A 72,089-nucleotide genomic window follows, 5' to 3' on the forward strand; every position below is an offset into this window, starting at 1 on the left:
GACCGGATACACCAATGTAGGAGTAAAGTAGGGGCTATATAAATGGATCATCTACAAAACATTTATGCAAAAAAAATCTAGTGAATAATGTCCCTTTAACTTGCAGGTTTTGGCAAAGGGACCAGTACAACTCACACTTGTGTCACTGTATAGTGATGATACTGCACGTTTATACACTAATAAACACATCTATACACTAATAAACATGTTGCAGATTACGCATACAATGATAACATAGATGCTTCCCTGTACAATGATGTTGAGGGTTCATACACTAAAAAACCAGAACAGGCTGCCCTGTATAATGATGATGAGTGTCTACATACTGATGTTGAACACTCTATGCTGCATAATGATGCCAAACATTTATACACTGAAAATGAACACAATGCACTGTATAATTATGCCAGGTATGTATACACTGAAATATGACATGTTCTGCTGAAATTTTGGCCATCTATACACTTTATTGTATAGATATGCACGTAGAGTAGACAGATGATAGATATGTGGTACTGTACAATAATGACTTTAAATATACATATGTTATATATTTGATAGATAGATGGATATAGATATACCAGACATCATGCAGGAGTAGAAAGTGCGCTTATATCTTGCAGTATATAAAGAAAATGGAGGATTGTAGGAATATCAGTGCTGCTACAAGTGCCCATCAGCCCCAGTTATACCCATTAGGCTGTGGATAGAGGCAAGTCCCACTGCTGTCACCGGCTCCAGCAACAAAGGCTGCTGAAGATTTGCAGCGAACGCAGTGGTAGTGCAGGGAGATATTTCAGCTGTTTTGGCTGATTTGCACTCTCTTCCTCCTTATGTTTCAGGGGACTGCCCTCCCATTCTAGCTATTATACCACCACATATGTCCCCTTCTATGAAGCCCAAGATAGGCAGCAAAAAAATAAATATACACAATAAAAAAAATATTTCATGAATCAAATTTGCACCCCTCCACTTCCCCCTGCAGGGGCGCCCTTAGACCATTACCTAGTCTGCCTCTATTGCAACACCATTTATGGCTGAATCTTGATTTGGATTGGCACATAGGCACAACCTTTACTATCTGTTTAACTTCTTTGTACAGGTTAGACATATGTATAGGAAGGAATTGGCATATGTATTGGAAGGAATTGGCTAAAAATATATAATATGCTTGCACATGAACACTTCAACTATGTGTGAATCTCTTTGTTGGTTTTAAGACAAAGAAAGAAGATAGAAAATTAGCCACTTGGTCTATTTTAGACATTGGTCAAATGTGTTTACACAGTTGTCTATGCAGAACTATCCTAGGCTCTATCTAATAATTAAATCTTTCTAGGTACCATATAAAAAAATATTGCGATTTTCAGATATAATATACAAAACAAAATGTACCTTTGCATGTGTCTTACAAGATTCACAGCAATAAAAATATATATATATATTTTTATATATATATATATATATATATATATATATACCCTGCCCTGGGTGCACTTCAAAGATAAGTTAGGCCAATGTAAAAGTAGTCACTCAACAGGGTCTTTCCAATAAACACAAAAGTTATTTAATCTTGACGTTTCAGGTATTACCCCATTTTCAATAGAACAGCATAATCACAAACAGTGTACTCGCCCCCTTTACATACCCCTGCACAGTGAACATTGGTGCGGCGCTCACTCTGCCACCCGGAAGTTACTCAACGTCACGTGACTAAGCGTCACGTACGTAGTCATGACAACCAGATGCTCAAAGTTGAGCGCCGTATGTGTAAATAAAAACAAAGAACAGAAAACATATCATCGGGAGCCTAATTCAAAATAAGTAGCGTTATCATACAGATGTAAAACCTATACAAACCAGCTAATGTAATCATAAATAATAATAATACATAGACATTATCAACAGCATCATATTCACCAAATCCACAGTTTCTATACATGAGAGTCTAAGACCTGACAGTATCCATAATTACACATAAACAATAATATCATATAGTGCTGCTATATAATAATATAGTGACTATCATATTCAAATACAAGTGGAGTATATCCCTAATGTAAAGATTAAATAATACCAGGGTTACTGCTAAATCTCTGAAGAACATAATCCAGCCTATCTAGATCACACTGATATTGCAAGCTCCAGTGTCCAATATACGCAACCTATTAACCCTTCAAAAACAACAAGTACCTAGTGGTAGCATATAGAGGACTTAGTGCATGGATGGAATTCAATTTAGGGAAAAAAGGCGCTAACTTAAAGCAGGATCCCCATAATATTAGGCTGTTGATAATGTCTATGTATTATTATTATTTATGATTACATTTGCTGGTTTGTATAGGTTTTACATCTGTATGATAACGCTACTTATTTTGAATTAGGCTCCTGATGATATGTTTTCTGTTCTTTGTTTTTATTTTCACATACGGCACTCAACTTCGAGCGTCTGGTTGCCATGACTACGTACGTGACGCTTAGTCACCTGACATCAGGTAACTTCCGGGTGGCGGAGTGAGCGTCGCACCAATGTTCACTGTGCGGGGGTATGTAAAGGAGGTGAGTACACTGTTTGTGATTATGCTGTTCTTTTGAAAATGGTGTAATACCCGAAACGTCAAGATTAAATAACTTTTGTGTTTATTGGAAAGACCCTGTCGAGTGACTTCTTTTACATTGGCCTATATATATATATATATATATATATATAAACACACAGAAATAATACAGCGCTATAAATGTAGAATGTCCCAAAGATGAGAGTCCTGAAATTACAGGTTTCTCGAAATGACCCAAAGTGAACCTAGTCCAGTGTTGTTTGGAGGGAGAAAGGTTTGTCTTTAACTTGCAGCCTGATCCCAAAATGGAAATGAAGTCCCCTTGAAGACAGGAAAACTTCCAACAAAAATCTGGAACAGAAGAAGGAAGGGAGCACAGCAAAAGTGAGCTCCTGGTGTAGTATGTCAAATGTACTTAGTGCTATATTGCAGAGTAAAGCCAAATGGAAACTCACGCTTTTTTACCTCAACTCCTATGAGGTATGGATAGAGCTCTGTGTGGTTCGTAACCACTGGAGAAAGCAATTCGATCACCTTTTCCCCTTGCAGCATACGTTCCCCTCCTTGGACTCAGTTCTCACCTCCCCAGCAGAAGGTAAACCGATTCGAAAGGTGAATCTGTGGATCTTGCAACAAACTTCTCCTCAGAACAAAAAGGCGCAAAATAAAGCCCCACTTTCCATGATAGGCAGAAAGAAGAGTTTGATTTCGCCCAAGAAAATATCAGAGATACTTCTTTCATTGCTGAAGGACTGTGAGTCCCCCCTTGATGATTGACATATGCCACTGTAGTGATATTGTCTGTCTAGAATTGAATATAAAGTTCTCTCTTCAATAGAGGTCAAGCCTGAAGAGCTCTGAAAATAGCACAGAGTTCTAAAATATTGATTGGTAACCTTGCCTGAGGTTCCCAAACCCCTTGTGCTGTCACAGATTCCCAGACAGCTCCCCAACCTGTAAGACTTGCATCTGTTGTGATCACAGTCCAGGAAGGATGAACAAAGGAGGCCCCTTGTACAAAAAGGTGATGGTTTAACCACCAAGACAGAGATTGTTGAATGTTGGGACTTAAGTATATCAACTGGGATATCTGAGTATAATCCCTGCACCATTGGTGCAACATGCAAAGCTAAAGAGGTCTCGTATAAAAATTAGCAAAGAGGATCACGTCCGATGCTGCAATCATGAGAACTAAAACTTCCATGCACATAGCCACTGAAGGGAATGATAGAGACTAAAGGTTTAGACAAGCTAACGCTAACTTTATTTGTCTCTTTTCTATCGAAGAAAGAGTCATGGACACTGAATCTATCTGGAAACCTAAAAAGGTGACCATTGTAAATTGAATCTCCAACCATGTCTTTGAAGAAACAACACAAGTTGTTTCGTGTGAGATTCTGCTAAATGAAAAGATTAAGCTAGTACCAAGATATTGTCTAAATAAGGAAACACTGCAATACCCTACTCTCTGATTACAGATAGAAGGGCACCGAGAACCTTTGAAAAGATTCTCGGAGCTGTCGCTAGGCCAAACGGTAGAACGACAAGTTGGTAATGCGTGTCTAGAAAAAAGAATCTCAGAAACCGATAGCGGTCTGGGTGAATCGGAATATGAAGATAAGCGTCCTGTAAGTCTATTGTGGACATGAAATGACCTTGCTGTACAAAAGGCAGAATAGTCCTTATAGTCACCATCTTGAATGTTGGGATTCTTACAAAACAATTTAAAGTTTTCAGATCCAGAATTGGTCTGAATGAATCTTCCTTCTTTGGGACAATGAACAGATTTTAATAAAAACCCAAACCCTGTTCCTGTAAAGGAACTGGAACAATCACCCCTGAAAGCTCTAGGTCTGAAACATACTTCAAATAAACAAAAAAGGTATGAACGGGCGCTACCTTTATGCAGTCTTAGGGGCTGTATTTGGTTTCTTATAAGGCTTGCATTTATTCCAATTTGTGAATGGTTTCCAATTGGAACCAGAGGCCTTAGGGGAAGGAGTGTTATTTTGTTCCTTAGTCTCACAAAAGGAACGAAAACGATTGTGAGCTTTAAATTTACCCTTAGATTTCTTATCTTGAGGCAGAAAAACTTCCCAACCCCCAGTGATAGTGGAGATAATAGAATCCAATTGAGAACCAAATAAATTATTACCTTGAAAGGATAAAGATAGTCATCTAGATTTAGACACCATATCAGCATTCCATGATTTAAGCCATAAAGCTCTTCTAGATAGAATAGTTAAAGACATAGATTTAATATCAATCTTAATAATATCAAATATAGCATCACAAATAAAATGATTAGCATGTTGAAGTAAAAGAAAAATATTAGACAAATCAGGATCTGATAACTGCTGTGCTAAACTATCCAACCAGAAAGTTGAAGCAGCAGCAACATCAACTACAGAGATAGCAGGTCTAAGAATATAAACACTATGTAAATATGCCTTCCTAAGATAAGATTCAATCTTCCTATCTAAGGGATCCTTAAAAGAAGTACTATCTTCCATAGGAATAGTACTACGTTTTGCAAGAGTAGAAATAGCACCATCAACCTTAGGGACTTTTTCCCAAAGCACCAAATTGGACACAGGTAAAGGATACAACTTTTTGAACCTAGAAGACGGATTAAAAGAAGTACCAGGCTTAGACCATTCCTTAGTAACCGTATTAGAGATAGCATCTAGAATAGGAAAAACGTCAGTAGTAACCTCAGAAGTCTTAAAAACAGAATTCAAAGGTTTGCTATTCTTGTTATCAAGAGAACTAGATTCCTCAATACCCAAAGTAAACAATATTTCCTTCAACAAAGAACGGATATATTCCATCTTAAATAGAAAGGATGATTTATCAATTTCAGAGTCTGAAGTAGGATCCTCTGAGCTGGAGAAATCCTCATCAGCAGAAAATACTTCAGTATGCTGTTGACCAATACAAACTTCATCAGAATTATGAGAAGTAGGGAGAGACCGTTTATGCTTATTTGAAGGCGGAATAGCAGTCATAGCCTTCTCTATGGCTGCAGCAATATAATCTTTTATATCTACAGGAATATCATGAACATTTGACTGTGAAGGTTTAACAGTAGATGTATTTGTACTTATAGAAACATTATCAGCATGAAACAATTTCTCATAACAAGTGCCACATTCTTGAGCTGAAGAAGGAAGATCAGCCAATTTACAACATACACACTTAGCTTTGGTAGATTTGTTTTCAGGCAACTTGGTTCCTACAGTAACATCAGAGGCAGGATCAATTTGAGACATCTTGAAAAATGTAACAAAAAAGAAAAAATAACATTTAAACAAAATATCCAATTTCCACAAAATAGCAGTTTCAGGAATAGGAAAAAATGCTTATATGAAAAACAAAAGCAAATATCATAGCCCTATGTAACAAATGAAAGCAGAGAGCAAAAGTGGGAGAGACTTAATATAACAACATTTTTGGCTCCAAAAATGACGCCAACAAAGATGACGCAAATGCTGAGAAAATACCTTTTGGTGGCAAGGTTAACAGCAAATGACACAATTCGCGTCATAACAGGCACGACTTTGCGGCCCAAAAATTAGCGTCAACAAAGACGCAAGAAATTACGTGATTCGTGTCACAACAAATGCAACCTTCGCGCCAAAAAAATCACGCCAATAATGACGCAATAAATAGAAGTATTTTGCGCCATTGCGAGCCTAATTTGCCCGGGAAAATTTGATAAAACAGAACCAAAGTTACAAAAAGCTGAAACCTCAGGTAAGTAAAAAATATACTAAATTTCTCCCAAACATAATTTTCCATGCTGAAACTGTTAGACTGCACAGGGAAATAAACATAGACCTTACTCATGGCAAATATATGCAATATATATATATATATATATATATATATATATATATATATATAAAACTTTAAAAATATAAAGTGCCAAACATAGCTAAGAGTGTCTTAAAAAAAGATATATACTTACCTGAAGACACCCATCCACATATAGCAGACAGCCAAACCAGTACTGAAACATATCAGCAGAGGTAATGGTAGAGGAGTATAATGTCGATCTGTAAAGGGAGGTGGCAGAGGAATCCACACAATCGAATTTACAGAGAGCCTTAGAATAGATTTCCCATAGGTGAAAAGATGGCATCATTAGGCAAATATTCCCTTCACAACCCTCAGGCAAACACTGTACTTTAAGAGGAACTGGGCTTCAAAATGCCTAGAAGCGCCTTTCACAGAAGAAATCAAGCACAACTTGCTTCACCATCCTTCAACGAAGGCAAAGTTTGTAAAACTGAAGTATGAGTGAGGTGGGAGGTGTATTTATAGGCATTTTGAAGTTTGGGAAACTTTGCCCCCTCTAGGTAGGAATGTATATCCCATACGTCAATAGCTTATGGACTCTTGCCACTTACATGAAAGAAATATAATATTATGAAGTTCCTATATCTTAAGGAATGAAAATGTCTATATTGCATTTGTAAACTTATAACTATAATGTAGGCTCTGAATAGTAATTTGATAAAATACTTCAGATTATGAGAGAACAGCTTACCAATCAGTACAATGACAAAGAAATATGCTGATTTTTGTGAGAAGAGAAATATGTGTCAACTAGTATACATATATATATTATATATCTTAAATGTCTATGATGCTTAAGTAAGCTTTTAATTATAATATTAGCGTTGAATAGTAATTAGTGATATAACTATGAAATTGCGGTTGTTAAGAGAGAAACCACGCTATGAGTATCCGGATAAATCAAAAACATTTGGATACTTTTAATGGGGGGGGGATTTAACTGGGCAACTAGATGAAGTATGCTCTAAGTATGGGTAAGGCTTTGGGAAGCTCATATAAGGGGTGCAAGTGAACGGAATACATACCCTGTAGGATAGTGATTAAGGGCAGATTGTCACTGTTCTGTTGGCGTAAAGGTAACCACATACTCAGGTTGTGTAAGACCTAGAATTTACGTCATTGCTAGTATCCTCTGAATCTATATAGTCACAGGTTATGCTACTATTTTATAAATTGGCTACCTGAAGTTGCCACCTTCATCTATCTAGGTCTCCTCCACATGTAAGTAGCATTAGAAGGTCACACCCCACCTACTATCTGTAACTTAGGTTTCACTCATCCAGAATGGTCCTGTAAGTTAACAAGGAGGTAAATAAATAAATGAGCAAGACCCTTTCCAGGATTAAAAGACTAAGGCCTAGATTTGGAGTTTGGCGGTAGATGGGCTGTTAACGCTCCGCGGGCTTTTTTCTGGCCGCACCATAAAATTAACTCTGGTATCGAGAGTCCCAAAAAATGCTGCGTTAGGCTCCAAAAAAGGAGCATAGAGCATTTTTACCGCAAATGCAACTCTCGATACCAGAGTTGCTTACGGACGCGGCCAGCCTCAAAAACGTGCTCGTGCACGATTCTCCCATAGGAAATAATGGGGCTGTTTGAGCTGAAAAAAAACCTAACACCTGCAAAAAAGCAGCGTTCAGCTCCTAACGCAGCCCCATTGTTTCCTATGGGCAAACACTTCCTACGTCTGCACCTAACACTCTAACATGTACCCCGAGTCTAAACACCCCTAGCCTTACACTTATTAACCCCTAATCTGCCGCCCCCGCTATCGCTGACCCCTGCATATTATTATTAACCCCTAATCTGCCGCTCCGTAAACCGCCGCAACTTACATTATCCCTATGTACCCCTAATCTGCTGCCCCTAACACCGCCGACCCCTATATTATATTTATTAACCCCTAACCTGCCCCCCACAACGTCCCCGCCAGCTACTTACAATAATTAACCCCTAATCTGCCGACCGCAAAGCGCCGCCACCTACGTTATCCTTATATACCCCTAATCTGCTGCCCCTAACACCGCCGACCCCTATATTATATTTATTAACCCCTAACCTGCCCCCCACAACGTCGCCGCCAGCTACTTACAATAATTAACCCCTAATCTGCCGACCGCAAAGCGCCGCCACCTACGTTATCCTTATGTACCCCTAATCTGCTGCCCCTAACACCGCCGACCCCTATATTATATTTATTAACCCCTAACCTGCCCCCCACAACGTCGCCTCCACCTGCCTACACTTATTAACCCCTAATCTGCCGAGCGGACCTGAGCGCTACTATAATAAAGTTATTAACCCCTAATCCGCCTCACTAACCCTATCATAAATAGTATTAACCCCTAATCTGCCCTCCCTAACATCGCCGACACCTAACTTCAATTATTAACCCCTAATCTGACGTTATTAACCCCTAATCTGACGACCGGAGCTCACCGCTACTATAATAAATGGATTAACCCCTAAAGCTAAGTCTAACCCTAATACTAACACCCCCCTAAGTTAAATATAATTTTAATCTAACGAAATTAATTAACTCTTATTAAATAAATTATTCCTATTTCAAGCTAAATACTTACCTGTAAAATAAATCCTAATATAGCTACAATATAAATTATAATTATATTATAGCTATTTTAGGATTTATATTTATTTTACAGGCAACTTTGTAATTATTTTAACCAGGTACAATAGCTATTAAATAGTTAAGAACTATTTAATAGTTACCTAGTTAAAATAAGTACAAAATTACCTCTAAAATAAGTCCTAACCTAAGTTATAATTAAACCTAACACTACCCTATCAATAAATTAATTAAATAAAATACCTACAAATAACTACAATTACATAAACTAACTAAAGTACAAAAAATAAAAAAGAACTAAGTTACAAAAAATAAAAAAATATTTACAAACATAAGAAAAATATTACAACAATTTTAAACTAATTACACCTACTCTAAGCCCCCTAATAAAATAACAAAGACCCCCAAAATAAAAAAATTCCCTACCCTATTCTAAATTAATAAATTTAAAAGCTCTTTTACCTTACCAGCCCTGAACAGGGCCCTTTGCGGGGCATGCCCCAAGAAAATCAGCTCTTTTGCCTGTAAAAAAAAACATACAATACCCCCCCCCAACATTACAACCCACCACCCACATACTTAAATCGGAACAGCCAATAGAATGCAAGCTCAATCTGATTGGCTGATTGGATCAGCCAATAGGATTGAACTTGATTCTGATTGGCTGATTCCATCAGCCAATCAGAATATTCCTACCTTAATTCCGATTGGCTGATAGAATCCTATCAGCCAATCGGAATTCGAGGGACGCCATCTTGGATGACGTCCCTTAAAGGAACCGTCATTCGTTGGGAGACGCCGGAAGAAGAGGATGGATCCGCGTCGGCTGATTCAAGATGGACCCGCTCCGCACCGGATGGAAGAAGATCGAAGATGCCGCTTGGAGAAGATGTTTGCCGGTCCGGATGTCCTCTTCTTGCCGGATAGGAGGAAGACTTTGGAGCCTCTTCTGGACCTCTTCAGCACCGGATGCCAGGACGGATCGGTGATACCTGGATGGTGAAGACAAGGTAGGAAGATCTTCAGGGGCTTAGTGTTAGGTTTATTTAAGGGGGGTTTGGGTTAGATTAGGGGTATGTGGGTGGTGGGTTGTAATGTTGGGGGGGGTATTGTATGTTTTTTTTTACAGGCAAAAGAGCTGATTTTCTTGGGGCATGCCCCGCAAAGGGCCCTGTTCAGGGCTGGTAAGGTAAAAGAGCTTTTAACTCTATTAATTTAGAATAGGGTAGGGCATTTTTTTATTTTGGGGGTCTTTGTTATTTTATTAGGGGGCTTAGAGTAGGTGTAATTAGTTTAAAATTGTTGTAATATTTTTCTTATGTTTGTAAATATTTTTTTATTTTTTGTAACTTAGTTCTTTTTTATTTTTTGTACTTTAGTTAGTTTATGTAATTGTAGTTATTTGTAGCAATTGTATTTAATTTATTTATTGATAGTGTAGTGTTAGGTTAATTGTAGGTAATTGTAGGTATTTTATTTAATTAATTTAATGATAGTATAGTGTTAGGTTTAATTATAACTTAGGTTAGGATTTATTTTACAGGTAATTTTGTTATTATTTTAACTAGGTAACTATTAAATAGTTCTTAACTATTTAATAGCTATTGTACCTGGTTAAAATAATTACCAAGTTGCCTGTAAAATAAATATTAATCCTAAAATAGCTACAATATAATTATTATTTATATTGTAGCTATATTAGGGTTTATTTTACAGGTAAGTATTTAGCTTTAAATAGGAATAATTTATTTAATAAGAGTTAATTAATTTCGTTAGATTTAAATTATATTTAAGTTAGGGGGGGTTAGTGTTAGGGTTAGACTTAGCTTTAGGGGTTAATCCATTTATTATAGTAGCGATGAGCTCCGGTCGTCAGATTAGGGGTTATAATTGAAGTTAGGTGTCGGCGATGTTAGGGAGGGCAGATTAGGGGTAAATACTATTTATGATAGGGTTAGTGAGGCGGATTAGGGGTTAATAACTTTATTATAGTAGCGCTCAGGTCCGCTCGGCAGATTAGGGGTTAATAAGTGTAGGCAGGTGTCGGCGACGTTGTGGGGGGCAGGTTAGGGGTTAATAAATATAATATAGGGGTCGGCGGTGTTAGGGGCAGCAGATTAGGGGTACATAAGGATAACGTAGTTGGCGGCGCTTTGCGGTCGGCAGATTAGGGGTTAATTATTGTAAGTAGCTGGCGGCGACGTTGAGGGGGGCAGGTTAGGGGTTAATAAATATAATACAGGGGTCGGCGTTGTTAGGGGCAGCAGATTAGGGGTACATAAGTATAACGTAGGTGGCGGTCGGCAGATTAGGGGTTAAAAAATGTAATAGAGTGTCGGCGATGTGGGGGGACCTCGGTTTAGGGGTACATAGGTAGTTTATGGGTGTTAGTGTACTTTAGAGTACAGTAGTTAAGAGCTTTATAAACCGGCGTTAGCCCAGAAAGCTCTTAACTCCTGCTATTTTCCTGCGGCTGGAGTTTTGTCGTTAGAATTCTAACGCTCACTTCAGAAACGACTCTAAATACCGGCGTTAGGAAGATCCCATTGAAAAGATAGGATACGCAATTGACGTAAGGGGATCTGCGGTATGGAAAAGTCGCGGCTGAAAAGTGAGCGTTAGACCCTTTAATCACTGACTCCAAATACCGGCGGTAGCCTAAAACCAGCGTTAGGAGCCTCTAACGCTGGTTTTCACGGCTAACGCCGAACTCTAAATCTAGGCCTAAAATTGTTGACCCTGCTGTCCCGGCCGCTGACAGCATGGTGTCAATCCTCAATATTTATGTATAATCCCTTCAATTTAAATATAGTACTCACAAAACAAGACGTGTAGCAGGATGTGACCATTATTAATAACCTATACATGTAGCCATAAAATGCAAAACTAAACAAACTAAATATGCAACAGCAAGTAGATTTCCCACATTACATATACAGGAGGGATAATAAACAATGACATACTATATTTATATTGCTCATTAGATAGAACAGTGGTATATTAAATTGGGTAGTGCAATATTATTAAGATGCCCACAATAACATTTAGACCAAAGGTCATCATAAATTTGGGTATTCCATATTTAAAGGTGAGGTAATAAAAAGAAAAATCTGGGCCATCCATTCAAAAAGGACCATTTAAAGGCAGAGTAGTAAGTTATATACATAAAAGCCTCCAGCATGTAAAGATTGTCTACCAGCACAATTTAAAATATTAACAAAATAAGGGGGCAATCGTTGGTTGTATAGAACTTATACAAATCTCCCAATTCTATATGTATATATATATATAAATAGAAAAGAACAGATGATAGCAAATTAATTCCTTTTCATAAGTGAGCAATAAAAACATTCAGGGAGATATTCAAATAATAATGACTAGAGTCCAGTCGTATAGTCAGTGTCTTTGAATAGATGGATAGTGAGGGTGACCACCATCTAATAGTAGACTGCATATTTGGCCCCAGTCAGAATATAGAGTACTAATTACCCAACTCCGGTCTTTTCTAAAGTCCAATGGTGTGTAGCGACGGTACTCTGGCACAGGTGGGATCTCATTTAAGCCATCAAGAAGCTCTCAACCCAAAAATCTTTGCAGAGTGGAATTGCCAAGAAAATAAAGGTAGGTATGCCGAGCATGGTGTCTTTCCTCTGTTTGCCCTTTAGAGATAATGTCAGCAGCGTATGTAGCTGTCTGGACTTCTTGTGTAGTTTCTGCCCAGGTGATGCGGTCACAGCTCCAGTGGGAGCCGCAAAAGCTTCCGAAACTTCTCCTAGCAATAGGCCTTGCGGAGGAGACCCCACAGCAGAGGCAAGCTCATCTGACAAGGGGTGCGCTGATCGAAATAGAAGCAGCCTTTCTGAATGGTCTTGAGCAGGGGCAGGAGGGGCAGTAATGGATATCAGGGGCTCACAGGGACAGCAATGCCGTAAGTCCTTAGTTAAGGCAGCATTGTGATTCTCCAGGAGATTACAAATGTCAGTCAATAGCTTTTCCATGTGACTCGGCATGTTGTAAAGAATTCTCAGCACTGTGTAGATTTAGAATTATATACTCGGTGGGAGTGGGGTTAATGCATTATTGGCTAAGCCGGCTATGTCACCTTTATTTCTCAACTACATTACCCTGTTTGTTCGGAGGAATAGCAGATGTTGCGCGGCTGATCTCCTTCATAGGCTTCAGTTGTGTTGGTCAAGAATCTGAGTTATTGCTCTTACTATTAATTGTGCTGATAGTATCAGTGGGTGATAAAAGTGTCAGAAATGTCTTTTTTATAGCTGGATGTTTTATAAATTCTGAAGTAATATTTAGATTGATGAAAAATTTTCAGGAGCTTCAGAAAATGCAGCCTGTCATGGCCGTGCCCAGCCATGCCCCCAGACTATAATTTTAATAACACACTGCTGGGTCTAGGAGCCTAAAACCTAGCTTTCAAATTCATTATGACATTTAAATTGAATCCACTAGATTGTATCACTCTAGCTTCCATATTCGCTAAAAAAAACATTATAAAAGTTACACTGGGTTTTCTAGATTGGATCTCTCAAGTAGCCAAATTCATTATAAAATTTAAATTAAATTTGCTAGATTGGATATTTCAGGCATCCAAATTAATTCTAAATGTTAAATTAAATTTTGCAAGATTGGATCACTCATCAAAGTTAAAATAAATGTTCTAGATTGAATCACTAGAACTTCTAAAAATATCATTAAAGTAAAATAGAGCTATGTCAAATCACTCAGAATCATGACAACAATAAATAAATAAATAAATTGGTCTCATAGAAAATTAACATTTGAATTTACAATCCAGTATTGAAAAATGTATCTACACATTCATGAATTAAGTTTTTTCCCCCCCGTAAATGTACAAACAAGGAAATTTTACAAGACCATAACAGAAAAACTTTATACTATAATATTTCACTGCCAATTTTCATGACAATTTAGAAATAGTAAGGAGGAACAAAAATATAGAAATAGTAAGGAGATACAAACGTTTAACATAAATATTGCTAAAAGTAATATTTTTAGGCAAAAATTAAAAATCTAATTATTCTTTAATTTAGGTTAATTAATAATGATTTAGTATTCCTCTTTTTTTTCTTTTTTTCTTTAAATTTTTTATTAAAGATTTATACTGATACATTAGTAACTCAATACAATAACATGTTGGCATTTCGATAAAGATCCATCTTTATTAAGTTATTTCTCATATAAAGAACATAAAACAAATATTTCAAATATAATCAGCTTGGTCATTCCAAACAAAAGTACAGTTTCTAGACTCCAAGAAAAAAAGAGCCATATACAAAAATACTAATATTATATAATGTGTGACAACATGTGTGACAATCATACACAAAATAATGAATGAAAAAAACCTAATTATTGCATTCAGTACAACTTGAAATGTAAAGATTGAGGATAGTTACCTACATAAGAAATCAAAACAAATAACACAATAACACATTGATCTCAACTGTTGATACCAAAAAGAAATGCTACAACTCTAGGGGGCGCTATTTACTAATCACCTGGTTTGATTATGATACTGAATTGTCTCCTGCACAAAGTGAAGTGATAAAGATAATATAGTAAAAATCAACAATCTATAAAAAATAATAATAAACAAAAATACTATTAATATTTTGATTGGATCAGCCAATAGAATGCAAGCTCAATCCTATTGGCTGATTGCATCAGCCAATAGGATTTTTTCTACTTTAATTCCGATTGGCTGATAGAATTCTATCAGCCAATCGGAATTGAAGGGACGCCATCTTGGATGACGTCACTTAAAGGTACCGTCATTTAGTGTTAGTCGTCGGATGGAAGAGGATGCTCCGCGTTGGATGGCTTGAAGATGGACCCGCTCCGCTGCGGATGGATGAAGATAGAAGATGCCGTCTGGAGGAAGACTTCTGCCTGTCTGGAGGTACTCTTCTGCCCGGATCGGATGAAGACTTCTGGCCATCTGGAGGACCACTTCTGCCCAGTTGGGTGAAGACGTCTCAAGGTAGAGTGATCTTCAAGGGGTTAGTGTTAGGTTTTCTTAAGGGGGGATTGGGTGGGTTTTAGAGTAGGGTTGGGTGTGTAGGTGGTGGGTTGTAATGTTGGGGGGGTATTGTATTTTTTATTACAGGTAAAAGAGCTGATTACTTTGGGGCAATGCCCCGCAAAAGGCCCTTTTTAATTTAGTATAGGGTAGGAATTTTTTTTATTTTGAGGGGCTTTTTTATTTTATTAGGGGGATTAGATTAGGTGTAATTAGTTTAAAATTCTTGTAATTATTTTATTATTTTCTGTAATTTAGTGTTTTTTTTCGTACTTTAGTTTATTTAATTTAATTGTAATTAATTGTAGTTAGTTTAGGGAATTGATGTAATTATAGTGTAGTGTTAGGTGTAATTGTAACTTAGGTTAGGGTTTATTTTACAGGTAAATTTGTACTTATTTTAACTAGGAAGTTATTAAATATTTAATAACTATTTAATAACTATTGTACCTAGTTAAAATAAATACAAAGTTGCCTGTAAAATAAAAAAAAACCCCTAGCTACAATGTAATTATTAGTTATATTGTAGCTAGCTTAGGGTTTATTTTATAGGTATTTAGTTTTAAATAGGAATAATTTATTTAATTGTAGTAATTTTATTTAGATTATTTTAAATTATATTTAAATTAGGGGGGTGTTAGGGTTAGGGTTAGACTTAGATTTAGGGGTTAATAACTTTAGTATAGTTGCAGCGACGTTGGGGACGGCAGATTAGGGGTTAATAAATGTAGGTAGGTGTCGGCGATGTTAGGGACAGCAGATTAGGGGTTAATAAAATGTAACTAGTGTTTGCGAGGCGGGAGTGCGGCGGTTTAGGGGTTAATATATTTATTACAGTGGCGGCGATGTCCGGTCGACAGATTAGGTGTTAAAAAATGTATTTAAGTGTTTGCGATGTGCAGGGGGCCTCGGTTTAGGGGTTAATAGGTAGTTTATGGGTGTTACTGTACTTTTTAGCACTTTAGTTAAGAGTTTTATGTTACGGCGTTAGCCCATAAAACTCTTAACTACTGACTTTTAAATGCGGTAACAGTCTTGACAGGAGAGGGTGTACCGCTCACTTTTTCCAAGACTCGTAATACCGGCGTTAGGAAAATCCCATTGAAAAGATAGGATACGCAATTGACGTAAGGGGATTTGCGGTATGCTCGAGTCGTGGAAAAAAAGTAAGCGGTACACCTGTACCTACCAGACTCGTAATACCAGCGGGCGTTAAAAAGCAGCATTGGGACCTCTCAACGCTGCTTTTTAAGGCTAACGCAAGACTCGTAATCTAGGCGATAATTAGGCTTCAATTTCCCCTCTTAGTATGGATTTTGCTGTTTCCCAAAACAATTCTGGCCTGTCAACATATTCTGAGTTGTAATAATATCATTCTTCCCATTTAGATGTCAGCAATTTTTTTAAATGAATATTATATAATAGATAATATGGGAAGAAAAACAAGATTTATTAAGATTCTGGGACTTTTTAGTATTAATTTCTAAGGAAATAATAACATGGTCTGAGATAGTTATTTCATTTATATCTGCTTTACAGTCTAGTACCAACATATTATTATAAATTAGGAAAAAAATTCATCCTTGAGAAGGTTTTGTAAGATTTGGCCTCGCGTGAATTCCTTAAGATCAGGATTCTGAAGTCTCCAAACATCCTTTAGGGAGAGGCTAGAGCTTAAAGCATATATTTTGTAAAACTTTAGATTCTCTAATCTTCCTGGAAAAAAAATTGGTATTAGCTCTATCCAATAAAGGGGAACAAGTCATATTGAAGTCTCCTGCAATAATTAGATGCTTCCCAGCATAGTGAAGTATTTTAAGCTTCAGTTTTCCCAGAGTTGGGACCATAAACGTTACATACAACAAGGTGTAGATCGTGAATTTGAACTTCCACTAATTGAAATCTCCTGTTAGGATCAGTCTCTTGGGATAAAACTTGGAATGATAATTGTTTATTAAACAAGATAGCAACAACCTTATTCCGTTTATCATAAGGGGAGGCCAGGATTTCCCCCCACACATTTTGTTTTAATTTGGGAAATTTTAGTGTTTTAAGGTGAGCTTCCTGGAGGAATACTATCGGCCAGATTACGAGTTTTGCGGTATGAGGGGTGCGGTACTAACTTGCACGTTATTGTAACCGCTCACTTTCCTACAGCGCTGGTATTACCGGTTTTTACAAACCCGGCGTTAAAAGGCAAGAAGTGAGCGTAGAGCAAAATTGTGCTCCATACCGCACTTCAATACCTGCGCTGCTTAAGTCAGCTGTGAGCTGGTTGTACGTACTCGTGCACGATTTCCCCATAGACAGCAATGGGGAGAACCGGCTGAGAAAGCAGTGTAAATCTCAGTAACGCATCCCCATTGATTCCTATGGGGAAACAAATGTTATGTTTACACCTAACATGAACCCCGAGTCTAAACACCCCTAATGTTACACTTATTAACCCCTAATCTGCCACCCCGACATCACCGACACCTACATTATACTTATTAACCCCTAATCTGCCGCTTCCGACATCACCGCCACCTACATTATACTTATGAACCCCTAATCTGCTGCCCCCAACATCGCTGACACCTACATTATATTTATTAACCCCTAATCTGCTGCCCACAACTTCGCCGACACCTACATAATGTTATTAACCCCTAATCTGCCGCCCTAACGTCGCCACCACAATAATAAACATATTAATCCTAAACCGCCATACCCCCACATCGCAAACACTAGTTAAATATTTAGAACAAAAAGTGGTTAAAGGAATAACCACCAAGAAAGGGGTACACTTATAGCACTCAAGAGCAAATAGCAAATGATTATATATGTAGATCTTAATGTGGTAGAATGTTAAAGAGACAGTACAAGTCTCCAATTATGCTAACACTAAGCTAAATTAAAACTTAACATTTATTAGTTACACAGTGCTAAAAATTTGCGGAAAACAAGAAAGATTAAAAACACTTAACCTGGATGGTGCTATAATTGAAATAGGACAAGCAATGTATTGGGCTTATAGGACCGCTGCGAGGGTCACTGAAGAGTTAACTCCTCCTTGGCGGAATATGAATGTAAATGTAATTAACAGGGGATAATATATTCTCAAGAATTTGGAACTGGTCAATGATGAGTATATAACCCGATCAGATACACGAATGATATATTTGAGATGTGTGCTGCAATTGTCCACTGTTACTTCCTACTGGATATAATGTATCCTCAGATTCACTACTGTAACAGATTTAATAACTGAAGTATGGAGTGTAGCAACAGTAACGTATCGAAACCAACACTAGTTGTGTGAATCTTAATAACAGTCTATTCTGTATCTGCCCTACTGATATATGTTAAATTACATTTGGGTATATTACAATATCGTATACCTAAATCCTTTATTAGGTTACACCACTTAGGTTGCTATAATGTGGTTAGATCAAAAATAAATGAAAGGTATATTTATTTATGACTTGAGATTCGATTTTATAATTTTGACTACCAGATACACTTGTATGGTTGGAAGTTCCGTTATGTAGCAAAATTCTTGGGCTATAAATGTAGAGATCCCAATTTAGTTAGTGTAAAAATACCTGTTAGATTGCATTGTGATTAATTCAACTGTGTTTGTGTGAACATATGTTATATTAGAAATCTTAACTCTTTTGTTGACAGTGCAGATTTTACATTTTTGTATATCAGTCAGCCGGACTTAGAATATATATTTTTAGACTTAATTCATATATCACTTGTTCAACAGTTCAGTTTTTATTCACCATCAGTTGCAAACATGTTGCTAATTAACGACTGTATAGATATTTTGAGAGTAAGCTGTTTGAGAAAGTACATGCGCTCTGTGATAACGTTGCTTCATATAAGAGTTTGACTAAACAATTAAGTCAGTTCTTGCAAATGAGTGTTTAGGTGTTTCAACATATCACTTTACAAGTTTACGCGTCTCCGTTGTCATTATATTTTTTGACATGTGATTTGTTATATAAATTGTTTAACCTTCAAGTTTGAGCTGACTGCGACTATCCAATTTTAGTTATATGCTTTACTGAATATATGTATCTTGCTTGTGAATTATCAAGAGTATTGTTTAGTCGATAACTTATGATATTGTAAAGACATAGATTTAGTCTGTTACCGGTTTGCACAAGCGGGTGGTACCCGATACTTGTTTTCGTGCAATTTGGCACTTTCCTAATGTTTAAATCTTCAGTAACCGTTAGAATAATTACGCTCCCAACCGGGGCTTGAAAACAGAAGGTAGCCTATTTGAATAGTATTCAGAGCCAGTCTCTAATATCTAGAGAAACCCCTGTTAGTAAATTTTGATATCAATACATAGCCTTAATATAATGTATAATTACCCTAATAGCACCATACCAAGTTAGCTTCTAAAACACAGGAGCTCGCAATGACTCCTCACCATTTCCCTAACTCCCTAACATATATCGGCGATAACCCTTTGACAAAGCCGTGTTAGACGGCGAAACATGTTAGGGAGTTAGGGAAATGGTGAGGAGTCATTGCGAGCTCCTGTGTTTTAGAAGCTAACTTGGTATGGTGCTATTAGGGTAATTATACATTATATTAAGGCTATGTATTGATATCAAAATTTACTAACAGGGGTTTCTCTAGATATTAGAGACTGGCTCTGAATACTATTCAAATAGGCTACCTTCTGTTTTCAAGCCCCGGTTGGGAGCGTAATTATTCTAACGGTTACTGAAGATTTAAACATTAGGAAAGCGCCAAATTGCACTAAAACAAGTATCGGGTACCACCCGCTTGTGTAAACCGGTAACAGACTAAATCTATGTCTTTACAATATCATAAGTTATCGACTAAACAATACTCTTGATAATTCACAAGCAAGATACATATATTCAGTAAAGCATATAACTAAAATTGGATAGTCGCAGTCAGCTCAAACTTGAAGGTTAAACAATTTATATAACAAATCACATGTCAAAAAATATAATGACAACGGAGACGCGTAAACTTGTAAAGTGATATGTTGAAACACCTAAACACTCATTTGCAAGAACTGACTTAATTGTTTAGTCAAACTCTTATATGAAGCAACGTTATCACAGAGCGCATGTACTTTCTCAAACAGCTTACTCTCAAAATATCTATACAGTCGTTAATTAGCAACATGTTTGCAACTGATGGTGAATAAAAACTGAACTGTTGAACAAGTGATATATGAATTAAGTCTAAAAATATATATTCTAAGTCCGGCTGACTGATATACAAAAATGTAAAATCTGCACTGTCAACAAAAGAGTTAAGATTTCTAATATAACATATGTTCACACAAACACAGTTGAATTAATCACAATGCAATCTAACAGGTATTTTTACACTAACTAAATTGGGATCTCTACATTTATAGCCCAAGAATTTTGCTACATAACGGAACTTCCAACCATACAAGTGTATCTGGTAGTCAAAATTATAAAATCGAATCTCAAGTCATAAATAAATATACCTTTCATTTATTTTTGATCTAACCACATTATAGCAACCTAAGTGGTGTAACCTAATAAAGGATTTAGGTATACGATATTGTAATATACCCAAATGTAATTTAACATATATCAGTAGGGCAGATACAGAATAGACTGTTATTAAGATTCACACAACTAGTGTTGGTTTCGATACGTTACTGTTGCTACACTCCATACTTCAGTTATTAAATCTGTTACAGTAGTGAATCTGAGGATACATTATATCCAGTAGGAAGTAACAGTGGACAATTGCAGCACACATCTCAAATATATCATTTGTGTATCTGATCGGGTTATATACTCATCATTGACCAGTTCCAAATTCTTGAGAATATATTATCCCCTGTTAATTACATTTACATTCATATTCCGCCAAGGAGGAGTTAACTCTTCAGTGACCCTCGCAGCGGTCCTATAAGCCCAATACATTGCTTGTCCTATTTCAATTATAGCACCATCCAGGTTAAGTGTTTTTAATCTTTCTTGTTTTCCGCAAATTTTTAGCACTGTGTAACTAATAAATGTTAAGTTTTAATTTAGCTTAGTGTTAGCATAATTGGAGACTTGTACTGTCTCTTTAACATTCTACCACATTAAGATATACATATATAATCATTTGCTATTTGCTCTTGAGTGCTATAAGTGTACCCCTTTCTTGGTGGTTATTCCTTTAACCACTTTTTGTTCTAAATTTGCATTTTGTACACAGCACCATAGACTCTTTTATTAATAAACATTGATCTGGAATACACTCCAGAGCACAGTATCTTAAGAGATATAGAGCATCTTTTCAATTCACACAAGTAGTGCCATTGGTTCTTCTTCTTTGTTCACTAGTTAAATATTATTAACCCCTAATCTGCCGCCCCAACGTTGCCGCCACTATATTATATTTATTAACCCCTAAATCTAAGTCTAACCCTAACACCCCCTAACTTAAATATAATTTAAATAAATCTAAATACAAATTACTATCATTACCTAAATAATTCATATTTAAAATTAAATACTTACCTGTAAAATAAACCCTAAGCTAGCTACAATATAATTAATAGTTACATTGTAGCTAGCTTAGGGTTTATTTTTATTTTACAGGCAAGTGTGTCTTTATTTTAACTAGGTAGAATAGTTAGTAAATAGTTATTAACTATTTAATAACTACCTAGCTAAAATAAATACAAATTTACCTGTAAAATAAAACCTAACCTAAGTTACACTAAACTAACTAAATTAAATTAAATTACCTAAATTACAACCCCCCCCCACTAAATTACAGTAAATAAAAAACAAATTACAGATCAGATATTTAAACTAATTACACCTAATCTAATAGCCCTATCAAAATAAAAAAAGCCCGCCCCCAAATAAAAAAACCCTAGCCTAAACTAAACTACCAATAGCCCTTAAAAGGGCATTTAGCTCTATTGCGGCCCAAAGCCCTAACCTAAAAATAAAACCCACCCAATACACCCTTAAAAAATCCTAACACTAACCCCCGAAGATTCACTTACCGGGAGAAGTCTTCATCCAAGCGGCAAGATGTCCTCAACGAAGCCGGCAGAAGTGGTCCTCCAGATGGGCAGAAGTCTTCATCCAGGCGGCATCTTCTATCTTCATCCTTCCGACGCGGAGCGGCTCCATCTTCAAGACATCCGGCGCAGAGCATCCTCTTCAATCGACATCTTCTTCTGGAATGAAGGTAGCTTTAAGTGACGTCATCCAAGATGGCGTCCCTTAGATTCCAATTGGCTGACAGAATTCTATCAGCCAATCGGAATTAAGGTTGAAAAAATCCTATTGGCTGATCCAATCAGCCAATAGGATTGAGCTCGCATTCTATTGGCTGTTCCAATCCTATTCATCTTGGATGACGTCACTTAAAGGTACCTTCATTCATGAAGAAGATGTTGATTGAAGAGGATGTTTGGATTTTTTAAGGGTGTATTGGGTGGGTTTTATTTTTAGGTTAGGGCTTTGGGCCGCAATAGAGCTAAATGCCCTTTTAAGGGCAATGCCCATCCAAATGCCCTTTTCAGGGCATTGGGGAGCTTAGGTTTTTTTGTAAGGTTTTTATTTGGGGGGTTGGTTGTGTGGGTGGTGGGTTTTACTGTTGGGGGGTTGTTTGTATTTTTTTTACAGTTAAAAGAGCTGATTTCTTTGGGGCAATGCCCCGCAAAAGGCCCTTTTAAGGGCTATTGGTAGTTTAGTTTAGGCTAGGGTTTTTATTATTTTGGGGGGGCTTTTTTATTTTGATAGGGCTATTAGATTAGGTGTAATTAGTTTAAATATCTTGTAATTTGTTTTTTATTTTCTGTAATTTAGTGGGGGGTTTTTGTAATTTAGGTAATTTAATTTAATTTAGTTAATTGTATTTAATTTAGGGAATGTATTAAATTGTAGTGTAATGTTAGGTGTTAGTGTAACTTAGGTTAGGTTTTATTTTACAGGTAAAGTTGTATTTATTTTAGCTAGGTAGTTAGTTAATAGTTAATAACTATTTAGTAACTATTCTACCTAGTTAAAATAAATACAAACTTGCCTGAAAAATAAAAATAAACCCTAAGCTAGATACAATGTAACTATTAGTTATATTGTAGCTAGCTTCGGGTTTATTTTACAGGTTTTAGTTTTAAATAAGAATTATTTAGGTAATGATAGTAATTTTTATTTAGATTTAGTTAAATTATATTTAAGTTAGGGGGTGTTAGGGTTAGGGCTAGAATTAGGGGTTAATAAATTTAGGTAGGTGGCGGCGATGTTAGGGACAGCAGATTAGGGGTTAATAATAATATTTAACTAATGTTTGCGAGGCGGGAGTGTGGCGGTTTAGGGCTTAATATGTTTATTATAGTGGCAGCGATATCCGGAGCAGCAGATTAGGGGTTAATAATTTAATGTTAGTGTTTGCGATGCGGGAGGGCCTCGGTTTAGGGGTTAATAGGTAGTTTATGGGTGTTAGTGTACTTTTTATCACTTTAGTTATGAGTTTTATGCTACGGCTTTGTAGTGTAAAACTCATAACTACTGACTTTAAAATGCGGTACGAATCTTGACGGGATAGGCTGTACTGCTCACTTTTTTGCCTCCCAGGACAAGCTCGTAATACCGGCGCTATGGAAGTCCCATAGAAAAAAGACTATACACAATTTGCGTCAGTTGATTTGCGTTAAGGCCAAAAAAGTGTGCGGTGCCCCTAAATCTTCAAGACTCGTAATACCAGCGGTAGTAAAAAAGCAGCGTTAGAAGGCTTAACGCTGCTTTTTAACTCATAATGCAAGACTCGTAATCTAGCAGAAAATCAGGTCTATGTTTCCTTAGTTGATTTATAACTAATTTCCTCTTAATGGGAGATGAAATACCCTCAACATTCCACAATATAATTTTAAAATTATCCATAATTAATTACAATTTAAAAACAGAGGAGGGAATTCACAGAGAAACGATAAAGGGAAAAAACAAACAAACAATAAATAGGTTCAAACCAGCCTCTCTCCTCCCTCTTTCCATCCATATGTAGATGTTTATAGTCATCTTTAACCCCTATAGAACAAAAGGAACAACCCACAATGGATACAAATACGATTTAGTATTCCTAGTATTTTACTTCTGACTTGTTGATCTGATAAATTTCCATATGAAAGCCTGAATCACCCAAAGCTATAAAGATATTTTAATGTAATTGTTACATAAGAAATACAAACAATCCATATTTCTGCTTTTATTTACCATTATTTAACAAACACTGCACATTCTGCTATCACAAATGGTATAATTAAAGGAACATTTAACTAATTCCCCATAAAATATTATTGGGATATTGTACTGCAAAAACATACACACTCTGATTAATTAGAGAATTCTATAGGCTGAGAATCCATGTATCAAGCTGTGGATGGGCATGAGTGAATCTGAAGCCTTAAGACTGCTGTTTTTAACCTCTCCCCAAGCTCTGAGCTCGCGGTTTAAAATCACCCCAAACTTGTCTGAGCAAGTTGAAAAGGCTTTTCAAGGGGTATGTCCCTGTATTGCAAAACAAGGCAAATTTTGCTAACACAATAAATTTGCCAGGTTATTGTAGGGTTCTATCCATGATATTAAAAATCCACACCTAAAATTATTCACATCAGATAGAGCTTAAGGTTTTTTAAGCTAATAAAATATGTAGAAATCTGAAAATTAGAATTTAATTTGGACCTTGACAATGAATAGATGGCTAGAAAAAAAACAGAAAGATGTATTTAGTGCACTGACTAAAACCGTTAATAACCTGTAAAAATGATAAAATTAACTATAAAATGTTCTATCATGCATTAAAAAGAACAGCAATTAAACATATTTTAAATATTTGTGTCTGTAAAAAGGTTTAAAGGGACAGTCAACACTAGAATTTTTGTTGTTTTGAAAGATAGATAATCCCTTTATTACTCATTCCCCAGTTTTGTATAATCAACACAGTTATATTAATACACTTTTTACCTCTGCGATTACCTTGTATCTGAGCTTCTGAAGACTGCCCCCTTATTTCAGTTCTTTTGACAGACTTGCATTTTAGCCAATCAGTACTCACTCATCGGTAAAATACGTGCATGAGCTCAATGTTATCTATATGAAACACATTAACGCTCTCTAGTGGTGAAAAACTGTCAAAATGCATTCAGATTAGAGGCGGCCTTCCAGGTCTAAGAAATTAGCATGTAAACTTCCTGGGTTTAGCTTTCAACTAAGAATACCAAGAGAACAAAGCAAAATTGGTGATAAAAGTAAATTGGAAAGTTGTTTAAAATGACATGCCCTATTTGAATCATGAAAGTTTTTTGGACTTGACTATCTCTTTAATTTAAGGGGTTTGATTTAATGTTATAACTAAATGAAAAAGTATATTTATACTCAGCTAACCTCTCGGGATAGATAGGACACGGGCTAATAAGCGTAGCTACGAAAGGGAGGGGACACATCTCCAAAATCTTTTAAAACAAAAAGTGCTTTGAAAAAAAAAAACAACAACAACAAACAAACATACAATACAAAAGCAGGTTTTAATTATTATAAGTGGAGTGTTAACATCACTTAAGCACAATCAATAGCACTCTCATATAACAAATGCAAAGTAATTTTTTACTGCTCGATCAACAGTCTAGTGCACACTAACATTCTTTCGTGATTCAGATTCAGTGCATTCAATTTTAAGCAACTTTCTAATTTACTACTATTATCAAACTTTCTTCATTCTCTTGGTATCTTTATTTGAAAAGTAAGCATGTAAGTTTAGATGCCGGCTCATTTTTGGTGAACAACCTGGGTTGTTCCTGCTGATTGGTGGATAAATTCACCCACCAATAAACAACTGCTGTCTAGAGTACTGAACCAAAAATTGTCTGGCTCCTTAGCTTAGATGCCTTCTTTTTCAAATAAAGATAGCAAGAGAACGAAGAAAAATTGATAATAGGAGTAAATTAGAAAGTTCCTTAAAATTGCATGCTCTATCTGAATCACGAAAGAAAAATCTAGAGTTCAGTGTCCCTTTAAGTATAAAAGACCTCACTAATACATATATATATATATATATATATATATATATATATAATAAACAGAAAGTTTACAGGATAAAGACCTTAGAGGGCTGTTATTTGTGAACACAATTGTATGTATATATATATATATATATATATATATATATTGTCACTAATAAATATGGGGTTCTCGCACTTAAGGTGCAATGCAATGAAGACAATACTATTCACTAAAGTACAAAAAATTATTAGTTTATTAATACAAAAAATATGTGCAAAAAGAGTTATTTTAGGAGTAACCCTAATTGTGTGCAATACTCAGAAAAAAATAAAAAATCTAACTGAGCGTCCCCAGTCTATTAAAAACCCAGTGGCAGCTGACACTTCAGACAAATCCTAATATAATATATAGGTAGACAGCCAGAAGGATATCAACTATTCTCCTATTAAAGGATATATAATGTGCATAGGTTAAAACATTATGAATATCCCATTTAGCAAGTGCTAGTCCTCCACTGTAATTGGAATGTGCAAATGTATACAAGAGCCCACAATTATGATGTAAGTGTGTCCAGTAATAAACAATCAACACTTAAATACTATGGGTCTTGTCGGCACCAACTCCATAAGGTATAGATCCTCTAAATGCAGAGATTTATACTGTGTACAGTCCGGTTACCTTATTATAATAGTTCAATATATAAAATATGCAAATATGGCTCTTAAGAAATGTAACCGGCCTAATGTCTCACGTGGACCATTTTATGTATATATATATATATATATATATAATATATATATATATATATATATATGCACCTTTGACTTCATAGTCTCAACCCTTGTCATATACCATATCCCTTTAACTCTGCTACTAAAACCATATCATTTTTGTTCTCACTTATTTCTCATTCTGCCAAATTTGATAAGTTTTTTTAATGATAGCAAACAAGGATCAAAACAGAGTCTGGGAGACTAGGAGGTTGGAGTGCTCTGTTTAGGATGGAGATGGGTGGCACTAGAGGTGGAGCTGGTGGCACTAGAGGTGGAGCTGAGTGGCAGTAGAGGTGGAGCTGGGTGGTAGTAGAGGTGGAGCTGAGTGGTAGTAGAGGCGGAGCTGAGTGGCAGTAGAGGTGGAGCTGAGTGGCAGTAGAGGTGGAGATGGGTAGTACTAGAGGTGGAGATGGGTGGTATTTGAGTTGGAGCTGGGTGGTACTAGAGGTGGGGCTGGGTGGCAGTAGAGGTGGAGCTGGGTGGCACTAGAGGTGGAGCTGGGTGGCATTAGAGATGGAGCTGGGTGGTACTAAAGGAGCTGGGTGGCACTAGAGGGGGAGCTAAGTGGCAGTAGAGGTGGAGCTGGGTGGTACTAAAGGTGGAGATGGGTGGTACTAGAGGTTTAGATGGGTGGTATTTGAGGTGGAGCTGGGTGGTACTAGAGGTGGGGCTGAGTGGCAGTAGAGGTGGAGAAGGGTGACACTAGAGGTGGAACTGGGTGGCATTAGAGATGGAGCTGGGTGGTACTAGAGGTGGAGCTGGGTGGCACTAGAGGGGGAGCTAAGTGGCAGTAGAGGTGGAGCTGGGTGGCACTAGAGGTAGAGATGAGTGGCACTAGAGGTGGAGCTGCATGGCACAAGTGGTGGAGATGGGTGGTGCTAGAAGTGAAGCTGGGTGGCACTAGATGTGGAGCTGAGTGGCAGTAGAGGTGGAGCTTGGTGGCACTAGAGGTGGAAATGGGTGGTACTAGAGGTGGAAATGGGTGGCACTAGAGGTGGAAATGTGGTACTAGAGGTGGAAATGGGTGGTACTAGAGGTGGAAATGGGTGGCACTAAAGGTGGAAATGGGTGGCACTAGAGGTGGAGCTGGGTGGCATTAGAGGTGGAGCTGGGTGGCATTAGAGGTGGAGATGGGTAGTACTAGAGGTGGAGATGGGTGGTATTTGAGTTGGAGCTGGGTGGTACTAGAGGTGGGGCTGGGTGGCAGTAGAGGTGGAGCTGGGTGGCACTAGAGGTGGAGCTGGGTGGCATTAGAGATGGAGCTGGGTGGTACTAAAGGAGCTGGGTGGCACTAGAGGGGGAGCTAAGTGGCAGTAGAGGTGGAGCTGGGTGGTACTAAAGGTGGAGATGGGTGGTACTAGAGGTTTAGATGGGTGGTATTTGAGGTGGAGCTGGGTGGTACTAGAGGTGGGGCTGAGTGGCAGTAGAGGTGGAGAAGGGTGACACTAGAGGTGGAACTGGGTGGCATTAGAGATGGAGCTGGGTGGTACTAGAGGTGGAGCTGGGTGGCACTAGAGGGGGAGCTAAGTGGCAGTAGAGGTGGAGCTGGGTGGCACTAGAGGTAGAGATGAGTGGCACTAGAGGTGGAGCTGCATGGCACAAGTGGTGGAGATGGGTGGTGCTAGAAGTGAAGCTGGGTGGCACTAGATGTGGAGCTGAGTGGCAGTAGAGGTGGAGCTTGGTGGCACTAGAGGTGGAAATGGGTGGTACTAGAGGTGGAAATGGGTGGCACTAGAGGTGGAAATGTGGTACTAGAGGTGGAAATGGGTGGTACTAGAGGTGGAAATGGGTGGCACTAAAGGTGGAAATGGGTGGCACTAGAGGTGGAGCTGGGTGGCATTAGAGGTGGAGCTGGGTGGCATTAGAGGTGGAGCTGGGTGGTAATAAATTTGGAGCTGAGTGGCACTAGAGGTGGAGCTGGGTGGCATTAGAAGTGGAGCTGGGTGGCAGTAGATGGGAGCTGAGTGGCAGTAGAGTTGGAGCTGAGTGGCACTAGAGGTGGAGATGGGTGGTACTAGAGGTGGCAGTAGAGGTGGAGCTGAGTGGCAGTAGAGGTGGAGCTGAGTGGAAGTAGAGGTGGAGCTGGATGGCACTAGAGATGGAGATGGGTGGTACTAAAGGTGGAGATGGGTGGTACTAGAGGTGGAGCTGGGTGGTACTAGAGTTGGAGCTGGGTGGTTCTAGAGGTGGAGATGGGTGGTACTAGAGTTGGAGCTGGGTGGCAGTAGAGGTTGAGCTGGGTGGGACTAGAGGTGGAGCTGAGTGGCAGTAGAGGTGGAGCTGGGAAGGCACTAGAGTTGAAGATGGGGGGTACTAGAGGTGGAGCTGAGTGGCAGTAGAGGTGGAGCTGGGAGGCACTAGATGTGGAGCTGAGTGACTCTAGAGGTGGAGCTGAATGGCAGTAGAGGTGGAGCTGGGTGGCACTAGAGGTGGAGATGGGTGGTACTAGAGGTGAAGATGGGTGGTACTAGAGGTGGAGCTGGGAGGCACTAGAGATGGAGATTTGTGGTACTAGAGGTGGAGCTGAGTGGTAGTAGAGGTGCAGCTGGGAGACACTAGAAGTGGATATAGGGGTCTGAGGCCAGAGTTGGGCATCTCCAGATCCAAAAGGTTGGGTAGTCACAAAGGAATGCTTGTAGGTCATGGGTGTGGCTCTAAGTGTTTGGGCACAGGATTTGTGCAGTACCTAGTAGCTGCTTCTATAGAAACCTGAACATAGGGAAGTAGTGTAAGGGCAACCTGTAACAAGCCAATAAAGTATAGGTTGTTTGGGAGCTCTGAATATTGGATGTTCCCAGAAATGAGATATAGGAGCTAGGTGTAACAAACAAGAGCTATCTGCTCAATACCTGCTCTTAATTAACATTAGAAAGCCATGTTGGTGAACACTGCATATTGCACATGGAGAGAGGTAAAGGTAATGTGGGAAAACAGCCCAGTATGCTCAGACAACCATGTACTGAACATGCTCAGCACGAGGAATTCTGTAGTCCAGTGAAAATGCTGCTAAAATGTATCCATTTTTTTCTGACCATTCTTATATATTGGCCAAATTAAAGAGCAAATATAAAGTACTGTTGGGCTACACTGTGACTGGCTTTAGGTATTAAAACTCAGCTCTATTCTCTGAAGCATAGGCTATTATAGTCATTTTCAGTATTATGCTGTGTTTTTATGCAATATTTCATTTTATGTATGTTTGTTTCCTATACAGTTTTTGCTTTTAAGCTATCCAAAATCACTCAGGAACCCGAGCAGCTACATTTGGAGGAGGGCAAGACTGCCCATATAACTTGCTATTGGGATGATAGCAATGATGCTCAGCAGGTCAGAGTTGAGTGGATACGAACCAATGATTCACATTCAGAAAAAAATAATGAAAGTATTTTAGCATCGATTTTGTGGACTACAAATAACCAGCAGGAGGTTGTACAGAACACTTGTGATAAATGTAATTATAGTTTAACAAAGGACAAAGCAAACTTACAGATTCACTCTGTCAACAAAGAAGACAATGGAATGTACATTTGTGAAATCAATATCGAAAAACCAGGTCTCCAGAAACTGCAAGGAAGAGGTACACACGTTAAATTGCAACAAAAGGGTAAGTTATTGTTTACTGCATTAATGTATAGCAAGAGTTAAAGTATACTAACTATACTGTGCACATGGGTCACAAGTACAACTGGCATCACTTGACTAGTTGGCAAATTCTTGTTCTTACTGTGGACAATGGCGCTTTAGCAATAAGACCCAATATCTTAAACAGAAAGGATAATGCACACAAGATCTAAATAATAGTTTAAACAGAGTATCTGTAAAAATCCAGATGTTGCACCTACCGTGATATATTAAAGCAGAAGAATTTAAAGGGATATTAAACCCAATTTATTTTCTTTCATGATTCAGACAGAGCATGCAATTTTAAACAACTTTCCAATTTTTATAAATATAAGTTAAATTGCTCACCTGTGTTTCGGCTAGATTACGAGTTTTGCGGTAAGAGGGGTGCGGTACTAACTTGCACGTTATTGTCACCGCTCACTTACCTACAGCGCTGGTATTACAGGTTTTTATAAATCCGGCGTTAAAAGGCAAGAAGTGAGCGTAGAGCAAAACTGAGCACCATACTGCACTCCAGTACCAGCGCTGCTTAAGTCAGCTGTGAGCCGGTTGTACGTGCTCGTGCACGATTTCCCCATAGACATCAATGGGGAGAGCCGGCTGAGAAAAAGTCTAACACCTGCAAAAAAGCAGCGTAAAGCTCAGTAACGCAGCCCCATTGATTCCTATGGAGAAACTAAATTTATGTTTACACCTAACACCCTAACATGAACCCAGAGTCTAAACACTCCTAATCTTACACTTATTAACCCCGTATCTGCCGCCCGACATCGCCGACACCTACATTATATTTATTAACCCCTAGTCTGCCGCTCCAGACATCGCCGACACCTACATTATACTTATTAACCCCTAATCTGCTGCCCCCAACATCGCCGACACCTACATTATATTTTTTAATCCCTAATCTCCCGTCCCCAATGTCGCCACAACCTACCTACACTTATTTACCCCTAATCTGCCGCCCCCAACGTCGCCGCCACTATAATAAACATATTAACCCCTAAACCGCCACACTCCCGCCTTGCAAACACTAGTTAAATATTATTAACCCCTAATCTGCCGTCCCCAACGTCGCTGCCACCAACCTACATTTATTAACCTCTAAACCTAAGTCTAACCCTAACCCTAACACCCCCTAACTTAAATATAATTAAAATAAATCTAACTAAAAATTCCTATCATTAACTAAATAATTCCTATTTAAAACTAAATACTTACCTGTAAAATAAACCCTAAGCTAGCTACAATATAACTAATAGTTACATTGTAGCTAGCTTAGGGTTTATTTTTATTTTACAGGCAAGTTTGTATTTATTTTTACTAGGTAGAATAGTTACTAAATAGTTATTAACTATTTAATAACTACCTAGCTAAAATAAATACAAATTTACCTGTAAAATAAAACCTAACCTTAGTTACACTAACACCTAACCTTACAGTACAATTAAATAAATTACCTAAATTAAATACAAATACCTAAATTACAAAAATAAACAAACACTAAATTACACAAAATAAAAAACAAATCACAAGATATTTAAACTAATTACACCTAATCTAATAGCCCTATCAAAATAAAAAAGCCCTCCAAAATAAAAAAAACCCTAGCCTAAACTTAACTACCAATAGCCCTTAAAAGGGCCTTTTGCGGGGCATTGCCTCAAAGAAATCAGCTCTTTTACCTGAAAAAAAAAAAATACAAAAAACTCCCCCCAACAGTAAAACCCACCACCCACACAACCAAACCCCCCAAATAAAACCTTAACTAAAAAAACCTAAGCTCCCCATTGCCCTGAAAAGGGCATTTGTATGGGCATTGCCATTAAAAGGGCATTTAGCTCTATTGTGGCCCAAACCCTAAGCTAAAACTAAAACCCACCCAATAAACCCTTAAAAAAAAAACTAACACTAACCCCTGAAGATCCACTTACAGTTTTGAAGAGCCGACATCCATCCTCAACGAAGCTGGGAGAAGTCCTCAATGAAGCGGCAAGAAATCCTCAACGAAGCCAGGAGAAGTCTTCATCCAAGCTGGGAGAAGTGGTCCTCCAGACGGGCAGAAGTCTTCATCCAGATGGCATCTTCTATCTTCATCCATCCGGCGCGGAACGGGTCCATCTTCAAGACATCCGGCAGGGGGCATCCTCTTCCAACAAAGTCTTCTTCCAGAATGAATGTCTCATTAAGTGACGTCATCCAAGATGGCGTCCCTTAGATTCCGATTGGCTGATAGAATTCTATCAGCCAATCGGAATTAAGGTAGAAAAAATCCTATTGGCTGATGCAATCAGCCAATAGGATTGAACTTCAATCCTATTGGCTGATCTAGGATTGAGCTCGCTTTCTATTGGCTGATTGGAACATGATCCAATTAGCCAATAGGATTTTTTCAACCTTAATTCCGATTGGCTGATAGAATACTATCAGCCAACCGGAATCTAAAGGATGCCATCTTGGATGACGTCACTTAAAGAGACATTCATTCTGGAAGAAGACTTCGTTGGAAGAGGATGCTCCCTGCCAGATGTCTTGAAGATGGACCCGCTCCACGCCGGATGGATGAAGATAGAAGATGCCGTCTGGATGAAGACTTCTGCCCGTCTGGAGGACCACTTCTCCCCGCTTGGATGAAGACTTCACCCGGCTTCGTTGAGGACTTCTCCCGGCTTCGTTGAGGATGGATGTCGGCTCTTCAAAACTGTAAGTGGATCTTCAGGGGTTAGTGTTAGGTTTTGTTTAAGGGTTTATTGGGTGGGTTTTTGTTTTAGCTTAGGGTTTGGGCCGCAATAGAGCTAAATGCCCTTTTAAGGGCAATGCCCATACAAATGCCCTTTTCAGGGCAATGGGGAGCTTAGGTTTTTTTAGTTAGGGTTTTATTTGGGGGGTTTGGTTATGTGGGTGGTGGGTTTTACTGTTGGGGGGGTGTTTGTATTTTTTTTTACAGGTAAAAGAGCTGATTTCTTTGGGGCAATGCCCCGCAAAAGGCCCTTTTAAGGGCTATTGGTAGTTTAGTTTAGGCTAGGGTTTTTTTATTTTGGGGGGCTTTTTTATTTTGATAGGGCTATTAGATTAGGTGTAATTAGTTTAAATATCTTGTAATTTGTTTTTTCTTTTGTGTAATTTAGTGGGTTTTTTTTGTAATTTAGGTAATTTATTTAATTTAGGTAATTTATTTTATTGTACTGTAAGGTTAGGTGTTAGTGTAACTCAGGTTAGGTTTTATTTTACAGGTAAATTTGTATTTATTTTAGATAGGTAGTTATTAAATAGTTAATAACTATTTAGTAACTATTCTACCTAGTTAAAATAAATACAAACTTGTTTGTAAAATAAAAATAAACCCTAAGCTAGATTCAATGTAACTATTAGTTATATTGTAGCTAGCTTAGGGTTTATTTTACATGTAAGTATTTAGTTTTAAATAGGAATTATTTATTTATTAATAGTAGGTTTTCTTTAGATTTATTTTAATTTTATTTAAGTTAGGGGGTATTAGGGTTAGACAGGTTTAGGGGTTAATAAATTTAGTATAGTGGCAGCGACGTTGGGGGCAGCAGATTGGGGGTTAATGTAGGTAGGTGGCGGCGATGTTAGGGGCGGCAGATCAGGGGTTAATAATATTTCACTAGTGTTTGCGAGGCGGGAGTGCAACGGTTTAGGGGTTAATATGTTTATTATAGTGGCAGCGATGTCGGGAGCGGCAGATTAGGGGTTAATAATTTTATTTTAGTGTTTGCGATGCGGGAGGGCCTCGGTTTAGGGGTTAATAGGTAGTTTAGTATAGTGGCAGCGATGTTGGGGCGGCAGATTGGGGGTTAATAAATGTAGGTAGGTGGCGGCGATGTTAGGGGCAGCAGATAAGGGGTTTATAATATTTAACTAGTGTTTGCGAGGCGGGAGTGCGGCGGTTTAGGGGTTAATATGTTTATTATAGTGGCAGCGATGACGGGAGTGGCAGATTAGGGGTTAATAATTTTATTTTAGTGTTTGCGATGCGGGAGGGCCTCGGTTTAGGGGTTAATAGGTAGTTTATGGGTGTTAGTGTACTTTTTAGCACTTTAGTTATGAGTTTTATGCTACAGCTTTGTAGTGTAAAACTCATAACTACTAACTTTAGAATGCGTTACGATTCTTGTGGGATAGGCTGTACCGCTCACTTTTTGGCCTAAAAAAAAAAGCTTGTAATACCGGCTCTATGTAAGTCCCATTGAAAAAAGACTATACGCAAATTGCGTAACTTGATTTGCGGTAAGGCCAAAAAAGTGTGCGGGACAGCTTTACCTACAAGACTAGTAATAGCAGCGGTAGTAAAAAAGCAGCGTTATGAGGCTTAACACTGCTTTTTTACTACTAACGCAAAACTCGTAATCTAGCCATTTATTTTTTATATGAAATAGCTGATTTTCTTCTTTGACGCCACAGTCCATTAAAATGGGACAAGCTTGCAGGGAAATCAGATATTGTTGATTTAGCACTTTCTATATAAACTAATTCTTCCTTATTTTATCTCTGTCTCTATACCAAAGCCCCTTGGCTAAGTTTACATAGCTTTTCTATTGCCAATACTTGAGTATTTAAATTGTATAGGTGGGGATGCTACGAGCAAAATCAGCTATTTTAAATACCAATATAAAGGTAAACAATCTACTTATAAACAATTTAATACACTCCAGCTGGTAAAATGGATAATTGGAAACTAATTCAAGGGGAAAACATTTTACAGTACACTGTGCTTTAAACACTTCACACATACATATACACATATACAGACATATACATATACACCTTCCATCCTTTTACAGTCCTACCACTTGTCATATACCATATCACTTTAACTCACCATGTAATATGAGCACAATGAGCATGCTACTATCACGCTCTGGGCAATCCAATAAAAGTATAGGGAGCGCTAAAAAAGTTTTGTCCCATTTAATATACTTTAGTTGACATTTTTAAGCATCCTCTCGTAATACCAGATTGTATATTATTCTTTGTGTGAGGTTGTGCACAAGATAACATACCCGACCTGTGCTAACGATTGTGCACCATCTAGTCATAAATTGTCTGTAAACAACAGTGCAATAATACTCTAGCACAGTTCTTCTTAACTTGGGGTCTTTTAGAAATATTTTGTGTTCCCACAAGAGGCTAGATTACAAGTGGAGCACTATCTAGCGCTCCCGCTAAAGCATAAACAATGCTGGGCGGAGGTTTTTGCGCGTCGGGTTGCGCTTGTATTACGTGTTGAAAGTTTGAGCACGATTACATGTAGGTATAGATGTGATTATATATACAATATGATTATTTATAGTTATAGATATATACAGATATATATATATATATATATATATATATATATATATATATATATATATATATATATATATGAATCACTGCACTAACCCTAGCTAAGTTTATAAGCTGTGTGAACTTTGGCGTAAAGGGAACCTGCTGAAAAGCAGACTGAAGTAAAAAGGTGTGTCATTGTGTACTTAATTTGCATATCTTACCCAGAATCCTTTGCTGCATTGGAAACAATGTAATTCAGAGGTTTTCTGTGGGTAAACAAGCCTCTGGGCCTGTCTAGATTTGTTAATGAACTACACAATGAGTTATTTTATATATATATATATATATATATATATATATATATATATATATATATATATATATATATAAATACTGTATCTATTTAAAAACATTAAGAACATTGAAATGTAAAATAGTCAATAAAAATGCTTTTTCCTGTTTTCATGTATTTGACTGCAAAGGGCTCCAATTTACACACACACACACATATATATATATACACGTTAATGTACTTTCATTCAGTCAATTACATTGTATATTCCACATTCTTTATATGTGGAATATGTTTTTTTTGTTTGTTTTTTTTAAACTTTTGTATTCCCCCTGTATATACAATTTCACATCTTTATGGATATTGATTCAATGTTGATATATAACTTTATGTCAGTATACGCTCTATGTAAAGCTATATATTTCTCCTGTCTGTTCTCCTACACTCATGATTTTTACGACACCTCCTCCTCTCCCTGCACTTTCTGTTTTCTTAGCTATTCTGTGTTTTAAGTGAAATAAATGTGATAATCAAATAAAAAGGTGAAACATAAATTAAAAGTTCATATGTAAGGATATGTTTGTTCCTTTGGGATGTCTCCTCACTCCTCTGCGATCCTCTGTGTGTTTTCAAGGAAAAGGAAACAAAATATGCAACATAGTGTAACTCTGTAACTACTTGAAATGAAGTAATTCTGCTTGTTTAACGAGTGATTACTCAAATTTGTTGGAGCTTATGACCAAGCTCAGGGAAATGCGCACTCCCACTTTATACTGGTGGGAAAACAATACTCTCAGGCAAATCTCTAAAAACACTCTCTTGTGCGTCTTTACATCTGCCTGTACACCTGGGGGAGGAGCGTTCTCTACTGGTACTGTGAGGTGGTGGATTTAGCGGTTAAGGTTCTGCTTTTCCATCCATCTCCATCCATGACTTGCATCGGCTCTTTTGAGTAATCTTACATTTATTATTGCTCATTTACCCTTTGTAATAGGTGTCTTGGAGGCATTTGTGACGCTTTTTATTTATTTTAAATAAATATTTGTTTTAAGAGATTTGCCTGAGAGTACTGTTTTCCCACCAGTATAAAGTGGGAGTGCGCATTTCCCTGAGCTTGGTCATAAGCTCCAACAAATGTGAGTAATCACTCGTTAAACAAGCAGAATTACTTCATTTCAAGTAGTTACAGAGTTACACTATGTTGCATATTTTGTTTCCTTTTCCTTGAGAACACACGGAGGATCGCAGTGGAGTGAGGAGACTTATCCCAAAGGAACAAAGATATCCTTACATATGAACTTTTAATTTATGTTTCACCTTTTTATTTGATTATCAAATTTATTTCACTTATTTTTATTATTGTGATATTTGGTATATTTATTGTATTCTGTGTTTTAAGATATAATCTGTACATTCCATTGAACAGATGAGTATTGCTTCAGACTTAATAAAGGAAGGAACTCTTCCGAAAGCTTGTCATCTTATAAATGTATAGTTAGTCCAATAAAAAAGTATCATTGCTCAATGCAATACTCTTGTTATTTTGAGATATATATATATACAGTGAGGCCCCGGTTTACGCACGACTCGGTATACGAAATTTCGGTTGTTGAGCCTTTTGGAGCCATTTGCAGCAAGTTGTTAAGCCTTTTGGAGCCATTTGCAGCAAGTTGTGGAGCCTTTTGGAGACATTGGAGCCATTTGCAGCAAGTTGTTAAGCCTTTTGGAGCCTTTTGGAGCATTTTTTGGACACTTTACTTGAATTTTTTCGGACCTCCGGAACGCATTAATTGATTTTCAATGCATTCCTATGGGAAACCGTGTTTCGGTTTACGAATTTTTCGCAATACGAAACGACCCGGAGAACGAATTAAATTCGTAAACCGAGGCCTCACTGTATATATAAAACAAAGTCAATAGAATAGGCACTACATATTTCAAAAATCAATCAGCTCCCAGGGTGCACTTCCAAGAGAATATCCAAGTATAACAACGGTAAACAAAGGCACTCACTGGTTTTAGTAATAAAACTTAACATTTAATATAATCCATTAAAAAGCATAAAGTTTCGAGAACATTACGTTACCTTTGTCAAATGCCAGATATAGCAAGGAAATAAATACAGAGCTATATAACAACATAATTAAACCGTCACCTTAAATACCCAATAGTGAAGTCTCCAAACGCTGAACCGCAATTGTGGCCCGCGTGCAGTGTCAGGGAATGATGACGTCATCCGCGTATGACGCTAATGCATCCACCAAGGGGTCATGAAAAAAATCTGTCAATCACACAGCCAAAAAGGATACCAATCACCTGTCAAAACAAAGGGAACGGGCATTACAGAAAAACATCTATCAAATAAGGCTAATGATCATATATATGTTAGTAAGCTGGAAAAATACACACTGCATGGAGACTTAATTAAAATTAATAAAAACAGTTACTAAAACATATTAAGTGTATCCAGACAGACACATCTCAATGCATAATTGTGTGTGCATAGCGACCCGGATAAAATTATTATATTATCCATAAATAATATAAAATTATATATAGTATTATGGAATATGTCAAGGAGTAAGGAAGAAACCATGATAATAGAGTATTTAGACAGTCAGGTATTTAAGTTGGCCAACACGCTTTAAAAGTGTATAATCGCTGAGTGGTATTAAACAGTAACAATGGTCAAAGTGTGTAAGATGTTATAGAGCTATTCAGGTACATTAGAATGAAACAATGCCAGACGACAATCGTGTATATGTCAGTCCCCTGAATAAAATGGCCCAAAATCCAATATCGTATTCAGCCCTTTAGGTACTACGGTGTCCAATGTGTAAATCCATCTAGTTTCCAACTTTAGTAGCTGATTACCCCTATTGTCTCCCCTTGTTGGTGGTGGTACCTGATCAATTAAAATAGTCCTTAGACTTGAGACACTATGTCTACAACGGGCAAAGTGGCCAGCAACTGGCTGATCAGAGTCCCCTTTTAGTAGGGCTTCCCTGATCGCACAGCAATGATTAGCCATCCTTTCTCGGAATGTGGTAACCGTTTTACCCACATATACAAGGGAGCATGGGCAAATCAGAATGTAGATGACGTGAGTGCTGGTGCAAGTCAATCTGTAATTGATTGTATATCTTCTATTCTTGTGTGGGTGCTGAAATGTATCACCGTTCAACATGCTATTGCATGTAATACAGTCCCCACACCTAAAGCAGCCTTTTTTGTTGGATTTAACCCTTTGGCTGCTAAGCCATTTCCCACCTGGGTGCTAATATTTTATTTTATTTTTGACATTTTTTAATTTTTTTTTTAAACTTTTTTATGTTTTTTTACAGACCCCCCAAGACTTACACTGTTGGAAAGGTTAAGCAATTACCTTTCCAACAATGGGTCTTGGGGGTCTGTAGCTGCTTAGATGCCTGAGATACAGGCTTCTAAGCAGCATGCCCCCTCCTCCTATACTTAACATTGTTAAGTATAAATAAAGTTGCGCAGTGACTTCATCACGTAATTGCGCGTGATGTCACCGTGCATCACGCGAAGCCCCGGCGATGCCTGTCATTCTACAGGCATGATCGCCGGGGTAGGAGCAGTAAGGAGCCCCCAGATCTCCCTCAAAGTGGGAGAGTGCTCATGATGGCTCTGAGCCGTCATTAGCACCAGAGTGAGAAACTCTGTGACGGCTCAGAGCCGTCATTAGCACTCAAAGGGTTAAGCCAGGTGTGTCCTTCTCGAAACGTTATGCTTTTTAATGGATTATATTAAATGTTAAGTTTTATTACTAAAACCAGTGAGTGCCTTTGTTTACCGTTGTTATACTTATATGTATATTATATATATATATATATATATATACGTTCCTCGTTTGCAAGAAGGCACTCACTGGTCTTTAGTGAAAAACAACTTTTAATTCATATCAAAAAGCAAGTACATCCATAACGTTTCGATGTCGTTATGACATCTTTATCAAATGTTCTGCCAGTATCAGCAACATAGAACAATCATGTCCCCAAAGTAGAAAAAATCGCTAACATAATACTTCTAATGCCCACCTTATATACAAACATATCAAACTCTTTCCGCTCGACAATTCACCAACCTCACCTCTGACGTCATCTCGCTCAAACGTGAGCGTGAAGCGTCACTCGGATCCGATTGGCTGTATATTTCCATGGCAAACGTGTATACACAGTCTACGTTGCATCTCACACATCCGTCCCCACTGATGTCATCACGCAACAGCGTGATTTCCACTTATCAGTATTGGTTGGTCGGCAGCCGGTTGTCATGAAAACACACAACAAAAATATGAAAACAAAAACATACTGTGTGAGTCCTAATTAAAAAGCGCATGTGTATGAATAGGCATCTATCAATACTCCAGCTTTTAAACAAAAGCTCAATCTATATGAAACACAACAGTGCTCTTCAAATACAGACCCATCTAATAATTTGACATTGACCGATACCACTTCAACACATAGCCCAGATAAAATGACAATATTTAAAGTAAAATAAAAACAACATAGCTGTTTAGCAGATACATCCTATGCTAACAATTTGCAATTCCTAAGTGACATTATTAACACTTTATTATCCTGTTCATAATCCCTAGTATATACACTTGACTCTATTCTTATATACAACTGTCATATATGAATTGCCACCTCCCTTCATGCCTTTTAGAATAGATAGAAACCAGTGTGTACCCACTAGAATGAAAATTCATGTAGGTTCCTGGAACTTATTCTCACATATTGGAGTGGTAGATTGGAATGTATGTCCATGGTCAGTATATGGGTTATTTAGTGTAAAATGGTCCAAAGTCCAGATAGGTGTTTAATCCCTTTGGTATAACTGTATCCAGCATATGGATCCATTTTGTCTCCCTCTGAAGCAGTCGATTTGCTCTATTACCACCCCTAGATAGTGGTGGGATGTGGTCAATAACCATCGTTTTCATGCTAGAAACACTATGTCTGTGTTGCACAAAATGGCGTGCTACTGGCTGGTCTGAATTACCTGATTTTAAGGCTTCTCGGATGGCACACCGATGATTTGCCATCCTATCCCTGAAGCTTGTGACGGTTTTTCCGATGTATACCAGGGAGCATGGGCAAATCAACATGTAAATGACATGTGTGCTGGTACAGGTAAGTCCATGACGAATAGTGTAACGCTTGTTTGTGTGTTGGTGTTGAAAGGTCTTCCCTCTTATCATGCCATTGCATGTCGTACAACCACCACAGGTAAAACAGCCTTTACTTGAGGGCTTCAGCCATGTATCTGGTAACATCTGACTGGATCAGTTTTCACCAGTAGATCACGTAAATTGTCAGCCCGCCTATGCACCATACGTGGTGGCCCGGTGCCATAAAAAGGGAGCGTCATGTCAGTTTCCAGAATTGACCAGTGTTGACGTACAGATCTTGATAGTTCCACACTCATTGGAGTGTAGGTGCTGATAAAATTCTGTTGAGTTGTGGTAATGTTTTTTGGTTTATTCACATGTGTGGCAGTGCCATCCAATAGCTCCATTCTTACACCATGAACCATTTTACCATCATAACCCCTCTTAATTAACTTTGCTTCCATCTCATCGAGTTGTCTCAACATAGTGGGTACATCACTGTTGTTGCGGATGACCCTAGTGAGTTGTGATTTCACTAGCCCTGTTTTTTGGTGTCTCGGATGAAAGCTATTTGCTTCCAGCAAAGAATTACGGTCTGTTTCTTTGGTATATAATGATGTACCAAAGACATATTGCTCATCATTCTGTACCTTAATTATATTAAGGTCCAAAAAATGCACCTCAGCCTCACTGTACTCAAGTTTAAATCTGATGGGACAGTCCATGGAGTTCAAACATGACACCCATTGCTCCAATTCAATTGCATCACCTCTCCACACCAGGAACACGTCATCAATATAACGTACGTAATGCCTGATGTGGGGATGAGCATAGGGTTTCATGGCTTGTTGTTCGTACCATGCCATGTACAAATTAGCATATGAGGGTGCCATGTTTGAACCCATGGCTGTCCCAGAGATTTGTAAGTAATAGTCACGTTCAAACTTGAAATAGTTCTTGTCTAGGCACAACATAACCAATTCACACAAAAATTCCACAGGTGGCCCCTCATATAGAGGATTGTCAGTCACCATGGACCTGACAGCCCCCCCCCCCCCCCCTCATGAGGGATAGAGGTGTATAGGCTGTCAACATCCATGGTGACCAACAAGTCATTAGCACATAAATCAGTGTAACTCCTAAGAGTTTGTATCAAACTTGCTGAATCCTGTAGGTATGCAGGAATGCCTTTAACCACAGGTTGTAGATGGAAGTCAATAAACATAGATAGACTGGATAACAATGAGTCTCTGGCAGACACAATTGGTCTGCCAGGAGGATTTTCAAGAGTCTTGTGCACTTTTGGAAACAAATATAGAACTGGAATTTTTGGATAATCAGTAATTAAAAAATCAGCTTCATGTTCAGATAGTATCCCTGACCCCAAACCCATGCATATCTGCTGATCTATGATTTTTTTGTATATACCTGTGGGATTACCCTTGAGTTTCAGGTATACTCCAGTGTCTGAGAGTTGACGTAGAGCTTCTGCTCTATAGTCAATATAATCTTGTATGACTATAGAGCCACCTTTGTCGGCAGGGCGGATAATGATTGAATTATCATCACTCAAGGACTTAATAGCTAGCCTCTCATCAGCATTTAGGTTAGGATATAAAGCACCTATCTTAGAGTTATTAATATCATGGCATATCATTCTTGTGAACCCCCTAATAGAATGGTGTGTACCAGGGGGTTCAAAGGATGATGGTTTCCTGAATGTGGACATAGGTCTCATAGTCTCATTCTTAAAAAATTCTTTTAATTTTAGTTGTCTCTGAAATTTATGAATATCAACCATAGTGTTAAAGGTATCACACTTTGGGGTGGGTATAAAAGAGAGACCACGATTAAGGACAGAGGTTTCACTCTCACTCAATTCTCTTGAGCTAAGATTGAAAATAATGTTTACTTTTTCTTTGTTACTTTTTTTCGTGTGTCTCCCTCGCCTACTGTGTGGTCGTCTCTTTCTTTTATATCCCTCTGACCTGGTAACGGCGGCTTGGCCGTGGATCTCGTGGCCACCCCAGAAAAAGACTGCTGTTGGGAGGCCCCTTTTGTGTTGGCCCCTGTGCTCTCATTACCAGATGTGTCCCCACAACTGCTATCAACAATACTTAGTGCGTTTCTACCACGTGTATTTCTACGTTTGTGTCTGGGCAGTTCATCTTTGCCATATAACCAACGATAAACATGTCTATCTCTATAGTCATTTTCCACCGTATTTAGTTTCTTATTCTTAAACATTATTAACTCATTCCTGTATTTAGTTACCATATTGTCTAATTTAGTAACCCAGTCTTGTGTGTCATCATCCACCATAATCTGGTAGTTCTGCATTTTGGTGGCTTCAATCTCCATTTTAATTTTGGATTCCAGTCTGCTGACCTCCTCTATGACTAAAAGTAATAAGTCATAGGAATATTTATTTAATATTGCACACCATTTTCTGCAGAACTCCATATTCTGGCGGCCTAATGTTGGTACATTTTTTATTCTAAAGCCCCTTGGTATATATTTCTTACGGTGATACCCCGAAAGGTACACCGCATGTAAGTGATAGTCTATCTCTTTTTTTCTTAGATTTAACAATTTATGGTAGATATTTATGGGGGTGTCCCCCCTTAACTCACTCAGGTCATCCACAACTCTGATTCTTTCAGCATCTTCATCTGTAAATCCCAGAGCTTTTGTATTGAAATCTTCATCCATATATAGATTCTCCATATCCGGTATACTAGTTGCCATATTGAAGTCAGTGTCTGTCAAGGTTGCAAACAAGCACAGGTTATATATGCCAAACAGTGTTAATGATTTCTTCCCTCAGATAACACTTATATTCACATCACAATCATCTTATCCAAAAGTGGAGTGCCTTATCTCATAAGCCAAATACAAATATCCTCCAAAAAGAGATAAGCACAGTCTTACATTACCACAACTGCCAGGGTGCACTTCACATAAAATGTGTACGTTCCTCGTTTGCAAGAAGGCACTCACTGGTCTTTAGTGAAAAACAACTTTTAATTCATATCAAAAAGCAAGTACATCCCTAACGTTTCGATGTCATTATGACATCTTTATCAAATGTTCTGCCAGTATCAGCAACATAGAACAATCATGTCCCCAAAGTAGAAAAATCGCTAACATAATACTTCTAATGCCCACCTTATATACAAACATATCAAACTTTTCCCGCTCGACAATTCACCAACCTCACCTCTGACGTCATCTCGCTCAAACGTGAGCGTGAAGCGTCACTCGGATCCGATTGGCTGTATATTTCCATGGCAACCGTGTATACACAGTCTACGGTGCATCTCACACATCCGTCCCCACTGATGTCATCACGCAACAGCGTGATTTCCACTTATCAGTATTGGTTGGTCGGTAGCCGGTTGTCATGAAAACACACAACAAAAATATGAAAACAAAAACATACTGTGTGAGTCCTAATTAAAAAGCGCATGTGTATGAATAGGCATCTATCAATACTCCAGCTTTTAAACAAAAGCTCGACCTATATGAAGCACAACAGTGCTCTTCAAATACAGACCCATCTAATAATTTGACATTGACCGATACCACTTCAACACATAACAGCCCAGATAAAAGGACAATATTTAAAGTAAAATAAAAACAACATAGCTGTTTAGCAGATACATCCTATGCTAACAATTTGCAATTCCTAAGTGACATTATTAACACTTTATTATCCTGTTCATAATCCCTAGTATATACACTTGACTCTATTCTTATATACAACTGTCATATATGAATTGCCACCTCCCTTCATGCCTTTTAGAATAGATAGAAACCAGTGTGTACCCACTAGAATGAAAATTCATGTAGGTTCCTGGAACTTATTCTCACATATTGGAGTGGTAGATTGGAATGTATGTCCATGGTCAGTCTATGGGTTATTTAGTGTAAAATGGTCCAAAGTCCAGATAGGTGTTTAATCCCTTTGGTATAACTGTATCCAGCATATGGATCCATTTTGTCTCCCTCTGAAGCAGTCGATTTGCTCTATTACCACCCCTAGATAGTGGTGGGATGTGGTCAATAACCATCGTTTTCATGCTAGTAACACTATGTCTGTGTTGCACAAAATGGCGTGCTACTGGCTGGTCTGAATCACCTGATTTTAAGGCTTCTCGGATGGCACACCGATGATTTGCCATCCTATCCCTGAAGCTCGTGAAGGTTTTTCCGATGTATACCAGGGACCATGGGCAAATCTAACATGTAAATGACATGTGTGCTGGTACAAGTAAGTCGATGACGAATAGTGTAACGCTTGTTTGTGTGTGGGTGTTGAAAGGTCTTCCCTCTTATCATGCCATTGCATGTCGTACAACCACCACAGGTAAAACAGCCTTTACTTGAGGGCTTCAGCCATGTATCCTTCTGGTAACATCTGACTGGATCAGTTTTCACCAGTAGATCACGTAAATTGTCAGCCCGCCTATGCACCATACGTGGTGGCCCGGTGCCATAAAAAGGGAGCGTCATGTCAGTTTCCAGAATTGACCAGTGTTGACGTACAGATCTAGATAGTTCCACACTCATTGGAGTGTAGGTGCTGATAAAATTCTGTTGAGTTGTGGTAATGTTTTTTGGTTTATTCACATGTGTGGCCGTGCCATCCAATAGCTCCATTCTTACACCATGAACCATTTTACCATCATAACCCCTCTTAATTAACTTTGCTTCCATCTCATCGAGTTGTCTCAACTTAGTGGGTACATCACTGTTGTTGCGGATGACCCTAGTGAGTTGTTAGCCTAGGATGTATCTGCTAAACAGCTATGTTGTTTTTATTTTACTTTAAATATTGTCCTTTTATCTGGGCTGTTATGTGTTGAAGTGGTATCGGTCAATGTCAAATTATTAGATAGGTCTGTATTTGAAGAGCACTGTTGTGCTTCATATAGATCGAGCTTTTGTTTAAAAGCTGGAGTATTGATAGATGCCTATTCATACACATGCGCTTTTTAATTAGGACTCACACAGTATGTTTTTGTTTTCATATTTTTGTTGTGTGTTTCCATGACAACCGGCTGCCGACCAACCAATACTGATAAGTGGAAATCACGCTGTTGCGTGATGATATCAGTGGGAACGGATGTGTGAGATGCACCGTAGACTGTGTATACACGGTTGCAATGGAAATATACAGCCAATCGGATCCGAGTGACGCTTCACGCTCACGTTTGAGCGAGATGACGTCAGAGGTGAGGTTGGTGAATTGTCGAGCGGGAAGAGTTTGATATGTTTGTATATAAGGTGGGCATTAGAAGTATTATGTTAGCGATTTTTTCTACTTTGGGGACATGATTGTTCTATGTTGCTGATACTGGCAGAATATTTGATAAAGATGTCATAACGACATTGAAACGTTATGGATGTACTTGCTTTTTGATATGAATTAAAAGTTGTTTTTCACTAAAGACCAGTGAGTGCCTTCTTGCAAACGAGGAACGTACACATTTTATGTGAAGTGCACCCTGGCAGTTGTGGTAATGTAAGACTGTGCTTATCTCTTTTTGGAGGATATTTGTATTTGGCTTATGAGCTAAGGCACTCCACTTTTGGATAAGATGGTTGTGATGTGAATATAAGTGTTATCTGAGGGAAGAAATCATTAACACTGTTTGGCATATATAACCTGTGCTTGTTTGCAACCTTGACAGACACTGACTTCAATATGGCAACTAGTATACCGGATATGGAGAATCTATATATGGATGAAGATTTCAATACAGAAGCTCTGGGATTTACAGATGAAGATGCTGAAAGAATCAGAGTTGTGGATGACCTGAGTGAGTTAATTGGGGACACCCCCATAAATATCTACCATAAATTGTTAAATCTAAGAAAAAAAGAGATAGACTATCACTTACATGCGGTGTACCTTTCGGGGTATCACCGTAAGAAATATATACCAAGGGGCTTTAGAATAAAAAATGTACCAACATTAGGCCGCCAGAATATGGAGTTCTGCAGAAAATGGTGTGCAATATTAAATAAATGCTCCTATGACTTATTACTTTTAGTCATAGAGGAGGTCAGCAGACTGGAATCCAAAATTAAAATGGAGATTGAAGCCACCAAAATGCAGAACTACCAGATTATGGTGGATGATGACACACAAGACTGGGTTACTAAATTAGACAATATGGTAACTAAATACAGGAATGAGTTAATAATGTTTAAGAATAAGAAACTAAATACGGTGGGGAATGACTATAGAGATAGACATGTTTATCGTTGGTTATATGGCAAAGATGAACTGCCCAGACACAAACGTAGAAATACACGTGGTAGAAACACACTAAGTATTGTTGATAGCAGTGGTGGGGACTCATCTGGTAATGAGAGCACAGGGGCCAACACAAAAGGGGCCTCCCAACAGCAGTCTTTTTCTGGGGTGGCCACGAGATCCACGGCCAAGCCGCCGTTACCAGGTCAGAGGGATATAAAAGAAAGAGACGACCACACAGTAGGCGAGGGAGACACACGAAAAAAAGTAACAAAGAAAAAGTAAACATTATTTTCAATCTTAGCTCAAGAGAATTGAGTGAGAGTGAAACCTCTGTCCTTAATCGTGGTATCTCTTTTATACCCACCCCAAAGTGTGATACCTTTAACACTATGGTTGATATTCATAAATTTCAGAGACAACTAAAATTAAAAGAATTTTTTAAGAATGAGACTATGAGACCTATGTCCACATTCAGGAAACCATCATCCTTTGAACCCCCTGGTACACACCATTCTATTAGGGGGTTCACAAGAATGATATGCCATGATATTAATAACTCTAAGATAGGTGCTTTATATCCTAACCTAAATGCTGTTGAGAGGCTAGCTATTAAGTCCTTGAGTGATGATAATTCAATCATTATCCGCCCTGCGGACAAAGGTGGCTCTATAGTCATACAAGATTATATTGACTATAGAGCGTAAGCTCTACGTCAACTCTCAGACACTGGAGTATACCTGAAACTCAAGGGTAATCCCACAGGTATATACAAAAAAATCATAGATCAGCAGATACGCATGGGTTTGGAGTCAGGGATACTATCTGAACATGAAGCTGATTTTTTAATTACTGATTATCCAAAAATTCCAGTTCTATACTTGTTGCCAAAAGTGCACAAGACTCTTGAAAATCCTCCTGGCAGACCAATTGTGTCTGCCAGAGACTCATTGTTATCCAGTCTATCTATGTTTATTGACTTCCATCTACAACCTGTGGTTAAAGGCATTCCTGCATACCTACAGGATTCAGCAAGTTTGATACAAACTCTTAGGAATTACACTGATTTATTTGCTGATGACTTGTTGGTCACCATGGATGTTGACAGCCTATACACCTCTATCCCTCACGAGGGGGGGGGGGTGGGGGGTGGGGGCTGTCAGGTCCATGGTGACTGACAATCCTCTATATGAGGGGCCACCTGTGGAATTTTTGTGTGAATTGGTTATGTTGTGCCTAGACAAGAACTATTTCAAGTTTGAACGTGACTATTACTTACAAATCTCTGGGACAGCCATGGGTTCAAACATGGCACCCTCATATGCTAATTTGTACATGGCATGGTACGAACAACAAGCCATGAAACCCTATGCTCATCCCCGCATCAGGCATTACGTACGTTATATTGATGACGTGTTCCTGGTGTGGAGAGGTGATGCAATTGAATTGGAGCAATGGGTGTCATGTTTGAACTCCATGGACTGTCCCATCAGATTTAAACTTGAGTACAGTGAGACTGAGGTGCATTTTTTGGACCTTAATATAATTAAAGTACAGAATGATGAGCAATATGTCTTTGGTATATCATTATATACCAAAGAAACAGACCGTAATTCTTTGCTGGAAGCAAATAGCTTTCATCCGAGACACCAAAAAACAGGGCTAGTGAAATCACAACTCACTAGGGTCATCCGCAACAACAGTGATGTACCCACTATGTTAAGACAACTCGATGAGATGGAAGCAAAGTTAATTAAGAGGGGTTATGATGGTAAAATGGTTCATGGTGTAAGAATGGAGCTATTGGATGGCACGGCCACACATGTGAATAAACCAAAAAACATTACCACAACTCAACAGAATTTTATCAGCACCTACACTCCAATGAGTGTGGAACTATCTAGATCTGTACGTCAACACTGGTCAATTCTGGAAACTGACATGACGCTCCCTTTTTATGGCACCGGGCCACAACGTATGGTGCATAGGCGGGCTGACAATTTACGTGATCTACTGGTGAAAACTGATCCAGTCAGATGTTACCAGAAGGATACATGGCTGAAGCCCTCAAGTAAAGGCTGTTTTACCTGTGGTGGTTGTACGACATGCAATGGCATGATAAGAGGGAAGACCTTTCAACACCCACACACAAACAAGCGTTACACTATTCGTCATCGAGTTACCTGTACCAGCACACATGTCATTTACATGTTGATTTGCCCATGCTCCCTGGTATACATCGGAAAAACCGTCACACGCTTCAGGGATAGGATGGCAAATCATCAGTGTGCCATCCGAGAAGCCTTAAAATCAGGTGATTCAGACCAGCCAGTAGCACGCCATTTTGTGCAACACAGACATAGTGTTTCTAGCATGAAAACGATGGTTATTGACCACATCCCACCACTATCTAGGGGTGGTAATAGAGCAAATCGACTGCTTCAGAGGGAGACAAAATGGATCCATATGCTGGATACAGTTATACCAAAGGGATTAAACACCTATCTGGACTTTGGACCATTTTACACTAAATAACCCATAGACTGACCATGGACATACATTCCAATCTACCACTCCAATATGTGAGAATAAGTTCCAGGAACCTACATGAATTTTCATTCTAGTGGGTACACACTGGTTTCTATCTATTCTAAAAGGCATGAAGGGAGGTGGCAATTCATATATGACAGTTGTATATAAGAATAGAGTCAAGTGTATATACTAGGGATTATGAACAGGATAATAAAGTGTTAATAATGTCACTTAGGAATTGCAAATTGTTAGCATAGGATGTATCTGCTAAACAGCTATGTTGTTTTTATTTTACTTTAAATATTGTCCTTTTCTCTGGGCTGTTATGTGTTGAAGTGGTATCGGTCAATGTCAAATTATTAGATGGGTCTGTATTTGAAGAGCACTGTTGTGCTTCATATAGGTCGAGCTTTTGTTTAAAAGCTGGAGTATTGATAGATGCCTATTCATACACATGCGCTTTTTAATTAGGACTCACACAGTATGTTTTTGTTTTCATATTTTTGTTGTGTGTTTCCATGACAACCGGCTGCAAACCAACCAATACTGATAGGTGGAAATCACGCTGTTGCGTGATGACATCAGTGGGGACGGATGTGTGAGATGCACCGTAGACTGTGTATACACGGTTGCCATGGAAATATACAGCCAATCGGATCCGAGTGATGCTTCACGCTCACGTTTGAGCAAGATGACGTCAGAGGTGAGGTTGGTGAATTGTCGAGCCGGAAGAGTTTGATATGTTTGTATATAAGGTGGGCATTAGAAGTATTATGTTAGCGATTTTTTCTACTTTGGGGACATGATTGTTCTATGTTGCTGATACTGGCAGAACATTTGATAAAGATGTCATATCAACATCGAAACGTTATGGATGTACTTGCTTTTTGATATGTATTAAAAGTTGTTTTTCACTAAAGACCAGTGAGTGCCTTCTTGCAAACGAGGAACGTACACATTTTATGTACCCTGGCAGTTGTGGTAATTTAAGACTGTGCTTATCTCTTTTTGGAGGATATATATATATATATATATATATATATATATATATATATATATATATATATATACAGGGAGTGCAGAATTATTAGGCAAGTTGTATTTTTGAGGATTAATTTTATTATTGAACAACAACCATGTTCTCAATGAACCCAAAAAACTCATTAATATCAAAGCTGAATATTTTTGGAAGTAGTTTTTAGTTTGTTTTTAGTTTTAGCTATTTTAGGGGGATATCTGTGTGTGCAGGTGACTATTACTGTGCATAATTATTAGGCAACTTAACAAAAAACAAATATATACCCATTTCAATTATTTATTTTTACCAGTGAAACCAATATAACATCTCAACATTCACAAATATACATTTCTGACATTCAAAAACAAAACAAAAACAAATCAGTGACCAATATAGCCACCTTTCTTTGCAAGGACACTCAAAAGCCTGCCATCCATGGATTCTGTCAGTGTTTTGATCTGTTCACCATCAACATTGCGTGCAGCAGCAACCACAGCCTCCCAGACACTGTTCAGAGAGGTGTACTGTTTTCCCTCCTTGTAAATCTCACATTTGATGATGGACCACAGGTTCTCAATGGGGTTCAGATCAGGTGAACAAGGAGGCCATGTCATTAGATTTTCTTCTTTTATACCCTTTCTTGCCAGCCACGCTGTGGAGTACTTGGACGCGTGTGATGGAGCATTGTCCTGCATGAAAATCATGTTTTTCTTGAAGGATGCAGACTTCTTCCTGTACCACTGCTTGAAGAAGGTGTCTTCCAGAAACTGGCAGTAGGACTGGGAGTTGAGCTTGACTCCATCCTCAACCCGAAAAGGCCCCACAAGCTCATCTTTGATGATACCAACCCAAACCAGTACTCCACCTCCACCTTGCTGGCGTCTGAGTCGGATTGGAGCTCTCTGCCCTTTACCAATCCAGCCACGGGCCCATCCATCTGGCCCATCAAGACTCACTCTCATTTCATCAGTCCATAAAACCTTAGAAAAATCAGTCTTGAGATATTTCTTGGCCCAGTCTTGACGTTTCAGCTTGTGTGTCTTGTTCAGTGGTGGTCGTCTTTCAGCCTTTCTTACCTTGGCCATGTCTCTGAGTATTGCACACCTTGTGCTTTTGGGCACTCCAGTGATGTTGCAGCTCTGAAATATGGCCAAACTGGTGGCAAGTGGCATCTTGGCAGCTGCACGCTTGACTTTTCTCAGTTCATGGGCAGTTATTTTGTGCCTTGGTTTTTCCACACGCTTCTTGCGACCCTGTTGACTATTTTGAATGAAACGCTTGATTGTTCGATGATCACGCTTCAGAAGCTTTGCAATTTTAAGAGTGCTGCATCCCTCTGCAAGATATCTCACTATTTTTTACTTTTCTGAGCCTGTCAAGTCGTTCTTTTGACCCATTTTGCCAAAGGAAAGGAAGTTGCCTAATAATTATGCACACCTGATATAGGGTGTTGATGTCATTAGACCACACCCCTTCTCATTACAGAGATGCACATCACCTAATATGCTTAATTGGTAGTAGGCTTTCGAGCCTATACAGCTTGGAGTAAGACAACATGCATAAAGAGGATGATGTGGTCAAAATACTCATTTGCCTAATAATTCTGCACTCCCTGTATATATATATGTATTTGTGTTTTACTGTATACTTACTATAAATATTTCACATTCCAATGTTCTTCACTTTTTTATTGTAAATACATATATCTATATATACCTATATCTGCATATCTATTTCAATAGATATATAGGTATAGATATGTATTTTACATTAACTTATTCAGATATATATATAGAAATATATATTTAATAATAAAAAGCACAACATTTTCTATGTGAAAAACATAGGAATGTAAAATATGTGTTTTGCAATTTAGATCTTAACGCGGTCAGGTGAGCGCACATGAAAACGTAGTTATCTTTAGGCGCGTTATTGATATATTACATATAAAATATTTTAAAAAGGAATAAAAATTATTAAACTTTATTAACCCCTTAGTGACTAGACCATTTTTCTTTTTTCTTCTTTTCTTTTTTTTATATCTCTTTATTGGTTGCCGAAAGGAGTACAATATGCAAAAATCACTCTTGTTGTCATATATAGCCAATAACAAAATCAAACAACTTGGCTGTAAGGAAAAACCATAAACCATAAAACAGCACATGACAATATTTCATCAGCATTTTTATAATTAACTCCTCGCAGCACCTGGCTGGGGGGAGCCTGGGTTAAAAAAAGAAATAAAAATAAATAACAATGAAGATGGGAGAGAGAGAAAAAAAAAAAAAAAGAGAAAGGTATACTCACTCTAACCCTCAATCCCCGAGACAACTAGCCTTGTATCTCAGTAACGTTTGTTATCCATGTATGCGGGAACAATTCTAATATAACCATCTCAGCAAAACTAGTAGAGGACAGAAAAGGCGATAAAATCTGTTTTTGTATAGGTAAAGGGTAGGACTTAATAATAGCATACCATCCAAGTAAAAATGTCTTGATTCTTTTTTCTGAAGAATCATGAAGATGGTAGGATTCAAAGATAATCTGTCCTTGAATAGCCTGTGTAACCTCTGAGAAGGGAGGCCCTCTTCTCGCTTTCCAGCTTTTTAATATACTCTGTCTTACCACTATTATTATAGTATTTAGTGAATGTACCCAATAACTATCTTGATCCCTAGAGGTCTTAAATAATAAGACGATATCCTGGAACGTGAGGGAGATAGATAGATTGTGGATAATGTTTAACCAGTATGTAATTTTCAACCATAACTGGTTTATTTTAGGACATGACCAGAACATAATTAAATAAATCAGCTTTCAGATATGAACATCTTGGGCAACCTGAGGACCTAGTTTCATATAATCTGGCCAGTTTAGCTGGATTTAGATAAAAATTATTTATGAGCTTCATATGTGATTCCTTCCAGCTTGATGGAATTTTACACTTATCCAGAGTACTAAAACTCTGCCTAACTCTGTCCTGATCTATATCTGGAATTGACGGGATCCAAAAATTACAAATCTTATCTAAAAAACCTTGTGTTTGCTTTGACAGCATAATATCATATATTAGTGAAATTGATGTTACACCCGAAACAAATCTTTGTAATAGAGTCCTGACATCGGACCACGCAATAGACAAGGGGAACGTCCATTCTTGTGCAGCGACAAAATGCCGAATTTGAAAAAATGCAAATAAATCTGATCTGGGTAAGTTATATAGTGAAAACAAAGTTTCCCCTGGAAGTACTGAATCATCTAGACCTAATAGTTGACAAAGCAAACTTAGGCCTTTCTCTGCCCATACCTTAAAAGATCTTTGATTGATGCCCGGGAAAAATAGCGGGTTGCCCTGAATAGGGAGAAATTCTGAAAAAGTAAAATCTAACCCTGATAATCTACAGAATTTATGCCACGCAAGGACAATATTCTTGAATGTTATAAGTGAAAAAACATTAGAGAGTAACTGTCGAGGCTTGCAATGTAATATAGCTGTTAACGCAAAAGGATATATCAAAAAAGACTCTTCTTCAAAAGAAGAGTATATATTTGTTCTAGCCAGCCAGTCAATTGCAACTTTTATTAATGAAGCGATATTATATAAGCTAATGTCTGGAAACGATAGCCCACCGGCCCCAGGTTTCTGCATTAATCTAGATAATGCAATGCGTGGTTTTTTATTCTGCCATATAAATTTCGAAAAATAACAGCGCAATTTTCTTAGGTCACTGTTAGATAAAAGTAAAGGCAAATTTTGTAATGGATAGAGCAGGCGTGGAAAAATAATAGTTTTAACCAAATTAACCCTTGCCGTTAAAGACAGTGGAAAGGAGGTCCACAATTGCAGATCTAATTTAATTTTTTCAAATAAAGGAATGTAATTGTCAGAATACCAGTACTTGGGATTTTTATGCAACACAAGTCCCAAATATTTAATAGTCTCCACCTCCTTAAAAGCATTAATAGAAAACCTGGAGGGTGATTTCCCCATGACCATCAGTTCGCTTTTTTCAGCATTAACCCTGTAATCTTAAAATGAGCTGAACTCTTCCAGTAGCTGGATCAAAATTGGAATAGATTCCTGCAAATTCTCTAGAAAGACTAGAATATCATCCGCATATAACAAGATATTTAGGCGATGCGATCCTAGTAAAATCCCAGTTAAACAATTTCTTACACGTATCGCGAGCGGCTCTAACGCTATATTAAACAACCAGGGCGATAGTGGGCAACCTTGCCGTGTACCACGTTGGAGAATTATCTGAGGGGAAACGGTCCCATTTACCAATATATGTGATATAGGATTAGAGTATATTCTGTGGATAAATTGCGCAAAATTCCCTTTAATCCCAAATTTTCCAAGCAAAATAAATAAATTCTCCCAGACTATAGAGTCGAACGCTTTGACTGCGTCCAATGTAAGAACAGCCATATCATATCCTCTATTTAAATTGGGTTCTTGTTCATAATTGCAGGCATAATCTAAAAAGGTTGTTAATTTACGTATATTCTTACACGGATTTCTATTGGTCATGAACCCCGTCTGATCTGGATTAATGAGTTTCTGTAAACAGGCTGAGAATCTGTTAGCTAAAATAGCGGTTAAAATCTTATAATCAGAATTTAAGACCGAAATCGGTCTATATGATGCTGGATCCTCTGCGTCTTTACCCTTTTTCAAAATAAGAGAGATATTGGCCATTGTAAAGTAAAGTGAAATTGGTTTATCTACTATATAATACTTATTAAAAAGATTCTCTAGTACCGGTAATAAATCTTCCTTCAAACATTTATAGAACTCTGATGGAAATCCATCTGGACCGGGTGCTTTATTAAGCTTCAATTTATCAATAGTATTGCCAATCTCTTCTCTAGTTATGGGTTCATTTAACATAGTCAAGTCTTCAACTTGAATCTTTGGAGTCACAATTTTTGACCAAAATATGTCTTGGATATAAGAATTAATCTTAACCGTGGAATATAAATGTTGGTAATAAGTGGCAAAGACTTTACAAATTTCTGAGGTTTCAAAATATCTAATTTCGTTGTCTTTGATAACAGATATAAGATTTTTTTTCTTCCTACATTTAGTAAGGCTAGCTAGATATTTAGCCAAGCACCCTTGGAATCCCTTATAATACCGATTTATTCTGATTTCATCATCTTGGGATTTTTGTTTTAAATAGAGATCTCGTTCTTTTCTGATGGTAATGTAATTATCCCAATTTTGCTGCGAAGGAACGTTCTGTACCTGTGTATACACATTTTTTACTCTCTTTTCCAATGTAACTTCCCTAGCTTTGATCTTTTTCCCTCGTATGTTCAAGTAAGCCATAATCTCTCCCCTAAGCACCGCTTTAGATGCCTCCCAGAAAATTTAAATTTTGTTTCTATATTCCGCATTATTAAGTCCATACTCTTGCCAATTTAATTGTAACCACGATCGAAACCTGGGGTCAGAACATAGAAAACGAGGAAAGCAGAATACCGAATTTTGTAGTTTACCCTTGTTCACAAGAAAAAAATATGGAAAGAGATTCAGAGACCAAAAACAGGTCAATCCTGGAAAACGTCCTATGGGCTCTAGATTCACATGTGTATTTTAGCCTGTCAGGGTTTTGTATCCGCCAAATGTCTGTCAATTTTAGTTTGTGGCAGAATTTCTGAAAATATTTAGCACTATGCCTGTTAATAGCTACATTTTTATGTGAGAACCGATCCAATGATGGATCTAGTGTCATGTTAAAGTCTCCACATATAACTAAATTTTGGCTTATAAATGGAAATACCTTATTTTGAATTTTTTCCCAAAATTCTATTGAAAGTCTATTTGGTGCATAAATATTACAAATTACAAATTTCATGTTTTTAACCAATATTTGGAGTAGGATAAATCTAGCTTCACTATCAATATCTATCTTAATTATCTTATAGTCCAATTATTTGTGCACTAGTACTACCACACCACATTTTTTATTGGAGCCATTGGTGGAGATTACTTCACCAACCCAGTTGATCCTCAGCTTTGCTGCTTCTATTTTATTAAGATGAGTTTCCTGAAGAAAAACTAGGTTGGGTTGTAACTTAGCTAAAGTTTTAATAATCAATTTGCGTTTCATTGGAGACGAAATCCCCCTCACATTCCAGGACAACATCCTAATTCCCTCTGACATTACTTTTTAACATCTAAAATCCACTACTTGTCTCCGGGGAGAGAGAGAGCGAGAAGGAGGAGGAGGGAAGAAAAAAACAACAAAAAAAAAACGAAAATACCAAGCAGGGGGACAACCGATCCAAAAATAAACTAAAATTCTTCGCATCCAAATCAATCGCACAACACTGGAAATATAATATATACATTTCATTGTTATCCCAGAGTTTTTAAAAATTCAATAACATCTGATATTTCATTGAACACCTGTCTACTGCCTTTATCCTCAATTATGATTCTAGCCGGGTACATCAGCCAAGCATTTATGCCTTTATTTATCAACTGTGTACAGTACGGGGACATGGCTTTCCTCCTGGCTGAGGTCTCGCCAGAGAAATCCTGAAACAACAGGATCTTGTTGTTACCGAATATCAAAGGCTCTTTTTTTCTCTTTTTAAAGAGATTCAACAACTCTATTTTATCCTGGAACTTCAGGAGCCTGAAGATAGTCATTCTTGGTCTAGCCGACCCATTGGCCACAGATCTTCTGGGGCCAACTCTGTGCGCCCTCTCAATTGCTAATGGTAATAAGTGTGCAGGCATGCCCAGGGCCTGTGGTAGGGTCATAGAAGAAAATGTCATGAGATCCTCAAACTTCGGAAGCTCCGGTAGACCAATAATTCTGATGTTATTGCGCCTGGAGCGATCCTCCAGGTCCTCCAGGCGCAATTGCATACTATTTAACTTATCCTCTTGCTTTTGTATAGTTACTTGATGTATATTTGACTGATCTTCTAGTGAAGAAATCATTTCTTCAGCTTCAACAAGTCTTATTGAAAATTGCTTAATTTCCATAGAGAGTGCCCCTATATCAGCTGAGATAACTCCTAGCTCTTTTTTTATAGAGTCAAATTGTGGTGAAAAAATGGCAGATAACTGACCTATAAGGGCCTGAGTGTCTATGACTAAAGGAACTGTGTCTGATATACTATCAACGCTGTTATCAGTCATCTTGGCTTTTTTATCTTTAGATTTCGCCGGCATTTTTGGAGAATTGGTTTTTGCTTGTGTAATAAATTTTTCCATTAATACAGGGAGTGCAGAATTATTAGGCAAGTTGTATTTTTGAGGATTAATTTTATTATTGAACAACAACCATGTTCTCAATGAACCCAAAAAACTCATTAATATCAAAGCTGAATAGTTTTGGAAGAAGTTTTTAGTTTATTTTTAGTTATAGCTATTTTAGGGGGATATCTGTGTGTGCAGGTGACTATTACTGTGCATAATTATTAGGCAACTTAACAAAAAACAAATATATACCCATTTCAATTATTTATTTTTACCAGTGAAACCAATATAACATCTCAACATTCACAAATATACATTTCTGACATTCAAAAACAAAACAAAACAAATCAGTGACCAATATAGCCACCTTTCTTTGCAAGGACACTCAAAAGCCTGCCATCCATGGATTCTGTCAGTGTTTTGATCTGTTCACCATCAACATTGCGTGCAGCAGCAACCACAGCCTCCCAGACACTGTTCAGAGAGGTGTACTGTTTTCCCTCCTTGTAAATCTCACATTTGATGATGGACCACAGGTTCTCAATGGGGTTCAGATCAGGTGAACAAGGAGGCCATGTCATTAGATTTTCTTCTTTTATACTCTTTCTTGCCAGCCACGCTGTGGAGTACTTGGACGCGTGTTATGGAGCATTGTCCATACAGGACTTCTTCCTGTACCACTGCTTGAAGAAGGTGTCTTCCAGAAACTGGCAGTAGGACTGGGAGTTGAGCTTGACTCCATCCTCAACCCGAAAAGGCCCCACAAGCTCATCTTTGATGATACCAGCCCAAACCAGTACTCCACCTCCACCTTGCTGGCGTCTGAGTTGGACTGGAGCTCTCTGCCCTTTACCAATCCAGCCACGGGCCCATCCATCTGGCCCATCAAGACTCACTCTCATTTCATCAGTCCATAAAACCTTAGAAAAATCAGTCTTGAGATATTTCTTGGCCCAGTCTTGACGTTTCAGCTTGTGTGTCTTGTTCAGTGGTGGTCGTCTTTCAGCCTTTCTTACCTTGGCCATGTCTCTGAGTATTGCACACCTTGTGCTTTTGGGCACTCCAGTGATGTTGCAGCTCTGAAATATGGCCAAACTGGTGGCAAGTGGCATCTTGGCAGCTGCACGCTTGACTTTTCTCAGTTCATGGGCAGTTATTTTGCGCCTTGGTTTTTCCACACGCTTCTTGCGACCCTGTTGACTATTTTGAATGAAACGCTTGATTGTTCGATGATCACGCTTCAGAAGCTTTGCAATTTTAAGAGTGCTGCATCCATCTGCAAGATATCTCACTATTTTTGACTTTTCTGAGCCTGTCAAGTCCTTCTTTTGACCCATTTTGCCAAAGGAAAGGAAGTTGCCTAATAATTATGCACACCTGATATAGGGTGTTGATGTCATTAGACCACACCCCTTCTCATTACAGAGATGCACATCACCTAATATGCTTAATTGGTAGTAGGCTTTCGAGCCTATACAGCTTGGAGTAAGACAACATGCATAAAGAGGATGATGTGGTCAAAATACTCATTTGCCTAATAATTCTGCACTCCCTGTAGAGTGTCAAAAAAAAATAAAGTGAAAAAATAAAATTTGGTGAAAAAGAAAAACAAAAATTATTGGAAGATATCCGTAAATATTTTACCATAGATGAGTCAGTTAAAGGGCTGACTGAATCAAGCAGGGAACTTTTCCCAGTGAAAAAAATACTTTTTCTTTTTTTTTTTTAATATATGTGTGTGTTGTTAGGAAGTTTCTAGCGTGTAAAGTTACATGTGTTTAGTGTTTGCTAGAATCATTTGATGTGCTAAAGAAAAACCATTTAACTTTGCTGATACAAAACAGCTTATACCTTATTTATCAAGAAGTAGCCAAGCAGCACTACCTGTAGAGTAGTACTCAAACCCAGTACCTAATCACTTTTACTCTAATTCAGGTCTCTCTAAATTACATAATTTCACCACTTAATATTATATAACTATATACCACAACAATTTCCCTGTAATACCAAATTATCATCAAGCATACAGCCTTTGAAGATCTATAATACCAATTTTCAGAGACTTATACAAATTGCACTTTTGCATATATAGCAATAAATTGTACCTAACCCATTTATATTTATCATATGCAATATACATTCGGAATCATAGCATAAGTCCAGCGCAACAGAGCAGTTAAATGCACCTTAAAAGTTTTTGTGCTAATATTGATTAGGGATAAGCAAATAGTCACATCTTTTGCAGAAATATAACCAGTAAATTCTGCTATACAATGATGCCAGGTAGAAAAGTATATTCCAGGCTGAGTGTATCATCCACTAGGTTAAAACGGGCAATTAGTTGGACCCCATCTCAAATTGGAAGATAACTTTTAGCAGAGTTTTACAAACCCAGCAACAGAAACAACTTTCTTTCTATTATAACATATGGACATTGTCAAATATACTTGCGATATCCAGGATATAGTCCAAGATGCCTTCAACATAAAGGCCAAGTTTCCAGCCAGAGAGACTTCTGCCGATGTAGGACCACAGGCCGAACCACAGCTTGCCCCTTCCTCAGAGCAATACCACCTCAGACGCCGGGCCACGCTCTAACAATCAAGCACTCGCAGTTCTTCCGGCACTTTACCGCAAAACATTACGTGCAGATCCTTCTGCAGCTTATCAACGGCTCTCGCGGGGATGCGCCTTCACTCCGGTTCATGATGCCTGATGTCCCGGTGTCCCAGTACCCTATGTGCAGGTAGGTCTGGAGTGATGCAGAGCCCACTATGTTTAAATTTCTTGGCTCCTAGATGCAACCAGGCTAATCTAGGCAGAAACAACAGTGTTCAGCTTTAGTGTTAAGCAAATCCAGTGCCTGGGTATACCATGGAGATTCTCCTTTCCCATCCAGGCTAATACTGTGAACAAGGACTGAACCGGTCCAGAAGCAGAGATGCGGCCACGCTGCTGGCCCAACTGGCCGCTGTAGATTCCTTCTCTGGCAGAGTCAAACTTGCCACGGCCCCACAGAACCACAGGAATCTGGGGTTATAGAGCGATGAGAGGGGGGATAAGGTATTATCGGTCGACCTGCACGCCGACATGAAACATGCGGCCATTAGTCTCCGCCCCCAACAGGAACCTCCTAGACCATTTTTCTATTTTCTTACTCACTTTGCAATAAAATTTGCCTTTTTTTTTTTAAAAAAATAAGCCCACTTTTTCTGTAGTGTAGCTGCGCCCCTCAATACCCTACCCCCCTCCCAGATCCCTTTCCCAACATTATTTCCCCCTCCATTTCCCACCTTCCTCTCCCACCACTTCTTGTTTAGTGATTACCCACGCACTCCAGAGAGTGAGATCCCCCACTGGCTGGAAGTTCTCCAGCGATGGGCCGCCCACCTGCCTCCCTGCAATGGCTCCCACCCACAATCGTCACCATCATTGGCCGATGCAGAGAGGGCCACATCTAATATAAAGTATCATTTGATTGCAAGGCCGGATTTAAAGCCCAGTTGCCTGTAGGCACCAAAATCGAAAGCACTCCTGTGCTCACCATTCACCGCTGTGCTGCTGACCTTTGTGAAGGCCGCAATAAGCATTTCACATGTGCAGGGGAAGCCGGATACTGAGCATGTGTAATTCTTGCTGCTACCTTAGTAAAGATAGCCACACATATGCAGTGCTGTTATTTCACTGCCGGTGGCCATCTTAGTTAATGTCGCCGGCTGACAAGTATTTGTAAATAGCAGAGACAGGCATTCCTCTATGGAAGGCCCATGCCTACTCTGCCTTATTATAAATCCGGCTTTGTTTGATTATATAAGTCTGCAAGGGACATGATTCTGATTTCATGTTTCCACTGGACATATACCTAGCAAAGTGTTGTTGCCATTTTTGATAATTAAATAATAGCCCCTCTCTATATTTTGATATGCAACTATTGTTTCCTTCTGTGTTATTACTATTAGCTAGCAATTAATATTACATATGGTGGAGGCATTATTGTTCAAGCAAACTTTTAGAGGTAAATATTGATTTTCACATGCCTATAATATCTAACTATTAACAGTAATAGTTTTGGATGTCGGCATGATTACTACACATTTTACAAATGTGAAGCAAGTTGGTTCAAGCATTTCTTTAAACAAAGCCACAGAGATAATACCTGTTTCAACCTCTATGTAAAGAAAACAATAAAGTTGCATTATACAATGTTTATTGTGCATATGAGGAAAATCAGGTGTTAAAGGGACATTCTAGTCACAATTAAACTTTCATGATTCAGATAGGGCATACAATTGTAAACAACATTCCAATTTACTTTTATCATCAAATTTGCTTTGTTCCCTTGGTGGTATTTTTGAAAAGCTAAACCTAGGTAGGCTCAAACTGATTTCTAAACCGCTGAAAACCGCCTCCTAGCTCAGAGCATTTTTAAAGTTTTTCACAGTTAGACAGTACTAGTTCATGTATGTCATATAGATAAACATTGTGCTCACTCCCGTGGAGTTATTTAGGAGTCTGCACTGATTGGCTAAACTACATGTCTGTCAAAAGCACTGAGATAAGGGGGCAGTCTGCAGAGGCTTAGATACAAGGTAATCACAGAGGTAAAAAGTATATAAATATAAACGTGTTGGTTATGCAAAACTGGGGAATGGGTAATAAAGGGATTATCTATCTTTTAAAACAATAACAATTCTGGTGTAGACTGTCCCTTTAATATACACCTGCTTAATTGGAGGTCCGATTATTCAATGTGAAAACCATGCCAACACTCGCAGGGGTTGCCCTCAGGGATTCAGGGAATTCTCTAAAAAAATGTGTGCTGTAAAGGGAAGCACACCGTAAAGGGAATCTATGCTGAGGAGAGCAAATTTAGCAGCGAGCAGGGGGTTACAAAATTAAAGTTTCATGATTCAGATAAAGCATGCAATTTTAGAAAAAAAATCCTTTCCAATATACTTTTGTTATCAAAGTGTACACATTCTTTTTATATTTACACTTTCTGAGGATCCAGCTCCTACTTAGCATGTGCAAGAGCAGTGTTTTGGGTCGTTGTCTTGTTGAAAGATCCAGCCCCGGCGTAACTTCAACTTTGTGACTGATTCCTCAACATTATTCTCAAGTATCTGCTGATATTGAGTGGAATCCATGCGACCCTCAACTTTAACAAGATTCCCAGTATCGGCACTGGCTACACAGCCCCACAGCATGATGGAACATCCACCAAATTTTACTGTGGGTAGCATGTGTTTATCTTGGAACGCTGTGTTCCTTTGGCCGCCATGCATAACGCCCCTTGTTATGACCAAATAAACTCAATCTTTGTTTAATCAGTCCACAGCACCTTCTTCCAAAATTAAGCTGGCTTGTCCAAATGTGCGTTTGCATGCCTCAAGCGACTCTGTTTGTGGCGTGTGTGCAGAAAAGGCTTCTTTTGCATCACTCTCCCATACAGCTTCTCCTTGTGCAAAGTGCGCTGAATTGTTCAATGATGCACATTGGCACCATCTGCAGCAACATGATGTTGTAGGTCTTTGGAGGTGGTCTGTGGGCTGTTTTTGACCGTTCTCACCATCCTTTGCCTTTGCCTCTCCGATATTTTACTTGGCCTGCCACTTCTGGCCTTAACAAAAACTGTGCCTGTGGTCTTCCATTTCCTCACTATGTTCCTCACAGTGAACACTGACAGCTTAAATCTCTGCAATAGCTTTTTGTAGCCTTCCCCTAAACCATAATGTTGAACAATCTTTGTTTTCAGGTAATTTGAGAGTTGTTTTGTGGCCCCCATGTTGCCGCTCTTCAGAGGAGAGTCAAATAGAACAACAACTTGCAATTGGCCACCATAAATACCTTTTCTCATGATTGGATGCACCTGTCTATGAAGTTCAAGGCTTAATGTGCTCACCAAACCAATTGTGTGTTCCAATTAATCAGTGCTAGGTAGTTACAGGTATTCAAATCAACAAAATGACAAGTATGCCCACATTTATGCACCTGTCTAATTTCGTTTGGATACATTTTGCACATTTTCTGTTAATCCAATAAACCTAATTTCACTACTGAAATACTACTGTGTCCTTCAGTTATTTGATAGATCAAAATGAAATTGCTGATCCAAACACCCCATCATTTATAAATGAAAATCAGGGAAATTGTCAGGGGTGCCTAAACTTTTGCATGCAACTGTATGTATTTTGTGATTTGTTAATGGCTATCACATGATGCAGTGGGAGGCAAAATTAGATTAACTTTGATTGAAAATATTCTACTGCTTATTTTAAATTGAAACTAAGTGCTATTGCATTGTCTTTTTATTGTGTAAAGAAAAAAGGGAGCACCACAAATGGGCCTAAGTAAAAATGTTAATGGAAAATATAATAATATTATAGCTGTATACAATATATAAAATATAGCAGTTATTTAAACATCGAGTTAGGTTAAAAGTGTGAACAGCAAAATAGGGTACCCTATAAAAATAGCAATATATAAAAATAGCTATATTAAAAACAATGATGATGAAAAAAAGAACTGAAGGATTCTACTGAGTTAGACATACAAAACAGTGTGGTCTAACTGTCCAGATGGTGATATAAAATCCAAATAAAAAAGTCCAAAATATGTCCAACAGATGCAGTTCAGAAAAAAAGTTCCAAAAAATAATTTGATGAAGTGACTATAATATGTCCCAGATGTGTACCGATAGAAAGTGTTCAAATTGATGAAAAAAAGTTCAAGTAAATGGCAATTGTGCAAGATGGTGAAAATATGTTCCTTGTGGTGTATGAATTTCCAAATATAATTCCTATTAGTGGCAAAAATAAAATAAAACAAATAATGATGGATGAGAATAAAAATACAAATCTAAAAAGTGAAAGAATCCATAATCGAATACCTATGGAAAAGAAAATTCACAAAACAGTGTAATAACGCTAAAAATTCAAGTGGTATGTGATTAAAATAGAGCTCACCGTATAGGAAACTCGAGCAGTGCCTTCCTCAGCGCGTTTCGGCCCAGACATGGGCCTTTCTCAAGCTTTTGAGACAATTTGAGCAAATTGTCATAGGTTCTATTCCCACACAAGGGGCCTTAAAGAGATATGAAACAGTGCTCCTTTTTAAAAAAAATATGTTAAATCAAAGTAAACATAAAAAGAAACAGAATGTGTTAAAACAGCAAACAACTTTGTTTTCTTGCTAAATGAGAACTTAGAAATTCTCAATGTAGCCATTGCCTACAGTGGGAGAACAGAGCTACTATTACAATACTTAAGTTCTATTTTCAGATTTTGCAACAAAATTCCTCTATTGAGCGGCTATTTTATCTCCTAGCAACACTTTACAGGAAGGCAGAGAGCATATTTTTCTTTGTGTGGTTGTGACAGGAAATTCACCCTGCACAACGAAGTTAAAAAAATTAATAAAAGTCAAAATCCTTTAAAAATGATAATACATTATGATATGTCTACTAAGTATAACCCATTGCTTAGTGCTTTTCTATTATAACAATGAAACAGACAGTTTTAGATCTCTTTAACCCCTTCACTACCAGGAATTTCAGTGAAAAAATTGGAGAATTTTCATCATTTTTGCTATCACTCTGATTAAACAGAAATAAAGTCTTTGACCATATAAAAAAAATCATTAACTGTTTCGAAAACTTACAAACTATTGCAGTCATAAGATAAATGGTTGTAAAAGCTTCTCTGGATTCCCCCTTGCAGACATGCATGGCTTTACCATTGTTTTTTGGCAATTAGAAGGCCACTAATTGCAGCTGCGCACCACAATTTTGAAATTCCTGGCAGTGAAGGTGTTAATCAGTTGCCTGTAAGGTTAATTTTGCTACACTATAGGGATTACCCTCCCACCTGACACTTTTTACCCCCTGATCTCTCCCAAACAACTCTCTTCCCTCCTTCCCCCCTTCTGGTCACCTCAATCTTAGGTACTGGCAGCCAGTCTGCCAGTATGCAGCTTAGGGCTTTTTTTATTTTTTTATTTTTATTATTTTCTGCAGTGTAGGGAATTCTTAATATAAACAACACCAAACATTTGTCTGCAATGCAATACACAGCAGTGTGTTGCACCAAACTGTTAAAGGGACAATGTACACTATATTTGTCTTTGCATAAATGTTTTGTAGATGATCCATTTATATAGCCATCTGACAGTGTTTTTGTAAAAATATATAGTTTTGATTATTTTTAAATAACATTGTGCTGATTTTCAGACTCCTAACCAAGCCCCAAAATTGTAGATGTATACTGATGTCTACAGACCCCTGGTGATATAATGGGTTGTGTAATGGGCCTTTTCATATGCAGGGGAAGGGGGGGAGCCTGCTCTTCTTACTTTACCAGCTCCTTTCAGTGGGTGTCCCAGCCTAACCTCATCAACAGTTCTTAACTGGAAGCTTCTAAGTAAGTTTTTAAAAGGTTTTAAACTGTATTTCTAGACCAGTATCTGTGCATATTATTCTCTTTAACTGTGTCTATTACATGCAGTTATATGAGAATTTGTGTATACTGTCCCTTTAGGAATATTTTGTTGCCTTCAAAAGTTAAATCAGTTTCAGGTTAAGGTGATACAGTATTTATTTTTCTAGCACTTGCAGCTATTGTTGAGTCCAAGGGGCCGATTTACTAATGTGCGGGCGGACATGATCCGCATATTGATAAATGCCGACAGCATACGCTGTCAGGATTTATCATTGCACAAGCATTTCTTCACAAGCAATGCCGTCCCCTGCACATTTGCGGCCGCTAGCAGGGTGTGTCAATCAACCCGATCGTATCCGATGGGGCTGATTGACGTCCGCTGCCTCAGAGGTGGTGGACGAGTTAAGGAGCAGTGGTCTTATGACCGCTGCTTCTTAACGTCCGCTTCAGGCGGACCTGTAGCGGAGTGGGTCAGAAGTAGGGTTGCCAGGTGTCCGGTATCTGACCAGACAGTCCGTTTTTTTCACCAGCTGTCCGTTAAAATCTGAATAAAAAAAACGGACACTTTTTTTTTTTATTAAGTAGACATTGCAGTTCCAAAAGCTAGGTGTCACTCATAGCAGAAGAGATGCTAGTTAGGTGAAGAAGCCGAGTTCTGATTACACTTTACACTGCCAGCCACTTGCAATCAAACACAGATCAGGTTGTGTAGCAGAGAGGGGCTGTGTGAATGAACAGCATGTAAGGTATGTACATGGAGCAGCAAATTATCACTTTGATTTTTGTTAATTTTTAATGGAAAAAAATAGAATCATATACAGGGGAACCATTCCAACATTACTGTAAAGGATGTTTAACAGTATGTCTAGCTGCATCTATGCTATTTATTTCTAGTGACAGCTCTTAAGAATCACATTAAGAAACTGCATCCCAGTACTAGTTTTAATTCTCAGTCCTTTCCTTTACAACTTTTAGAAGAATGCTGGGGAATTACATGAGTGTGAATAAAGTTTATTTAAAGAGACATACTTTCATTTTAGACTTTACAGTTCAAATTAATGGACTGTGAGGTAGCTGCAACTGACTGAACAGTGCAATATGATTTTTAATACATGGGTTAATAAAGTATTGCAAGACTCTTTAGGAGTACACTGCTATCAATCCTATAAACAATAATCATCTTAAATGATCTAGTAAAAAGCTGCCAGCCTTCTATTTTCCATCAAACAATATATAAAGATATAAATTAAAGGGACAGTAAAGTAATAATTAGACTTATGATTTAGACAGAACATACAATTTTACACATCTTTACACTTTACTTTTATTTAATTTTCTTCCTTCTATTGTTATACTTTGCTGAAAGGTTTATCTAGGTAAGCTCAGGAGTAGCAAACAACCTAGGTTCTAGCTGCTGATTGGTGGCTGCATATATATATATAATGATTGTCATTGGCTCACCCATGTGTTCAGTCAGCAACCAGTAGTGCATTGCTGCTACTTCAACAAATGATACCAAGAGAATGAAGTAAATTAGATAATAGAAGCAAACTGGAAAGCTATTTAAAAGTGTATGTTCTACCTAAATCATGAAAGAAAATTTTTGTGTTTCATGTCCCTTTAAAAGCCATGTTCTAAAAGAAAAGTTAGCAGCTGCAAGTCACTGCTTTTTATCCCAGTGTTCTGTACACTTGATCACTCTATATAGCAAATCCAAAATCATAAAGGGAAATGCGTGTTGTATTTTTTTTTTTAAAAAAAGGATATTCAGTTACATGGTTACTCTCCTTGAAATGTGTAAACCTTTGGAATGTTCTTTTTATTATTTAATTTGACAGCTTTTCATGTAATTGAACTATTTTGCTTTCTCAATGACCCAGAGAGGCTGAAGGGTATCCTTCGGAATCTAGAACTCTCACCCCACAACATTCTACACAGTGATTATAATCACTGTAGAAGCTCATTTATGTCTGTCAATAGTTGGTCACAGAAAAATATTTCGGTTAGAAGTGAGGGGCAATGGAGGGGGTCAAATAATTTCTGTTTGCATGTGTTCATGTCAGTCACAGGTAAAATTATGTATTTGTTACTGGTAGCCAAGGTGTAGAATGACTGCTCACTTTTGAAGAGCTATAGATGGCAGGATTAATAATAATAAAAAATTTGGGGGGGGGATGTGCCCAGTCATTGATAGAGTGTCCGGTATTTTTGTGGAAGACAGCTGGCAACCCTAGTCAGAATCAGTATCCACTGCTTCATAAATAGACCCCAAAGAATTTCCCTGTTTTTGCATTTGAATGAGAGCTCTTGCATCAACATCGTTTTTTTACCATTGAATGTATGGTCTGCAACATACCAGTCCTCCCAACATCGTAATCGTAGCACAGCATTTAAATTTGCAGATAAATGTTTACAACATAGATAATTTGAAATGATTGCTTAGTTGCAGTGCAAATGTGTAAGTCCCAAGGTGTTTAAAACCTTTTTAGTATAAACCCTGACACCAATATTCAACAAAAGTATAATGTGACTTGAAACCATGATCCTTGCAGTAGACGTCACTTCCTCTTTTAAGCTATTCCATTTTGATATTTTGCAGCATTTTCCCCCTCTCTAACAATTGCGCATACAGATAAAAAAAAAAGTGTTCCCAAATAAACTGCTTATGCAAAGTATCCTCCCTAGTGATTTGCTGGTCCTTAAATTGTGCAAATTAATTTTATTTGTAAAATTACATGATCATCTGTAAATTCTTACATTTATTTATCCCCATTTAATCCTTTTGCTGCTAAGCCTTTTTTTACACTTCAGTGCTGAGCCAATTTTAAAGTTTTTTGGCTACCTACATTTAAACCCTATTGTAGGTCAAAATCATACAATTTTAAACAACTTTTACATTTTTTTCATGTTCTTGTTGTCCTTTTTTTAAAAGCAGGAAGGTAAGCGTAGGAGCATGCATGTGTCTTCAGCACTATATGACAGCAGTTTTTCAGGAAAATTATATATTTGCAAGAGCACTAGATGGCAGCCCTTAATGCGCTGGAAGTCCGCGTCAAATTAGACGCAAAGTTGATCTGCTGTAGTTAACACAGCGTCAATGATGAAATGTTCGACATAATATACGTTCCCGCGAGATCAATCCGATGCAAACCATTGCTTGTGCTATTCGAGCATAATACAGATGATCCGCCTTCACATTCAACTCTATTTGAGCGTATTACTGATGATCCGCCTTCTCGTTCAAGTCTATTTGACTCTCTTAACAATTTATCAAACTTTCAACAGGTACACTCGCTTCTGTTCCGACGCAGCATACTTATACTTCAAACCGCCACCTCTGAGGCCGTGAATGCCATAGAAATCAAAGGGAGTCTGAAAAGGTTTTTTTCTATGCTGTTTGTCATTGAAGACAGTGAACAATGAACATGCAGAATGTTTTTACATTTGTGATACTTTTATGACGCGGAAGGAGGATATTAATGAACCATCTGAATCATGAAGTATAATAAAAATGTTTCATGTTCTTTTAACCTTTTGTGATAACAAAATATATTAAGATATGCCCTTATTATTAAATAAAATAAAGTAGGGAGATGTTACCCTACTTATGAGTTATGTTTCATCTCTCTGTCGTAGAGTTCATTACAAAGCAAGGGGACAATTTTTTTATACAGGAATGAAAGAAAGGAAAACAGTCCCTGACCTTTCAGATGCAGAAGGAGGAGATTAAGAAACCAGCAACAGGCTGCACAAGTAGGTGTGCATCAACAAATGCATGGATAATGACAGGTAATGCCTGTCTGGCAGCAGCACTAGTAGATATAGGGATAAAAATGGAATAAATACATTGTTTAATATAGCTAACTTCCATTGTTTTAATAAATCAATTGGCACCATGTTTAACGCATGTAATACAAGTCCCACTCTCCACTTCGCCTCAAATTTGACTCAATACTTTGCACCAAATTTGAAGCAATACTTCGCACCAAAATTTGACGCAATACTCAAACTTCTAAACAAACCACAAACTAGCAAAATATTCAACCACTTTTTATTGGGAAATGCATAATCATGTCATTAATGAAATCAGCCAATCTGATTTAAATATACATGTTATACTATCACTAACTAATCAAATTGCTCTATACTTGTGTCATTGATCACTCATCAGAACATGTGCCATTTGTTACATTCACCTAGAGATTACGAGTTGTGCGTTATGAGTCAAATAGCAGCGTTGTGGCCCATAACGCATCATTTTCCCTAACGCAGCTATTACAAGTCTCCCAATATCGCCGCCACTTTCAAAAAATATTAACCCCTATTCCGCCGCTCCCTTTCATCCTCATCACTATACTAAAGTTATTAACCCCTAAACCGCCGTCCTCCCGCATCGCAAACACTATTTAAATATGATTAACCCCTAATCTGCTGTCCGCCCACATCGCCCCCACTATACTAAAGTTATTAAGCCCTACACCGCCGCCACTATAATAAACCTATTAACCCCTAAACTGCAAGCCCCCCCACAACAAAATATACTAATCTATTAACTCCTAAACTGAAAGCCCCCCCACATCAAAATAAACTAAATTAAACTATTTACCACTAAACCTAACAACCCCCTAACTTTATATTAAAATTACAATTTTCCTAGCTTAAATTAAATTAAAACTTACCTGTCAAATTAAAAAAAATAAGTTTAAACTACCAATAAAACTAATATTATAATTAAACTAAAATTAAACTAACAATTAAATTAAATTAAACTACACATTAAAAAAATCCTAACACTACTTCTAAAAATGACAAAGTATCTAAATACAAAAACAAAAAAAATACTAAGTTACTAAAAACACTAAACACTAAATTACGGAAAATAACAAACGAAATTATCCAGAATAAAAAAGAATTACACCTAATACCCCTATCAAAATAAAAAAGCCCACCCAAAAAAAAGAAAAACCCCTAGCCTACAATAAACTACCAATGGCCCTTAAAAGGGCCTTTTGTGGGGCATTGCCCCAAAGATATCAGTTATTTTACCTGTAAAAAAACACAAAGACCCCCCAACAGTAAAACTCAACCAACCCCCCAAAATAAAAAACTTAATTCTAAAAAAACCTAAGCTACCCATTGCCCTGAAAATGGCATTTGTATGGGCATTGCCCTTAAAAGGGCATTTAGCTCTTTTACTGCCCATACCCTAAACTAAAAAAAAAAACAACACCCAAAAAAAGCTTAAAAAAGCTTAACACTAACTCCCTGACGATCCACTTACAGTTTTTGAAGTCCCGCTTGAACGATCTTCATCCCAGAGTTGAAGTCCTGATTCAGGCAGCGAGAAGTCTTCATCCAGGTGGCCTAATTCGAATTAGCCAATAGAATGAGAGCTGCTTAAATCC

Source organism: Bombina bombina, chromosome 2, assembly GCF_027579735.1.
Source record: "Bombina bombina isolate aBomBom1 chromosome 2, aBomBom1.pri, whole genome shotgun sequence".
Taxonomy (NCBI): domain Eukaryota; kingdom Metazoa; phylum Chordata; class Amphibia; order Anura; family Bombinatoridae; genus Bombina; species Bombina bombina.